The sequence below is a fragment of the Delphinapterus leucas genome, chromosome 6, assembly GCF_059928025.1.
Source record: "Delphinapterus leucas isolate spDelLeu-1000000601 "Yukka" chromosome 6, BTC_Dleu_Yukka2, whole genome shotgun sequence".
NCBI lineage: Eukaryota > Metazoa > Chordata > Mammalia > Artiodactyla > Monodontidae > Delphinapterus > Delphinapterus leucas.
In genome coordinates this window covers 22683809-22755897 of record NC_143134.1, presented here as the reverse complement: position 1 = coordinate 22755897, position 72089 = coordinate 22683809, and the positions used below count along the sequence as shown (strand labels likewise).

Here is a 72089-nt window from a genome sequence, read left to right as displayed (position 1 = left end):
GAATGTGGAGTCTTTTTTTTTTTTTTTAAATCGGAGTATATTTGCTTTACAGTGTTGTGTTAGTTTCTGTTGTACAGCAAAGTGAATCAGCTAAACATATACATATATCCCCCCTTTATTGGATTTCCTTCCCATTTAGGTCACCACAGAGCCCTGAGTAGAGTTCCCTGTGCTATACAGTAGGCTCTCATTAGTTATCTATTTTATATATAGTATCAATAGTGTATATATGCCAATCCCAGTCTCCCAATTCATCCCACACCCGCTTTCCCCCTTGGTATCCATGCTTTTTTTCTCTACATCTGTGCCTGTATTTCTGCTTTGTAAATAAGATCGTCTATACCAATTTTTTCAAATTCCAAATATATGCATTAATATACGATATTCGTTTTTCTCTTTCTGACTTACTTCACTATGTATGACAGTCTCTAGGTCCATCCACATGTCTACAAATGACCCAATTTTGTTGCTTTTTATGGGTAATATTCCACTGTATATATGTACCATATCTTCTTTATCCATTCCTCTGCTGATGGACATTTAGGTTGTTTCTATGTCCTGGCTATTGTGAATAGGGCTGCTGTGAACATTGGGGTGCACTTGTCTCTTCTTTCTCTTTAAGCTACAAGGCAAAGAAACAGAAGAAGAACAGGTGTTTCCCTTTAATTACTTAGAGTGTGACACCGCCCCCCCGCTTTGTTTCTGTTCTGAACACTGGTCACAAAATAGTTACAGTTTGACACAATACTTGCCAATGAAATACCACCTGAGAGATTCTGAGAACTTACTTGTTTTCCTGATCCAGCATGGCTCCTTCCAACTTCTGTTGTCCTTTATAGGTCAATCATGCACACTTGAAAGAAAAATAACACTTTCCAAAGATGCTGTGGCAGGGTGATAAAACTTACCTGGGTCCTTCATCACATCATTGAGCTATCTCTCCAGCCCTGGATTTCTTATTAGGTGAGAAGGATAAACTGCAATAGATTTAAGCCACTGCCGTATAATTTCCTGTATTCTTGGTAAAGAATGACCCACCTGGAAATGGCATTTCGAGGTGCAGACCTCAATACTTAAAACTGGCTGAATGGGGGTAGAAGAGAATATTCTTTTATTCCAGGCAAGAAAATTAGACATCTTTATTACATGGTGATGAAAATGTGTGCTCAAACAGGTACGTTCTTATCCTGGGACACAAAATATAGGGTAAGGAGAAATGATAAAAGAAAAAAAATCGAGAATTTTAACTTGGGTGTGTTATATTTTGCTACTTTCTATTCAGTTCTCAAAGGCAGGGATGATTTCAGACTTCAGCCAACCATTCTGCTCAAAACATGGAAGAATGAAATATAGCTTTGCTAAGGGAACATTCTCTAACTGCAGGCTGTAATGTATATTGAGTCAAAGAGTCATGATTTGGATTTCTGTGAGTTGAAATAATAACAGCTAACATTTATATGATACTCCCTACATGCTAAACACTGTCGTAAGCACTTTACATTTATTAACATATTTAATCCTCACAACAGCCCTGTGATGGATGCTGTTATCTGCAACATCCTTCCCGTATTGACAGATTTCTAAATGGAGGCCCAGAGAGGTTAACTACCTTGCCCCTAAGGTCACACATATAAACTGTGATTTGAACTCTGGTTATTTGGCTGCAAATTCCATGATCTCCAAACCTACCCTATAGCACTTCTCTTCCCCAGACTGAAAATATAACAGGGTGGCTACTACCCGTATTTACAGGGTATAAGAAGAGAATGCCCAGCCATTCTTAAGCGAACACGTGGGACTGTTCATAATTACCTCAAGGCAATTCAGTTAAGGGAAGAGGGGATAAATCATAGAGGCCAGCTGATAAATGCAAAATCTTAACAGGCTTAAAAATGTTACGAAAAAAACAGTTGATGACTGTTCCATGTGGGATGCACCAGAAATACAACCGGGATCTGCAGCATGAGTTTAACTCAGGTCACATCTGGCTTGACGTGAGGATGCTGAGAGCCTTGTGAGGGAGAAAAGTTTACCCCATGCCCCTACAGAGACCACACACTCTGAATTCTCCTGTAAGGGAGATTGGGGTTCATCATCTCCTCTACAGCAGCAGTGGCGCTAATGCCATTGTTCTTGGTTACTATTTTTTCAGGACTTGTGCAATGCTAGAGGCTGCACTGTCCAGTGCCTCCACTTCCTCATCAGCAGTCACTGCTGAAGCATACCAGGGATTAGGAATACTCCATCTAACACTACACGTGGGGTCATCCTTGCCTCTAGCTAAAAGGTGATTCATCTCTACAGTCTCATCTGCTTCTTAGGACTACTGCCAGTACCAACTGCATTGGGTCAGGCTCACCAGAAGCAAAACTTCAACGGGGACACATGGGACAATGATTGAGAGAATTGCCTCATCAACAGGGGAGTGGGGAAGACAGGATAGGGCAGGGGGAAAAAGCAAAGCAAAGATGTGATCTGGAAAGAGACTAAGATCTGGATGCTAGATGTGCTCACTGCTACTGGAGCATTCTTCTTGGCCTTTTCAGTGGACAAACATAGAAAATACATGGGTGTATACCCACATATACAAATATATACGCATACAAATATGCATGGGCACATAAGCATGTACAGACACACGTATACAGATCTTACCAAATCTTAAGTTCACACCAGTACTTCCAACTCCCGCTCATCCTCATGGGATTCTTCCCTGCTTTGTCCCATTCCATATTTGTATGACTTCTCTTCCACAGTGAGAACCCAGGCTCCCAACAACATGGACATATGTACTCATTTGCTGAATCCTATAATGCATCCAAAGTAGTTTCAAAACTGCTTCACTGTACTGCTCTAAGAACCAAACCTACTACAGAGTTTAAGATTTCTTTGTAATTCTAACAAACATATAAAGATAAACTGCCCAAGACTGAGGATATGTAGTCAAATACTATGTTCATTATTTTTCCTTCTTTCTGACACAAGAGGTAACAAACTATATATGCTTTTTTCCCTTTGCTCTTTTCACTTAATAACATTTCCTCCATAATATTTCATTAATATCTTCTTTCTCAGACTTTTTCTCACATGCGTTTTACTCCATTGTGTATATGCTGCAGTTGATAGAGCCTCCTATGCTTAAACATTCAAGCCATTTTCAATATTTTGCAACTGTAAATAATGCTGTGAAAAAGAACCATGTGCATGTGTATATTCATAAAATTGCAAGTGACTCTTTAGATTCATAGAAGTGTGCTTGCTGTGTCAATAGGTATGTATACGTATACAGTTTAAATATTGGCCAGTTCTCCTCTAAAAGGCTTCTACCATTCTGCATTCCCACCAACAATATATGAAAATGTCTATTTCCTAACAGTGTCACTAATACAGAGTACTGTCAAGCTTTTGAATTTTTGTCAAGCTGATGAGTGAGAAATGGTATCTCAGTGTAGTTATAACTTGCATTTCTCTTATCATGAGTGAAGTTGAACATCTTTTCATTTCTTTATACCTCTTTTGGTAAACTGCCTGATCATGTCTTGTGTCCATTTTTCTATAGGACATCTGGTATTTTCTTCTTGATTTTTAAAAGTTCTTATAAAGTGGGGATATTAACCCTTCAACTGTGAAAGATATTGATTTATATGGTGATATACTTTTCTTCCAATCATTTGTCTTTTGATGTTACTTATGGTATTTTTTTGCCATGTGAAATGTTTTTGTTTTTTTTTTTCTGGGCAGCCCCACATGATTTGTGGGATTTTAGTTCCCTGACCCGGGATCAAAGGCAGGCCCTCAGCAGTGACAGCTCAGAGTCCTAACCCCTGGACCGCCAGGGAATTCCCAGGACCATGAAGGCTTGAACATAGGGAACTTCAGTCCATTTCCCTGTCGGGCAACAGTAGAGATCCAATTGCAAGACAATATTACAGAGACCCATTTTCAGGCCATTTTTCCCCATTCCCCAACTTATACAATGGCCAGGCAATGTTACAATAGAGTTTAAGTTTTTCCCTTTTCAGGCCGTCTGTTTTGAAAATTTCCAATTTTTAAGGATATGATCCAGAGGTGTTTCTTCTGGCTTAGACGAGGATCATCCCATGTTGAATAACATGGAACTGTGAAAAAGCGCTCCTAGAAATGAAGGCCAGTGTCCCAGAGACGTCTACCAGGAGGCTTTTGTCCTATAATATTTTTCTATGCTGGGGGTATTCCTGGAGTTTCAGCATCTCTAAAGCCTAGGATGTGGGCTACTTGGAAGTGGCCGTCCAATAGGTAGTCTGTAACAAATGGTATGGGCTGCCAAGGCCTTGAGTGAAAGGGGTCCTAGAGGTGCAAAACAGGAAGTCCTGGAGGCATTGGAGTTGGGTGCAATGGGAAATGCCACGGAGGTCAGGACCTATGGGCCTACATTGGGAGTATTCCCACAGGGGATTTTTTTTTGGACATAGAATAAGGTGAGAGACTAGACAGCAGAACAACGCCAAACCTTTTCCCCTATCTGTTTGGCAGCTATGAGAAAACCGGGGAGAGCCTGATGATTCCATCTGACACAGGCAACAATGAGTTTCGACAATGTTTCCCATGTAATTTAACATACCAAGTGAACACAGTTAGTTTAGGAACTCTGTTTGGAGGCTCCAGGGGCCCCATGAAGCATCCCAAAATTAACTGAAGTCAAAAGAATTTCAATTAGAATTTGATATTTGGGAAATCTGTCAAACATTTCCAGAACTTTTAAAACACCCAGTCAAATAGAATCATAGGCTGCTGTGATACAATTATTCCTTGAGCAAAGGTGGAAAAAAAAAAGATTTCAAAAGTAAATACAGCTCACTTAAAGGCACAGAAACTCACACAATCTGTTATCAAAAGGAGCATTCCCAGAAAATGTTGTTTTCTTATGAGAGAAAGAAACCAAATCCAGTCTTATATCAGCCTACTCTTGATAAGGTCCAGTTACCTAATTAAAGTTAATCCAACCTTAGAAAATCCCGACCACATACAAAATTCTTTTCTCAACATTCCGTTTCCACAAATCTTCTGCAACTTTCTGTAGCCGTATTTTGTCCCTTCTTTTTTCCGTTCAGAAATAACCAGCTGTAGGACAAAATCACACTTTTCCTTCTAACAAAATACATTTCCATTCCTCATACCTTCTTTTCTGAAAGCACACATCCTACTTTCCTTAAGCCACCATGAACTGTCTTTTACATTAGCATTCCCTGATTGGAATATCCCATAACCTGTTGGGAAGGTCCCATGGGAAGATCCCGTGTATCTTCCCAAAGCACAATTTCTTTCCTTAATGTGATGCAAGATATGTGTCTAATAAATCCAAACATCCTTAGTTTCCCTCTCACAAGGAAACAAAAGTAGGTAAATTTAGGCCTGTTTAGCAAATACGGTTCCAATATTTCATCTTATTTGAAATGGCCTGGATACTCGATGGATTCCTATCATTTAACATAATTTAGTTTCAAGTTACCAAAATCTGGCGGGACTATTCTAAATGGACATTTTGAAAACATGATTATTCCCATAGAGTTTACTAAAAAGCTCTTATCCAGTTATATTTACTTAAAAGTTGAATCCTATCAGGTTATTTTCCTTGATAGTAGATTTTATCACAGAAACAATACGCACTTATTGACTTCCAGTAAGCCTAGGTACAATAGAAGTATTATACTTAATGTTGATAATACGCAGAGGTCTGTATTAATTAAACCCACGAGCTTAAGCCAGACAAGATAATTTTTACAAAATCAGAGATCTCAGTTTTCCTGCTTGAATTTAAAAAGGGCTCTTTTTTTCCCTCAGTCTGGGGGACTACAGATGGATCAGGGAGTCCCTGAGAGTCCAGGCAGAATAGTTACATTGCAAAGGCAGAGGAGAGAGGTGCAAGCCCCTCTCTTCTTTTTTTGTTCTTTAAAATCCCACTAAGTAACCCAAGGCTGGAGTCGAGTCTCAGACAATGTGGGATGCGTCTGTATTTCAAGGCTTAAGTGCTCCACCATGCCCACAACGTTGGCAGAGACTTGTAGGAGCGGTTGGACAGACAAAACTCATAAAACAAAGATACCAATGACAAAAACTTAGACAAAGACAAGAAGTTTTCAGGATAAAGGGGATGGGAGTGCAGGTATAAGGACTAAGGGAGAGGTAAAGGGAGGAGGGACAGAAAAGACTGAAAAAGAGAAAGAGAGAGATTGCCGTTTCAACCTGCCCCCTGCAGTTGTCTCTTCAGGCACCAACCTGCAAGCTTTCAGAAAGGGCCACTGAAGGAGGTTGCACCCTGTAAACTGCCCACCGGGGTGATCAAGGCTGGAAACCAGACAGTTGTATGTCGTCTGTAGAAATCTAACCCACAGGTGGGACTGTCACCCATGCATACACCAGTTTACAGAAATCTGCTGTAGCACTGCAGCAAAGGGTCCCAGGTCCCAGCCTGTCTCAAAAGTGTGGGGAAAGATAAGAGACATACAGAAAACAAATAGCAAAGTGGAAAATGTAGTTCCAGCCATATCAATAATCACATTAAATGTGAATAGATGAAACAACGTTAAAGACAAAGATTGATAGACCATATTTAAAAAGCACGGTCCTTATAAATGTAGTCTCTAAGAAGTGGAGGAAAGAAAGGAAGGAAGCAAGGAAGGAAGGGAAGAAGGAAGGAAGGGAGGGAGGAAGGAAGGAAGGAAAGAAGGAAGGAAGGAAGGGAAAAAGAAAGAAGGTAGGAGAGAAGAAATTAAAGGCATCCAACTTTAAATGGTAGAATTAGAACTTTTATTGCAGAGGACATGACGCTATGTGTTGGAAAACCCCAATGAAACCACCAAAACAAAATAAAACAGACTAGAATGAATAAAGAAGTTTCGGAAGGTCAGAGGAAGCAACATTTCTTATATAAATAAATTGCATTTCTAGGTATAAAAATATGAAACGGAAATTAACAAAATTTCATTCACAGTAGCATGGAAAAGAATAAACTACTTAGAAATAAATTTAATAAAGTGGTGCAAGATCTGTCCACTGAAAACTACACAGTATTCCTGAGAGAAATTAAAGATGTATATAAACAGAAAGAAGCTACAGACTTGGAGAAAGTCTTGCAAATCACATATCTGATAAAGAAGGAAATCTTGCCCTTTGCAACAACATGGATGGACCTAGAGGGTATTATGTTCAGTGAAGTAGGTCAGACAAAGGCAAGTACTGTATGATTACACTTGTATGTGCAATCTAAAAAAGAAAACAAATGGACAAACAACAAAACAGAGACAGAGTTATAGATACAGAGAACAAACAGGTGCTTGCCAGAAGGGAGAGTGTTGGGGGGAAGAAAGCAATAGGTGAGGTAGATTAAGAGGTACAAAGTTTCAGTTGCAAAATAAATGAGTATGAAATGTACAGTGTGGGGAATACAGTCAATAATTCTGTAATATCTTTGTATGGTGACATATCATAACTGTATTTATCATTTTGAAATGTATAGAAATAACCAAGCACTATGTTATGTAACAGGAACTAACATAGCATTGTAAGTCAATTATATTTCAAATAAATACAGACAAACAAATTCATGGGAAAAGAGATCAGATTTGTGGTTACCAGAGGCGGGAGATTGGGGAAGGGGGAATTGGTTAGCTGCAGTCAAAGGCACAAACTCCCAGTGATAAGATAAATAATTACTAGGGGTGTAATGGACAACATGATAAATATAATTAACACTGCTGTATGTTATACATGACAGTCAATAGGGTAAACCCCAAGAGTTCTCCTCACAGGAAAACATTTTTTTCCTATTTCTTTCATTTTGTATCTATGTGGGATGATGGATGTTCACTAAATTTATTCTGATGACCCTTTCATGATGCATGGAAGTCAAATCATTATGCTCTACACCTTAAGCTGAAAAAAATTAAAAACAAGAAAGAATGGACTTCAGTTAATATTAATGTCTCAATATTGGCTCACTAGTTGTGATAAATATGCCATAGTAATATAAGATCTTAACATTAGTGGAGAGTGGGTGAAGGGGATATTGGAACTCTGTACTGACTTTGCAACTTTTTCATAACTCTAAAAAAGTTCATTTAAATATAAAAAAATAAATAAATTTTTAATAACGTACAGAAAATCATTGAATTGTCCCTTGTATAATAGTAAGTGAACTTCATGGTATATAAATTATATGTTAGTAGAGTTGTTTCAAAGGTTATTAAGAAGGTCAGGGTGGTATCAGGGCTGGGCTGTGGCGGGGTCAGGGCACGGTCAGGCAGGGCCAGGGTAGGGTCAGGCCGGAGTCAGCAACCCTGGCAATGGGCGTGGAGGCGTGCATCGCCCAAGGCCGAAGCCAGCCTGTGGCCCTTCTCTGGCTGCTGCTGCTGCCACCCGTGGCCACCCTGGAGCTGTGAGGGTCCCCGGACATGGCCACGGCCGCCCCCGGCTGGGCTCCAGGTGCGGGGGAAGTGCTGGAGGGCAGCGCTCCGACTCCAGAAGCACAGCAGTTGGCCCCGGGAGCCACGGGTGCGTTGGGGCCTCTGTTGAAGACTGAGACGGCCTAAACTGCAGGGCCTGAGGGGCCGGCTATGACCAGGGCCCGGGTTCCCTGAGTTACTGAATTTCATCTTTTCTCTGCCCTGGCCAACAGCCAGGCAGCCCAGAGACCCCCTCGACACAGGTGGGGCATCGACTCCCCACTGTGCGGCCTCTGGGTGGGAAGCGCCCCAGGACCTCTGTGGGACTGTGGAAGTGGGGACAGAGCAGGGTCTGACCCTGAGGCTGGGTGGCTGGGTGGCGGAAAGCACCAGGACTGATGAATGAGTGGCCCTGAGTCCAGGGCCGCGGGTCTCATTCTCCTCCGTGAGGCCCTGGCAGCGCAGGCCCTAGACCAAGATACCCACTCTCAGGGGGCCTGGGCACACCCCCTGCGCTCCGAGGTGTGAGTCCTAGAGCCAGGGCTGTCTTCATTAGCCCACTCCCTCTTCTTTCAGAAATGTAGAATCCTGAGTCAGAGAGGGGGAATGACTTTGCCCGGCTGACACAGCACCACAGACTTCTGCCTGCGAATCTCCCTCCCTAAGACACCGGGGTGACGTGGAGGAGGCACAGGCCCTTAGAAGCCATGATGTTGAGCAAGTAATGTTGGCAACTTCTGAGACCTTTAGTTCTTTGATCTATAAGAGTAGGCACTGAGGTGTGCTAGTTGAGGGAAATAAGGTCTGTGACGTGCCCATCCCTTGGCAGCCTCACTCGGGGATGTCCTTCTCCCTGGAGATGCTGCTGTGAGCTGCTGTGGCTACCTTCGGTCCCCCCTTGCCCCATCCCACCAGACCTCTGGGTCCTCATCCCCACAGGGCTTGCTCTGTCCAATTCTCAGGGGCAGCCAGTGAAGGCAGAGTCCTGGTAGCACTGTCATTTGGGGTAGGCCACTGGACACTTGGCGTTGGTTTTCCCACCTATGAAGTGGAGAAGGCCTTCCTGGTAGTGGCATTTGGGGTACTACTAGTGCCTCTATCGTAGGTGGCAGGGGAGTCTCCACAGTATGCGGGCAACCCAAGGTGATGGGGAAGATCTACAGTGGCTAGGACATGGTGGCTGGCCAGTGGCCATTAGAGGCCAGCCTGCAGTACCAGGGCTCACGTATCTGTGGAGCTGTCCTCATTAACTCCCACTGGGTCCTTTCCACTGCCCACTGCTTTCTCAAGTAAGTCCTCCTTCCTAGGTTGCCAGCACAGGCACTGGCAGGGGAGGGGTATGCTGAGGAAGAGGAGAAAAGGGGTGATGGGCATCCCACGTCAGCTCCTCTGGGCTTTTCTCTGGGGCAGTCTGTGGCCTTCAGATGCATGTCATTTATACCTTTGGCCTGTGTACCTTCCACCTGGACTGTCCTCCCTGCTCAGATGCGCCTCATGCTCTGCCTTCAGCCCCTGTGTCTATCCTTCAACACAGATGTGCCTCAGGAGAATGGCAGTGTCCTTCCTAACTGCCAAGCAGTGTGGACCAATCTCTGATCACAGCTTCTTCTTGATGTCCCCACATTTCCAGGTGTCAGACTCTAGGCAGGGACCTGGGACCGCATGTATGGCCAGCATCTGGGCAATTCTTATTACTCCTACACAACTGTGTGCCCAGGAGTAGTCATGGCCTCTGGTGTGCGTTGTGGGTAGCCATGGTGCCAGGCTGCATAGGTGGGAATTGGGGCTCTCTGGGAGAGTGACATGGCTGCTCAGGAGTCTAACTCCCCTGGCCGTCCTGGGCCTGGCTCAGTGCCTAGGTCTGAACAGATGAGGAGGGGTCCCCAGGGAGTTGGGGCATCACAGCCCAGGTCTGGGAGCTGGAGCTTTCAGAGCTTAGAGTCCTATTGGTGCCTAGTCTATACCATGATCCATGCAAGCCCCTTTGTGACATCAGGTGTGGCAAGTCCCCACCTCACCCTGTCTCCATCCTGTCACAAGAGAAGGCCCAACATGGGTGAGAAGGGCAGACGCATGGACTGGGGGTTCCGGAGAAGAGCTATGGAGAGGGAGGGGTTTCCTGGAGGGGAAGGGTTTGGGAAAGGGGAGCACGAGAGGGTCTCCATGTGGATGAGCCTTGCAAACAGTCAGGGAGGTGGGAAGTTTCAGCACCTGTGTTCAGTGTGTTTCCTGCACTCATTTGCTCATTTATTTAACAAATCTTTTGTGAGTCCTTATAACTAAGTGGAGAAGCAGCCCTTGGGCAGGAAGGTGTTTAAAGAAAGGAGGGGTGGGCTTCCCTGGTGGCTCAGAGGTTGAGAGTCCACCTGCCGATGCAGGGGACACGGGTTCTTGCCCCGGTCCGGGAAGATCCCACATGCCACAGAGCGGCAGGCCTGTGAGCCATGGCCACTGAGCCTGTGCGTCCAGAGCCTGTGCTCTGCAACGGGAGAGGCCACAACAGTGAGAGGCCTGCGTACCACAAAAAAAAAAAAAAAAAAAAAAAAAGAAAGGAGGGGTCAGGAAGAGTGTGGGGCCAGAAGGTGGATTGTAGGGAGTCTTGGGAAGGGTAAAGTTAGAGCTGGGATTGAACCAGAACTCCTCCTGTGTACAATCAAAAGACCTTCATTTGGTATGCCACCAAGGATCTTTCCAGCACAAGGATTCAATGCTCCTCTGATTCTAGTGTGTGATGGAGAAGCCGTGTGTCTGAGATTTTAAGTAGAATAGCAATTAGCCTCAAGAAGGAAGGGCTCCTGAACACTAGAAATGGGGAGATAAAAGCTGTCTAGCATCATGTGGGGTAGAGGCCTGTGGGCAGTTAGATGAGGATGCAGGGAAAGAGCTAGTCCACACGCAGAGATGAGGGTGACAATATTCCCTTCTTCCTAAAGAAAATTGCATGCCCCGGAGAACTACCAGGTTCTGTTAGGAAGCACCCAGGTGCCCCTGCACACCCAGGACACCCAAGAGATATCCCTGAGCCAGATTATCATGCACCCAGGCTTTGAGAAGTTACATCCCTCCGGGAGTGACATAGCCACATTGCAGCTCCTCTTTCCTGTGAATTTCACCTCCTACATCTTCCTCGCCTGCCTCCCAGTCCCAGGCATGCAGCTATGCAGTATCTCGTCCTGCTGGATAACTGACTGGGGGATGCTCAACAAGGAAAGTGAGGGGGTGTAGGAGAGTTGGGCTGGGGGCAGATGAGGATGGGGAGGAGGAAGGGGAGAAGGACAGAGGAGGGAAGAAAGGAGGTGTGGCTCCACCTGAGGGGTCCCCAAGCAATGAGACACTGGACCTTGGCCCACTATGCCTCATTTCTAGAGGACTGGACCATTCTAGTTCTAGTTCTGAAAGTGTGTGATTCTAAAGCTTCAGTGTTCCCCAGGAGCTTCAAGGTGGCGGAAGAGTGAGACATGGAGATCACCTTCCTCCCCACAAATACATCAGAAATACATCTACATGTGGAACAACTCCTACAGAGCACCTACTGAACGCTGGCAGAAGAACTCAGACCTCCCAAAAGGCAAGAAACTCCCCACGTACCTGGGTGTAGGGCAAAAGAAAAAAGAAGAAAATAGAGACAAAAGAATAGGGATGGGACCTGCACCAGTGGGAGGGAGCCGTGAAGGAGGAAAGAGGTCCACACACTGGGAAGGCCCTTCATGGGCGGAGACTGTGGGTGGCGGAGGGGGGGAGCTTCGGAGCCGTGGAGGAGAGCACAGCAACAGGGGTGCGGAGGGCAAAGAACAGAGATTCCTGCATGGAGGATCGGTGCCAGCCAGCACTCACCAGCCTGAGAGGCATGTCTGATTACCCACCGGGGTGGGTGGGAGCTGGCAGCTGAGGCTCCAGCTTCGGTCAGACCCACCCATAGGACTGGGGTTGAATGTGTGGACACAGCCCGAATGGGGCTAGTGCGCCACAGCTAGCCAGGAGGGAGTCTGGGAAAAGGTTTGGAGCTGCCAAAGAGGCAAGACACTTTTTCTTGCCACTTTGTTTCGTGGTGCGCGAGGAGAGAGGATTAAGAGCGCTGCCTAAATGAGCTCCAGAGATGGGCACAAGCTGCGGCTATCAGCGCGATCCCCAGAGACTGGCATGAAATGCTAAGTCTGCTGCTGCAGCCACAAAAAGCCTATGTGCAAGCTCAGGTCACTATCCACACCTCCTGCCCCAGGAGCCTGTGCAACCCACCACTGCCAGAGTCCCATGATCCAGGGACAGTTTTCCCAGAAGAACACGTGGCGCACCTCAGGCTGATGCGACGTCATGTTAGCTTCTGCCGCCACAGGCTCACCCCACATTCTATACCTCTCACTCCCCTGGGCCTGAGTGAACAAGAGCCCCCTAATCAGCAGCTCCTTTAACCCCGTCCTGTCTGAGTGAAGAACAGACGCCCTCAGGCGACCTACACGCAGAGGCGGGCCCAAATCCAAAGCTGAACCACAGAAGCTGTGCGAACAAAGAAGAGAAAGGGAAATCTCTCCCAGCAGTCTCAGGAGTGGTGGATTAAATCTCCACAATCAACCTGATGTACCCTGCATCTGTGGAATACATGAATAGACAACGAATCATCCCAAATTCAGGCGGTGGACATGGGGTGCAATGATATTTTTTTTCCCCTTTTTCTCTTTTTGTGTCTATGTGTATGCTTCTGTGTGATTTTGTCTGTATAGATTTGCTTTTACCATTTGTCCTAGGGTTCTCTCTGTCCGTTTTTTTTGTTTGTTTGTTTTTAGTACAGTTTTTACCACTTGTTATCATTGGTGGATTTGTTTTCTGGTCTGGTTGCTCTCTTCTTTCTTTCTTTCCTTTTTTTAAACTATTTTAAAACATTTTTTAAATTTTTAATAATTATCTTTTTATTTTAATAACTTTATTTTATTTTAATTTATTTGTTTCTTTCTTTTGTTCTGTTTTTCTCCCTTCTATTGTGAGCCGTGTTGATGACAGGGTCTTGGTGCTCCGGCCGGGCGTCAGGCCTGTGCCTCTGAGGTGGGAGAGCGGAGTTCAGGACATTGGTCGACCAGAGACCTCCCAGCTTCACGTAATATCAAACTGCCAAAATCTCCCAGAGACCTCCATCTCAATGCCAAGACCCAGCTCCACTCAACAACCAGCAAGCTACAGTGCTGGACACCCTATGCCAAACAACTAGCAGGACAGGAGCATAAAACCACCCATTAGCACAGAGGCTTCGTAAAATCATAATAAGGTCACAGACACCCCTAAACACACCACCAGATGCAGACCTGCCCACCAGAAAGACAAGATCCAGCCTCATCCACCAGAACACAGGCACAGTCCCCTCCACCGGGAAGCCTACACAACCCACTTAACCAACATAAGCCACTGGGGGCAGACACCAAATACAACGGGTATTACGAACCAGCAGCCTGCAAAAAGAGACCCCAAACAGTAAGTTAAGTAAAGAGAGAAGACAGAGAAACACACAGCAGATGAAGGAGCAAGGTAAAAACCCAGCAGACCAAAGAAATGAAGAGGAAATAGGCAGTCTACCAGAAAAAGCATTCAGAATAATGATAGTAAAGATGATCCAAAATCTTGGAAATAGAATGGAGAAAACACAAGAAACATTTAACAAGGACCTAGAAGAAGTGAAGAGCAAACAAACAATCATGAACAACACAATAAATGAAATTAAAAATTCTATAGAGGGACTCAATAGCAGAATAACTGAAGCAGAAGAACAGATAACTGAACTGGAAGATAAAATAATGGAAATAACTACTTCAGAGGAGAATAAAGAAAAAAGAATGAAAAGAATTGAGGACAGACTCAGAGACCTCTGGGACAACATTAAATGCACCAATATTCAAATTATAGGGGTCCCAGAAGAAGAGAAAAAGAAAGGCACTGAGAAAATATATGAAGAGATAATAGTTGAAAACTTCCCTAATATGGGAAAGGAAAGAGTTCATGAAGTCCAGGAAGCACAGAGAGTCCCATATAAGATAAATCCAAGGAGAAACAGGGCAAGACACATATTAATCAAACTATCAAAAATTAAATACAAAGAAAAAAAAGCAGCAAGGAAAAAACAACAAATGCCATACAAGGGAACCCCCATAAGGTTAACAGCTGATCATTCAGCAGAATCTCTGCAAGCCAGAAGGGAGTGGCAGGACATATTTAAAGTGATGAAAGGGAAAAACCTACAACCAAGACTACTCTACCCAGCAAGGATCTCATTCAGATTCAACAGGGTAATTAAAACCTTTACATACAAGCAAAAGCTAAGAGAATTCAGCACTACCAAACCAGCTTTACAAATGTTAAAGTAACGTCTCTAGGCAGGAAACGCAAGAGTAGGAAAAGACCTACAATAACAAACCCCAAACAATTAAGAAAATGGTAATAGAAACATACATATTGATAATTACCTTAAATGTAAACAGATTAAATGCTCCAAGCAAAAGACATAGACTGGCTGAATGGATACAAAAACAAGACCCATATATATGCTGTCTACAAGAGACCCACTTCAGACCTAGGGACACATACAGTCTGAAAGTGAGGACATGGAAAAAGATATTCCATGCAAATGGAAATCAAAAGAAAGCTGGAGTAGCAATTCTCATATCAGACAAAATAGACTTTAAAATGAAGACTATTACAAGAGACAAAGAAAGATACTACATAATGATCAAGGGATCAATCCAAGAAGAAGATATAACCATTGTAAATATCTATGCACCGAACATAGGAGCACTTCAATACATAAGGCAAATGCTAACTGCCATAAAAGGGGAAATCAACAGTAACACAATCATAGAAGGGGACTTTAACACCCCACTTTCACCAATGGACAGATCATCCAAAATGAAAATAATTAAGGAAACACAGGCTTTAAATGCTACATTAAACAAGATGGACTTAATCGATATTTATAGGACATTCCATCCAAAAACAAGAGAATACACTTTGTTCTCAAGTGTTCATGGAACATTGTCCAGGATAGATCATATCTTGGGTCACAAATCAAGCCTTGGTAAATTTAAGGAAATGGAAATCGTATCAAGTATCTTTTCAACCACAGCGCATAAGACTAGATATCAATTACAGGAAAAAAATTATAAAAAATAAAAACACATGGAGGCTACACAGTATACTACTTAATAACCAAGAGATCACTGAGGAACTGAAAGAGGAAATCATAAAATACCTAGAAACGAATGACAATGAAAACACGATGACCCAAAACCTATGGGATTCAGCAAAAGCAGTTCTAAGAGGGAAGTTTATAGCAGTACAACCCTACCTTAAGAAGCAAGAAACATCTCAAAACAACCTAACCTTACACCTAAAGCAATTAGAGAAAGAAGAATAAGAAAAACCCAAAGTTTGCAGAAGGAAAGAAATCATAATGCTCAGATCAGAAACAAATGAAAAAGAAATGAAGGAAACAATAGCAAAGATCAATAAAAGTAAAAGCTGGTTCTCTGAGAAGATAAAATTGATAAACCATTAGCCAGACTCATCAAGAAAAAAATGGAGAAGACTCAAATCAATAGAATTAGAAATGAAAAAGGAGAAGTAGCAACTGACATTGCAGAAATACAAAGGATCATGAGAGATTGCTACAAGCAAGTATATGCCAATAAAATGGACAACCTGGATAAATCCTTAGAAAAGAACAACCTTCTGAGACTGAACCAGGAAGAAATAGAAAATATAAACAGACGAATCACAAGCACCGAAACTGAAACTGTGATTAAACACCTTCCAACAAACAAAAGCCCAGGACCAGATGGCTTCACAGGTGAATTCTATCAAACATTTAGAGAAGAGCTAACACCTATCCTTCTCAAACTCTTGCAACATATAGCAGAGGGAGGAACACTCTGAAACTCATTCTACGAGGCCACCATCACCCTGTTACCAAAACCAGACAAAGATGTCACAAAGAAACCTACAGGCCAATATCACTGATGAACATAGATGCAAAAATCCTTAACAAAATACTAGCAAACAGAATCCAACAGCACATTTAAAGGATCACACACCATGATCAAGTGGGGTTTATCCCAGGAATGCAAGGATTCTTCAATATATGGAAGTCAATCAATGTGATACCCCATATTAACAAACTGAAGAATAAAACGCATATGATCACCTAAATAGATGCAGAAAAAGCTTTTGAACAAAATTCAACATTATGATAAAAACCCTCCAGAAAGTAGGCATAAAGGGAACTTACCTCAATGTAATAAAGGCCATATATGACAAACCCACAGCCAACATCGTCGTCAATGGTGAAAAATTGAAACCACTTCCACTAAGATCAGGAAAAAGACAAGGTTGCCCACTCTCACCATTATTATTCAACACAGTTTTGGAAGTTTTAGCTACAGCAATCAGAGAAGAAAAAGAAATAAGAGGCATCCAAATCAGAAAAGAAGTAAAGCTATCACTGTTTGCAGATGACATGATACTATACATAGAGACTCCTAAAGATGCTACCAGAAAACTACTAGACCTAATCAATGAATTGGGTAAAGTAGCAGTATACAAAATTAATGTACAGAAATCTCTTGCATTCCTAAACACTCATGATGAAGAATCTGAAAGTGAAATTAAGGAAACACTCCCCATTACCACTGAAAAGAAAAGAATAAAATACCTAGGAATAAAACTACCTAAGGAGACAAAAGACCTGTATGCAGAAAACTATAAGACACTGATGAAAGAAAGTAAAGATGATACAAATAGATGGAGAGATATACCATGTTCTTGGATTGGAAGAATCAACATTATGAAAACAACAATACTACCCAAAGCAATCTACAGATTCACTGCAATCCCTATCAAACTAGCACTGGCATTTTTCGCAGAACTAGAACAAAATATTTCACAATTTCTGTGGAAACACAAAAGACCCTGAATAGCCAAAGCAATCTTGAGAAAGGAAAACGGAGCTGGAGGAATCAGGCTTCCTGGCTTCAGACTATACTACAAAGCTACAGTAATCATGACAGTATGGTTCTGGCACAAAAACAGAAATATAGATCAATGGAACAGGATAGAAAGCCCAGAGATAAGCCCACGCATATATGGTCACCTTAGTTTTGATAAAGGAGGCAAGAATATACAGTGGAGAAAAGACAGCCTCTTTGATAAGTGGTGGTGGGAAAACTGGACAGCTACGTGTAAAAGAATGGAATTAGAACACTCCCTAACACCATACACAATAATAAACTCAAAATGGATTAAAGCCCTAAACATAAGGCCAGACATTATAAAACTCTTAGAGGAAAACATACGCAGAACACTCTATGGCATAAATCACAGCAAGATCCTTTTTGACCCACCTCCTAGAGAAATGGAAATAAAAACAAAAATAAACAAATGGGACCTAATGAAACTTAAAAGCTTTTGCACAGCAAAGGAAACCATCAACAAGATGAAAAGACACCCCTCAGAATGGGAGAAAATATTTGCAAAAGAAGCAACTGACAAAGGATTAATCTCCAAAATTCACAGGCATCTCATGCAGCTCAACATCAGAAAGACAAACAACCGAATCCAAAACTAGGCAGAAGACCTAAAGAGACATTTCTCCAGGGCTTCCCTGGTGGCGCAGTGGTTGAGAGTCCACCTGCTGATGCAGGGGACACCGGTTCATGCCCCGGTCTGGGAAGATCCCACATGCCGCAGAGAGGCTGGGCCCGTGAGCCATGGCCACTGAGCCTGTGCTCTGCAACGGGAGAGGCCACAACAGTGAGAGGCCCACATGCCGCAAAAAAAAAAAAAAAAAAAAGACATTTCTCCAAAGAAGATATACAGATTGCCACACATGAAACAATGCTCAACATCATTAATCATTAGAAAATGCAAATCAAAAGTACAATGAGATATCATCTCACACCAGTCAGAATGGCCATCATCAAAACATGTACAAACAATGTATCCTGGAGAGGGTGTGGAGAAAAGGGAACCCTCTTGCACTGTTGGTGGGAATGTAAGTTGATACAGCCACTATGGAGAACAGAATGGAGGTTCCTTAAAAAACTAAAAATAGAACTACCATATGACCCAGCAATCCCACTACTGGGCATATACCCTGAGAAAACCATAATTCAAAAAGAGTCATGTACCAAAATGTTCATTGCAGCACTATTTACAATAGCCAGGAGATGGAAGCAACCTAAGTGTCCATCATCGGATGAATGGATAAAGAAGATGTGGCACATATATACAATGGAATATTACTCAGCCATAAAAAGAAACAAAATTGAGTTATTTGTAGTGAGGTGGATGGACCTAGAGCCTGTCATACAGAGTGAAGTAAGTCAGAAAGAGAAAGACAAATACCATATGCTAACACATATATATGGAATCTAAGAAAAAAAATGTCATGAAGAACCTAGGGGTAAGATGGGAATAAAGACACAGACCTACTAGAGAATGGACTTGAGGATATGGGGAGGGGGAAGGGTAAGCTGTGACAAAGTGAGAGAGTGGCATGGACATATATACACTACCAAACGTAAAATAGATAGCTAGTGGGAAGCAGCCGCATAGCACAGGGAGATCAGCTCGGTGCTTTATGACCACCTAGAGGGGTGGGCTAGGGAGGGTGAGAGGGAGGGAGTCGCAAGAGGGAAGAGATATGGGAACATATGTATACGTATAACTGATTCACTTTGTTATAAAGCAGAAACTAACACACCATTGTAAACCAATTATACTCCAATAAAGATATAAAAAAAGAAGATATGGCACATATGTACAATGGAATATTACTCAGCCATATAAGGAAACGAAACTGAGTTATTTGTAGTGAGGTGGATGGACCTAGACTCTGTCATACAGAGTGATGTAAGTCCAAAAGAGAAAAACAAATACTGTTTGCTAACACATATGTATGGAATCTAAAACAAAAAGCGATCATGAAGAACCTAAGGGCAGGATTGGAATAAAGACGCAGACCTACTAGAGAATGGACTTTAGGACACGGGGAGGGGGAAGGGTAAGCTGGGACAAAGTGAGAGAGTGGCATGTACATATATACACTGCCAAATATAAAGCCGATAGCTGGTGGAAGCAGCCGCATAGCACAGGGAGATCAGCTCGGTGCTTTGTGACTACCTAGAGGGGTGGGATAGGGAGTGTGGGAGGGAGGGAGGTGCCAGAGGAAAGAGATATGGGGATGTATGTGTATGTATAGCTGATTCACTTTGTTATAAAGCAGAAACTAACACACCATGGTAAGGCAATTATACTCCAATAAAGATGTTACAAAAATATAAGATAAAAATAAATAAATAAAGCTTCAGTGTTCCCTAAGTGCAAATCTTTGCACTGAAAGTGTGGGAATCTTTGACTTTTTGAATCAAGACTGGGTTCTTGAAGTCTTTCTGTTTCTGGATTCCAAGGTTTTAATCAACCATGGATCTGAGAGGACTTGCTTCAACTCAAAGGTCATGCTTGGGCTCTGGCCCATTGCAGGCCACTGACAAATACGCTGATTTCCCATTGCTATAAGAGGAACTTGGGAAAAGTGGAAGGAAAACACATGTATGACTTCTCCCCTCTGAGCCTGCCTGATGAAGTTAGAATGATTATGATTTAAGAGTGCTTCGCTCTCTGAACCTCACTTTACTCTTCTCCCAACACAGCTCAGCTATCTACTTTGTAAGCTTATTAGGTGAACTGAGTAACACAGGAAAAAAATTATGGTTTTTAAGATTGAAAGAGGAGAAATGTAGGCAAAGACTTATGAGCCAGAGTCTTTATTAAGGAAAGGAGTGTTTATGGTTTGAGGATATGCTTATGGTTCCATATTAGGAGGAAAAAGAATATATATGTTAATTATTTGTAGGGTCATAATTTGGTACCAGTTTTCTCAACAGAGGTGTTCCAGGCATTTGGAAAAGACCCTGTCTTCTTTGGGTGGGATGTGCCAGCATCCCTGGCCCCTGCCTACTAGTATGTCATGAACACTCCCTAATCATAGGACAAACAACCACGTTCCCAGCATTCTCACACCACATACACAACACATACATACCACACATACGCGCGCGCACACACACACACACACACACACACACACAGACTGTTCCTCCCTGAGGACAGGAACCCTGTATTTCTTGTTTTAATATCCCAGCTTCTGCCCCAGGCAGGGCCTGGCACCTAGGAGGTACCCCAGGTGCTGCCACCCTGGTCCTATAGACCCTCGTTTCTTGCCTGGACCACCAGACTGGTCTCCGAGATCCCACCCTGTGTGCTGTACTTTAGTCTCCACATAGCTGTCTGAGTGTTTGCTTTAAAGCAGGATTCATGCCAGTTCCCTGCTCATTACCCTCAGTGCCTTCTCATTTATGCCTAGAAAAAAGTCGAAACTCCTTACCTTGGCTCTCAGGCCATGCGTAATGTTGGCCCCCATTCCTCTCTGCTCATCTCCTACTACATCCCTCACCCACACCATCCTAGCCAGCAGGCCTCCTTCCTGCTTGAATATGCCAAGGCCATCACCACCTCAGGGCCTCCACCTTGGCTGCCTCCCTGTCCTCACTTGCTCTCCCTGCTAACCTTGGCATGACTCATTTCTTTACATGTACAACTCAGCTGCTCCTGTGAGGAGTTTTACTTGATCATATGAGCTACAACAGACAACCCGTAATAGCACATCTCCCTGTTTTACTTCCTTTACACCACTTCTTAGATCTAAAACAATTTGTCTTATTTACTTCATTTACCCTGTTGATGCCAAAAGCTCAGCTTCTCTGTACACCGGTGCTAAATCAAATCTCGGAGACAGAGTTTTGGGTGAAGTAGAAAAGGATAGCTTTCTTACTTTGCCAGGCAAAGGGGGACACAGCAGGCTCCTGCCTCAAAAAACTGTGTGTCTCCTTGGAGAGGATAGTGAGAAGTTTTAAAGTAATGGTTCAAAGAGGGCATGATCAGCTCTTAGACATTCTTCTGATGAGGTGGTTGTGAGGTAAGTAGGAGTCAGCATCATCGTCCTTCAGGTTTCAACTGGTCTGAGGTCTACATGCTTGTGGGCAGCATACCATTGTTAGTCATTAACTTCTCCCACCTGGAGGGGGTTTCAGTATCAGAGAACAGCTCAAAGATATTGTTTTGTGTATCCGTTGATGGGGAGCCAGGACCTTGCCCCAAGGCTGCACTGTTGTTTCTCTTGACTGTTTCTCACTGGTCTGGCATCCCCTCCCTTCCCTAATTAACAACTGCTTGAATCTGCCCAGTGGAACTCAGAGAAGGTCATGGAGGCTGAATGAAGTCTATTTCCTGTGATCAAAGAAATGGGGGACACAGAAAGGCTTTGTGCCCCGGAGCCCCACAGGGCCCTGCTCGGTGTCACTGGCTCCCCCAAGTAAAAATGTTCTCGTGTATCATTAGTGTCTAAAAGATACTGAACACAAGGACAGAGGAATAAATGTGTGGTTAGATGAGAGGATGGATGGGCGAAGGGTAGGTGGGAGGATGAGTGGCTGGAAGGGAAGATGGGTGGGTGGGTGCAAAGATGGTAGGCAGAGATAGATGGAGTGAGTGGAGACGGATCAAAAGATGGGTGCATGGGCAAATGGATGGAGGGGTGAGTAGATGAATTACAACTTCTGTAATATATTATATGGACCTAAAAAAGGCAAGAGCTTCTCTGTGCACGAGGACATGCTGTGTGCTGGGGACTTCTCGAGAGGGAAGGCCATCTGCCAAGTGAGTAAGGCCATTTCCATTCTTCCCTTGCCTGTTGTCAGGGCTTCAGTTTCTCTGGGGGAGGGGCTGTGTTGCCTCTACTGTCTTTGTGGAGACCCCTGGGACTTCCCATTTCCTCCCTCTACATGTCTTCCTGGCCTCCATTCCTTGGCAGAGTCCCCCAGGATAGCCCCTTCCTAAGCCCCTTGCACATAAGGGCATCTACTGGCAGCACCCTCAAACAGCATCTTTTTATGAGGCACACTTTAAAGTTTTTATTGAAGTATAACATACATACAAAAGAATATATTCGTGCTCTTTTCATAAGTCGGATGAATTTTCACATAGTGACGCAACACGTGACCAATCCCCCAGAGGCCCCACTCACACCTCCTTCCTATCATCAGCACCCAACAGAAACCACCACCTTCACTTTTGACACCTTAGATTCTGCATGTTCCGTAAGTAGAATTCATTTCCAGTTGTCAGTCTTTCATGTCTTAACATTGTATTTGTGAGATTCATCAATACTGTTACATGTAGTTATAGTTTGTTCAGTCTCCTTGCTCTAGAGGACTCTATTGTGTGAATGGAATTCTATGATCAGTTCTACTCTTGATGGGTATTTTAGAGGTTTCCCAGTTTTTCATTTCATTTCACTTCCAAATGTTTTCTCTTGTATTTCACAGAAGCCCTTGAGTAGAATTGTTGGATTAAAAGGTATGTGTATATTCAGCTTTGGCAGGTATTTCCAGACATCTCCAAAGAGGTTGCACACTTTCCACTCATTCCAGCAGTGGATGAGAGTTTAATATTTATTTATTTTATTTATGTATTTTCTTTATTTTTTTTGGCTGTGTCGTGTCTTAGTTGCACCACAAGGGACCTTTGTTGAGGCATGCAGGATCTTTCGTTATGGTGCATAGTCTGCTCCAGTTTCTCTCTAGTTGTGGATCTCAGGCTTCTCTCTAGTGGTCGCGTGCGGGTTTTCTCTCTCTAGTTGCAGCATGCGGGGATCCGGAGTGTGTGGGCTCTGTAGTTGTAGCACGTGGGCTCTCTTGTTGAGGCACACGAGCTTATTAGTTGTGGCGTGAAGGCTTAGTTGTAAACCAACTGTAGTTCAATTTTTAAAAATGGAAAATTTTTAAAAAATAAAGTATACATTCTAATGGTAAAAAGAAAAAAAGAATTTGTGTTTATGTGTTCCCTTTCATGCAGAAGTGGGATGCTTACAGAGGCACTAAGCTCCTCATATTTGGAATCTGTACCCTAAAAAGGCTGTTCTGGGACTCAGACCACCGTAAGTGAGAGGGCTCATCTAGTGCTGAGTCAGCCAACATTGAACACAATCCATGAGCACTGTCCACTCTTCCTCCCAGAGACCATGGCAGACATTAGGAGCAGATCCCTGTCCTCTCTCCCTGGAGCCCAGATAGAACTGAAGGTTCACTAACAAAACCAGACGTGGCACATGACGTAGAAGCTATTTGACACTCACGTGTCCCACCCATGTCCCACCCTTCCCACTCAGGTCCATAGATGAACAGGAGGAGGCCCATGCATGACAGCCCAGTTCATGGATACCAGACACAGGGCTGCATGTGGATGCTACTTCTCCTCACTCTCTCCTCATTTGTAAACATCTACCAATAAATAATATAAATAATCCCACACCTATAAAATTGTCAGTTGGAAATGATGGACACTTTAAAAGTTGCTGGTCATCTAATCCTAGACAAAGTCAAACTCCCAGATGAGGGAGAATTGATCCCACCAGTGCCTCCCACTGCAGTGGGCTTCGTCCTCCCTGCTCTGTATTTTTACTGATTTTATGGTTGCCTGCTCCCATCCAGGGAACCCACGTAGTCAACCTAGTAAGTAACCTTTCCAAAAGGTTTCCCACGTTCATATAAATCTATACAAAAATATTAAAATGGAAAGATGCTTATCATAAAATATTAAGTCATCATTAGACATAATTAAGTACACACATAACATGGGTGGATCTCACAATATAAAAAATACAAGTAAAACGTGCAGTTCTGGTAGGATGACAAAGTGCTCTGAACTAAATGACATCCTAAATCAACTCTCAGTACATACACGAGCATAAATATTTATAAATATTTCCACCATCATTTATCAATGACACTTCATAAAAATTACTCATTTTACTGAAAAGTTCTAGAACTCTACAACTTCTGCACATATCGGATGATAGTGTTCCTTCAAGTATTCGTCAAGTACCGGCTGTTTCATCCAGGCTGGTGTCCAATCATGTGTCCCTTTCCAGAAGAAAAGGTAAAGTAGGGAAGCTGTAGTTTCATAAAGAGATTCTTTTAGACTCAGGACACAGCAGAGCCTGCTTCACCATCTTCATAGACATACTTTCCCGAGCCCAACAGGTGGTCCCGAATTGTCTCCTTTGCCAGTCTTTCCCCCAGCGTTTCCAAGGCATCCAGCAGGGTGTTGACTGAGGCCGCCCGTCCCTTGTTGCTGACCCAGGTCTCTAGCATTTCATACAAGGCATCCCGAGGGACCCGGACCCCTTCTCTGGCCAGAAGGATCTCATTTCGCGTGAGGCCCAACTGCCTCATGAGTGAGTCCCAGGAGTTAGGGGACACGGCGGTTGCAAAGTAATCGAAGAATAGTCTCAGACCTAGGTTGAGGGAAAGTCAGAGAGACAGAGTTGGGACAGGCTTCAGAAAGGGCAGAGGACCCTCAGTCAGGCCTAGACCCCAGGGTGGGAGCTGAGGAGCGCCCCCTGCTGGTGAACCTGCTGCTCTGCGTCCCTGACATGCTTCCCATCAGCAGAGAATCAGGCCACACTGCCTAGGCCTCACCTGTGCCCAAAGCACTGCAGGGAGTCCAGGTCTCCAGAGAGTCCTGCCCTAAGCGGGGAATGAGGGCCCACCAGGGAGGGGAGATGGACGTCATGGAGGGAGAAGGCAGTCTGTGGTAGGAGACAGAGGGCGGGACACAGTGGTGCAACAGACCTCAGAGGAGGGCACCTGCCGTTCTCACGAGAGTGAGGTCACCTGGCTGCCACCTCTGCAGTGGGGACAGAGCAAGGGCCTGGAGGGAGGAAGGTCTCTGGCCTCACGCCCAGCTCGGCCTCGCTGACTGACACTGTGGCAGAGCTAGATGGGGACAGACTCGGAGCAAGAATTTAACCCGTAAAACGGAGCCAACACCACCCACCTCACGGGACTGTACTGGGGATTCAATGAGACGTGTGTGAAATGTAGTGCACAACACCGTCCATAGGTACATAAGGTGGGCCCCGGATACAAATTTATATTTTCTAACAGCTACCCTGAAAAACGTAAAAAGTAACAAGTAATAACTAATTTTCATAAAATAGGGTACTAACTCAATATATTCTAAAAATTTTCATTTCAACATGTAATCAATATACAACAAACTGTTAATGAGACATATTACAGTCCTTTTTCCTACCAATTCTTTGCAATGCAGTATGGAGTTACACTACAGCTCATCAGATTTGGCCACAGGTCAGGTGCTCCACAGCCTCCTGCGGCCCCTGGGTGCCCTGCTGGACGGCACAGCCCCTTAGATGCCTCAGGGTGGGCCAACCTGGCCCTGAGCAACAGGGGAGGAGGGAGGATGGGGGGCAGGGAAGGACAGGGAGGTGTTAGGGGACACTGTTAGGGGACAGAGGGGTGCAGGGTGGGGAGAAGAAGAGGGTCAGAGAGGGAATTAGAGTCCCGAAGGTCCAGTGACAAGCCATCCCTGCTCTGAGTTGCCCTAACAGCTATGGGGACGGCAGTTAGGACACTGTCCCTCCTCCCTCCACTCCTGCCCCAGTGCCCGGGGAAAGCACTCACTTTCAGTGGGGTCTGCACCGTTTGCTGGAACCAGCAGCCTTCTTCTCGTGTGAGACGCTTCAGCTTCTGCTGGTTCCTGTAAAACACAGTGGAGAACAGCCTTGGTCTTAATCAGGGGTCCTGGGTTCCAGAACTGAGCCCGGCAACCAGCCCGCTGTGTGACATGGGCAGCCACCTTCCCTCCCGAGTCTCTATGGAGATGGAGAGGAACCTCTCACCCTGAGCAGTTCACAGGCTCATGTACTCATGGAGGGACATGTTCCCTGCAGTAATGCTCACTTCTTAAGTATCTGCTCCAGTTTTGACAACTGTATACAGCTGAGTAGCCATCAACCAATCAAGACACAGAACATTCCCAGCACCCACATAGTCCCTTCTGCCCTTCTAGTCCTTTCCCACCCACCTCGTCAGGAGACAAGCACTCCATCCCAGCCTTCTTGTGACTCAAATGAAGAGTATTTACAAGGGCATTTTGGAAAATCTAAAGTAAGTGTCTATTCCATGTACATGAAGGTGCTTTGATCAGCAATAATGTACCATATCAATAGCCTAAATAAGGGAATGAAAGCATCTGATAGCCTCCATGGAGACTGGAAAGGCATTTGGTAGAAGTAAACATGAACTCTGACTTCTTAAAAATACCTAAAAATAGGAGGCTGCATCCACAATGATAAAATTTTCTATATGAACACAAGAGTCAACATCATTCCCAATGGTGAAATGTTGGAGGCATTCCCAATGAAATCAAATGAAGACCAAAATATCTGCCTTCTCTAAGCATCTTTGAACATAAGTTCTGGACTATGCAGCAAGCAAGATGTGAAGCAAAAATGAGGCAAGACTAGGGGAAGGGGGCAGAAAAAATAATTATGATTTTAATATGGCTGTACATTTTAAAAACCTAAGGTTTAAGCTACAGTACTTAAAAATAATTATGATTTTAATATGGCTGAATATTTTAAAAACCTAAGGTTTAAGCTACAGTACTTAAAAATGAGTGCATGTCTTGATGAATGTTAAAAACATAGCAGAAACAACATATTAGAAAATGAGATTATAAGAGGATCCAACCATTAAGAGTAATAAAGAAACAGCTTTGACAAGAAATAGGCATAACTTATCTGAAGAACTCAAATCTTATTGAGTCATAATAAAAACCCTTGACTTGAAATGCTATCTCCTTTTTTCATTTTTTCATTCATATATTTTTTCATTGAGGTATAGTTGATTTACAATATTATATTAGTATCAGGTGTACAATGCAGATTCAGAATTTTTAGAGATTATACTCCATTTAAAGTTATTATAAAATATTGGCTATATTCCCTGTGCTGTACAATCTATTTTTGTAGATATTTGTTTTGTATATAGTAATTTGTACCTCTTAATCCCCTACCCCTATTTTGGCCTCCCACCTTCCCTTTCCCCCTGGTAACCACTAATTTGTTCTCTATATCTGTGAGTCTGCTTCTTTCTTGTTATATTCATTTGTTTTTTTATTTCTTAAATGCCACATTAGGTGATAGCATACAGTATTTGTCTTTCTCTGTCTGACTTACTTCATTAAGCATAATACTCTCCAGGTCCATCCATGTTGCTGCAAATGGCAAAATTTCATTCTTTTTTACGGCTGAGTAGTATTCCATTGTGTGTGTGTGTGTGTGTGTGTGTGTGTGTGTATGTGTACATGTATATCTCACATCTTCGTATCCATTAATCTGGGTTTTTTTCTTTCTTTTTTGTATTTATTGTGGTAAGAACACTTAACATGAGATCTACCCTCTTAACAGATTTTTAAGAGTACAATACATTTATTATTATCTATAGGCACGTTGTGGTAATGCAGATCTCTAGAATTCATCCATCTTGCACAACTGAAATTTTATACAAGTCGATTAGCAACTACCCATTTGCCCCTCTCCCCAGCCCCTGGCAAGCATCATTCTATTTCTTGCTCCTGTGAGTATGACTATTTTGGATATCTCATATAAGTGAAATCATGCAGTATTTGTCCTTTTGTGACTGGCCTATTTCACTTAGCATAATGTCCTCAAGGCACATCCATGTTGTAGCATATTGCGGGATTTCCTTATTTTTTAAGGTTGAACAATATTCCGTTGTATGTATATACCACATTTTCTTTTTTTTTTAAATACATCTTTATTGGAATATAATTGCTTCACAATACTGTGTTAGGTTCTATTGTACAACAAAGTGAATCAGCCATATGCATACATATATCCCCATATCCCCTCCCTCTTGAGCCTCCCTCCCACCATCCCTATGCCACCCCTCTAAGTCATTGCAAAGCACCTAGCTGATGTCCCTGTGCTATGCTGCTGCTTCCCACTTGGTATCTATTTTACTTTTGGTAGTGTATACATGTTGATGCTACTTTCACTTCGCCCCAGCTTCCCCCTCCCCGCGGTGTCCTCAAGTCCCTCCTCTATGTCTGCGTCTTTATTCCTGCCCTGTCACTATGTTCATCAGTACCATTTTGTTTTTTTTAGATTCCATATATATACGTTAGCATACGGTATTTGTTTTTCTCTTTCTGACTTACTTCACTCTGTATGACAGACTCTAGGTCCATCCACCTCACTACAAATAACTCAATTTCATTTCTTTTTATGGCTGAGTAATATTCCATTGTATATATGTACCACATCTTCTTTATCCATTCATCTGTCGATGGACATTTAGGTTGCTTCCATGTCCTGGCTATTGTAAATAGTGCTGCAATGAACATTGTGGTACATGATTCTTTTTGAATTATGGTTTTCTCAGGGTATATGCCCAGCAGTGAGATTGCTGATCATGTAGTAGTTCTATGTTTAGTTTTTTAAGGAACCTCCATACTGTTCTCCATAGTGAGAACTGAGGGTTGTCTTTTCGTCTTGTTTATGGTTTCCTTTGCTGTGCAAGAGTTTAAGTTTAATTAGGTCCCATTCGTTTATTTTTGTTTTTATTTTCATTACTCTAGAGGGTGGGTCAAAAAAGATTTTGCTGTGGTTTATGTCAAAGAGTGTTTTCCCTATGTTTTCCTCTAAGAGTTTTATAGTGTCTCGTCTTACATTGAGGTCTTTAATTCATTTGGAGTTTATTTTTGTGTATGGTGTTAGGTAGTGTTCTAATTTCAATCTTTTACAGGTAGCTGTCCAGTTTTCCCAGAACCACTTATTGAAGAGGCTGTCTTTTCTCCATTGTATGTTCTTGCCTCCTTTGTTGTAAATTAGGTGACTATATGTGTGTGGGTTTATCTCTGAGCTTTCTATCCTGTACCATTGATCTGTATTTCTCTTTTTGTTTTTGTGCCAGTACCATACTGTCTTGATTACTGTAGCTTTGTAGTGTAGTTGGAAGTCAGGGAGCCTGATTCCTCCAGCTTCATTTTTCTTTCTCAAGATTGCTTTAGCTATTTGGGGTCTTTTATGTTTCCATATGAATTGTAAAATTATTTGTTCCAATTATGTGAAAAATGCCATTGGTAATTTGATAGGGATTGCATTGAATCTGTAGATTGCTTTGGGTAGTATAGTCATTTTCACAATATCGATTCTTCCAATCCAAGAATGTGGTATATTTCTCCATCTGTTTATGTCATCTTTGATTTCTTTCATCAGTGTTTTATAGTTTTCTGAGTACAAGTCTTTCACCTCCTTAGGTAGGTTTATTCCTAGGTATTTTATTCTTTTTGTTATGATGGTAAATGGGATTGTTTCCTTAATTTCTCTTTCTGATTTTTCATTGTTAGTGTATAGGAATGCCAGAGATCTCTGTGCATTAATTTTGTATCTTGCAACAATACCAAATTCATTGATTAGCTCTAGTAGTTTTCTGGTGGCATCTTTAGGATTTTCTATATATAGTATCGTCATCTGCAAACAGTAACAGTTTTATTTCTTCTTTGCCAATTCGGCTTCCTTTTATTTCTTTTTCTTCTCTGATTGCTGTGGCTGTGACTTCCAAAACTATGTTGAATAAGAATGGTGAGAGTGGACGTTCTTGTCTTGTTCCTGACCTTAGTGGAAATGCTTTCAGTTTTTCACCATTGAGTATGATGTTTGCTGTGGGTTTGTCATATATGGTCTTTATTGTGTTGAGGTAGGTTCCCTCTATGCCCATTTTCTGGAGAGTTTTTTTCATAAATTGTGTTGAATTTTGTCAAAAGCTTTTTCTGCATCTATTGAGATGATCATATGGTTTTTATTCTTCAATTTGTTAATATGGCGTATCACATTGATTGCATATATTGAAGAATCCTTGCATTCCTGGGATAAATCCCGGTTTTCATGGTGTATGATCCTTTCAATGTGTTGTTGGATTCTCTTTGCTGTGGTTTATGTTATTTTTGCATCTATGTTCATCAGTGATATTGGTCTGTAATTTTCTGTGTTTGTGATATCTTTTTCTGGTTTTGGTATCAGGGTGAGGGTGGCTTCGTAGAATGAATTTGGGAGTGTTCCGCCCTCTGCAGTTTTTTGGATTTGAGAAGGATAGGTGTTAGCTCTTCTCTAAATGTTTGATAGAATTCACCTGTGAAGCCCTCTGGTCCTGGACATTTATTTGTTGGAAGATTTTTAATTATGGTTTCAATTTCATTACTTGTGATAAGTCTGTTTATATTTTCTAATTCCTCCCAGTTCCATCTTGGAAAAATGTACCTTTCCAAGAATGTGTCCATTTCTTCGTGGTTGTCCATTTTATTGGCATATAGTTGTTTGTAGTAGTCTCTTATAATCTTTTATATTTTTGTGGTGTCAGTTGTGATTTCTCCTTTTTCATTTCTAATTTTATTGATTTGTGTACTCTCCCTTCTTCCTTGATGAGTCCGGCTAAGTGTTTATCAATTTTGTTTATCTTCTCAAAGAACTCACTTTTAGTTTTATTGATCTTTGCTATTGTTTTCTTCATTTCTATTTCATTTATTTCTGCTCTGATCTTTATGATTTCTTTCCTTCTAGTGACTCTGGGGTTTCTTTGTTCTTCTTTGCCTAGTTGCTTTAGGTGTAGGGTTAGATTGTTTATTTGAGATTTTTCTTCTTTCTTGAGGTGAGATTGAATTGCTATAAACTTCCCACTTAGATCTGCTTTTCCTGCATCCCATATGTTTTGGCTTATCATGTTTTCATTGTCATTTGTTTCTATGTATATTTTTAAATTTCTTCTTTGATTTCTTCAGTGATCTCTTGGTTATTTAGTAGTGCACTGTTTAACCTCCATGTATTTGTGTTTTTTACAGTTTTTTTTTCATGTAATTGATTTCCAATCTCATAGCATTGTGGTCAGAAAATATGCTTGATATGATTTCAATTTTCTTAAATTTACTGAGGATTGATTTGTGACCCAAGATGTGATCTATCCTGGAGAGAATGTTCCATGTGCAACTGAGAAGAAAGTGTATTCTGCCACTTTTGGGTGGAATGTTCTATAAATATCAATTAAATCTATCTGGTCTATTGCGTCATTTAAAGCTGTGTTTCCTTATTTGTTTTCTGTTTGGATGATCTGTCCATTGGTATAAGTGGGGTGTTAAAGTCCCTTACTATTATTGTGTTACTTTCGATTTCCCCTTTCATGGTTGTTAGCATTTGCCTTATGTATTGAGGTGCTCCTATGTTGGGTGCATAAACTTTTATAATTGGTATATCTTCTTCTTGGATTGATCCCTTGAACATTATGTAGTGTCCTTATCTCCTGTAACAGTCTTTAGTTTAAGGTCTATTTTATCTGATACGAGTATTGCTACTCCAGCTTTCTTTTGATTTCCATTTGTATGGAATATCTTTTTCCATGCCTTCATTTTCAGTCTGTATGTGTCCCTAAGTCTGAAGTGGGTCTCTTGTAGATAGCATATATATAGGCCTTGTTTTTGTATCCATTCAGCCAGTCTGTGTCTTTTGGTTGGGGCATTTAATGCATTTACATTCAAGGTTATTAGTGATATGTATGTTCGTATTACCATTTTCTTAATTGTTTTGGGTTTGTTTTTGTGGGTCTTTTTCTTCTCTTGTGTTTCCTGCCTAGAAAAGTTTCTTTAGTATTTGTTGTAAAGCTGGTTTGGTGGTGCTGAATTCTCTTAGCTTTTGCTTGTTTGAAAATGTTTTGATTTCTCTGTTGAATCTGAATGAGATCCTTGCTGGGTAATCTTGGTTGTAGGTTTTTCTCTTTCAACACTTTAAGTGTATCCTGCCACTCCCTTCTGGCCTGTAGAGTTTCTGATGAAAAATCAGCTGATAACCTTATGGGGATTCCCTTGTATGTTATTGTTTGTTTTCCCCTTGCTGCTTTTAATATTTTTTCTTTGAATTTAATTTTTGTTAGTTTGATTAATATGTGTCTTGGTGTGTTTTTCCTAGGGTTTATCCTACATGGGACTCTCTGTGTTTCCTGGACTTGCATGACTCTTTCCTTTCCCATGTTAGGGAAGTTTTCCACTATAATCTCTTCAAATATTTTCTCAGACACTTTCTTTTTCTCTTCTTCTTCTGGGACCCCTATAATTCGAATGTTGGTGCATTTAGTGTTGTCCCAGAGGTCTCTGAGATTGTCTTCAATTCTTTTTTCTTTATTCTGCTTCTCAGAGTTATTTCCACCATATTGTCTTCCAGCTCACTTATTTGTTCTTCTGCCTCAGTTATTCTGTTATTGATTCCTTCTAGTGTATTTTTCATTTCAGTTATTGTGTTATTCATCTCTTGTTTGTTTATTCTTTAGTTATTCTAGATCTTTGCTAAACATATCTTGTATTTTCTCAATCCGTGCCTCCATTCTATTTCTGAGATTCTGGATCATGTTTACTAACATTACTCTGAATTCTTTTTCAGGTAGATTGTCTATTTCCTCTTCATTTATTTGGTCTTATAGGTTTTTACCTTGCTCCTTCATCTGTGACCTATTTTTTTTGCCATCTTATTATTATTTTTTTGATTGGTGGGATTGTCTAACTACTTGTTTGACCTGAGGCTTCCACCACTGGAGTTTGTAGGCTGTTGGGTACAGCTGGGTCTTGGTGCCGAGATGAGGACCTCCATGAGACCTCACTCTGATGAATATTCCCTGGAGTCTGAGGTTCTCTGTTAGTCCAGTGTTTTAGACTCAGAGTTCCCACCACGGGAGCTTTGGCCTGACCCCTGGCTCGTGAACCAAGATCCCACAAGCTGCAGAGGGTTTCAAGAAAAAAAAAAAAAAAAAGAGAACAATAATAAAGAGTAAAAAATAAAATTAAACTCAGAAACTAACAAATATGTTAGAAAGTATATAAAAATATAGATGAAACAACAACTGGAAGGTAAAACAGGACCACAATATTAAAAAAGAGGAGAAGAAAAAATAAAAGGTGGAAAAGGCCTTGGCTGTGGACATCAGGGCTTAAGCAGTGGTGGGGTTTGGGCACTGGGTGGGGCCTATGCTTAGGACTCACAGGGCTGGGACACACCCTGGGGTGTGTGAAGGGTAGGGCTTAGGCTCAAGCCTGAAAAGGGGCCCAGGTCTCTGGTCTCAGAGGGTGGGGGCCCCACCTAGAAGCCCAGCAGGCTTCCCAGGCCTGAGTAGGTGGGGCAAACACTCTCTGCTCCTCTCCAGCTCCTCTGGTCCTGGAGGGCTCCTCCTGCCTGCCTCTCCTGTTCTCCCCCCTGGCCTCCTTCCTATGCTCCCAGGACCAATGCAGCCCGGAGGGGGCCTCTGAGGCAATAGGACCTGGCCCAAGAGCCAGGCAGACTTCCCCAGCCGATTGGGCAGGGGAAACTCTCAGTGTGCTACCCCCTGATCCAAGCCCCTGAGAGTCCCTCCAAGCATGGGAACCCCTCCCTCTCAGTCACCCCTCAGGGGTGCTGGTCCTGTCCAGCCTTCACTTCTCCTCCCCACTCAGGCCCTGCATGTCCTACTGGTTTGCTTGGGGGTTCCTCCTTTCTCCGTGGGCATCAAGGTCCCCCACTAGAGTCCAGCAGGCACCCTAGTTGTGGGGAGACATGAATTCTATATCTTCCCAAGCCGCCATCTTGACTCTGCCTCTCCATTCATCTGTTGATGCACACTTAGGTTGTTTCCATATCTTGGCTATTGTAAATAATGCTGCTATGAACATTAGAATTAGTGTTTTCACTTTTAATAAAATATTTACCCAGTAGTGAAATTGCTGGATCACATGGTAGTTCTATTTTCAGTTTTTCGAGGAACCTCCATACTGTTTTCCACAGTGGCTGCACCAATTTACATTCTCACCAACACTGTATGAGGCTTCTTTTTTCTCCACTTCCTTGGTCTTTTTGATGCTAGCCATTCTGAAAGGTGTGAGGTGACATCTCATTGTGGTTTTGATTTGCATTTCTCTGATGATTAGTGCTGTCGAGCATCTTTTCATGTACCTGTTGGCCATCTGCATTTCCTCTTTGGAAAAATGTCTATTTGGGTTTTCTGCCTGTTTTTTAATTGAGTTGTCTGGTTGTTGTTGTTTTTTGATATTGAGTTGCATGAGCTATTTATATATGTTGGATATTAACCCCTTATTGGTCATATCATTTGCAAATATTTTCTTCTATTCAGTAGGGTGTCTTTTTGTTTTGTCAATGGTTTCCTTTGCTGTGCAAAAGCTTTTAAGTTTAATTAGGTCTATCTGTTCATTTTTGCTTTTGTTTCCTTTGCCTTAGGCAACAGATCCAAAAAAATATTGTCATGATTTATGTCAGAGAGTGTTCTGCCTATGTTTTCTTCTAGGTGTTTTATAGTTTCTGGTCTTACATTTAGGTTGTTAATCCATTTTGAGTTTATTTTTGTATATGGTGTGTGAAAATGTTCTAATTTCATTCTTTTATATGTAGCTGTCCAGTTTATCCAGCATCAGTTACTGAAGAGAATGTCTTTTCTACATTGTATATTCTTGCCTCCTTTGTCATAGACTACTTGACCCTAAGTGCATGGGTTTCTTTCTGGGCTTTTTTTTTTTTTTTTAGCGGTACGCAGGCCTCTCACTGTTGTGGCCTCTCCCATTGTGGAGCACAGGCTCTGGACACGCAGGCTCAGAGGCCATGGCTCACGGGCCCAGCCGCTCCGCAGCATGTGGTATCTTCCCAGACCGGGGCACGAACCCGTGTCCCCTGCATCGGCAGGCGGACTCTCAACCACTGCGCCACCAGGGAAGCCCTCTATTCTATTTTTGTAGCTTTGTAGTATAGTATGTCTGTGTGACTGTTTTTGTAGCTTTGTAGTATAGTATGAAATCAAGGCGTATAATACCTTCAACTTTGTTCTTTCTCAAGACTATCTTGGCTATTCCAAGTCTTTTGTGTTTCCACACAAATTTTAAGATTATTTGTTCTATTTCAATGAAAAATGCCATTGGTATTTTGATAGGGATTACATTGAATCTGTAGATTGCCTTGGATAGCATGGTCATTTTAACAATATTAATTCTTCCAATTCATGAACACAGTGTATCTTTCCATTTGTTTGTGTCATCTTCAGTTTCTCTCATCAGTGTCTTATAGTTTTCCTAGTACAGGTCTTTAACCTCCTTAGGTAGGTTTATTCCTAGATATTTTATTCTTTTTGATGCAATGGTAAATGGGATTGTTTCCTTAATTTCTCTTTTTTGATAGTTTGTTGTTAGTGTATAGAAATGCAACAGGTTTCAGTATATTAATTTTGTGTCCTGCAACTTTACCAAATTCATTGACTAGCTCTAGCGGTTTTCTAGGGGTGTCTTTAGGATTTTCTATGTATATTATTATGTTATTTGCAAACAGTAACAGTTTTACTTCTTCCCTTTCAATTTGGATGCCTTTTATATGTATTTCTTCTTGTCTGTTTGCTGTGGCTAGGACTTCCAACACTATGTTAAATAAAAATGGTGACAGTGGGCATCCTTGTCTTGTTCCTGATCTTAGAGGAAATGCTTTCAGCTTTTCACCATTGGGTACGTTGTTAGCTGTGGGTTTGTCATATATGGCCTTTATTATGTTGAGGTGTGTCCCCTCTATGCCCACTTTTTAATTATAAATGGATTTTGAATTTTGTCAAAATGTTCTTCTGCATCTATCGAGATGATCGTATGGTTTTGATTCTTCAGTTTGTTAGTGTGGTGTGTCATATTGATTGATTTGCAGATGTTGAAAAATCCTTACATCCCTGGGATAAATCCCACTTGATCATGGTGTATATATCTTTTACTGTATTGTTGGATTCAGTTTGCTAATATTTTGTTGAGGATTTTTCCATCTATGTTCGTCAGTGACATTGGACCATAATTTTCTTTTTTGTGATATCTTTGTCAGCTTTTAGTATCAGGGTGATGTTGGCCTCATAGAATGAGTTTGGAAGCATTCCTTTCTCTGCAATTAGTTGGAATGGTTTGAGAAGGATAGGTGTTAATTCTTCTCTAAACGTTTGGTAGAATTCCCCTTGAAGCCATCAGGTCCTGGACTTTTGTTTTTGCGGAGTTTTTTGATTACTGATTTGATTTCATTATGGGTGGTTGGTCTGTTGCTATTTCTTCCTAGTTCAGTCTTTGGAGATTGTACATTTGTAGGAATTTTTCCATTTCTTCTATGTTGTCCAATTTATCAGCATATAGTTGTTTGTATTAATCTCTTCTGATCCTTTATATTTCTGTGGTGTTGGTTTAGCTTCTCTTTGTTTTACTTATGATTTTTATTGGCTTGGGTCCACTCACTTTTTTTCTTGATTAGTCTGGTGAAAGGTTCCTCAATTTTCTTTTTCTTTTCAAAGAACCAGCTCTTAATTTCATTGATCTTTTCTATTTTTTTGTTTAGTCTCTATTGCAGTTATTTATTCTCTGATCTTTAGGATGTTTTTTCCTTCTACTTATTTTGGGTTTTATTTATTCTTCTTTTTGTTCCTTTAGGTGTAAGGTTAGGATGTTTACTTTAGATGTTTTTTGGTTCCTAAGGTAAGCTTATATCACTATAAACTTCCCTTTTAGAACTGCTTTTGCTGTGTCCTATAGATTTTTGGATCGTGGTGTTTTCATTTTCATTTGTCTCCAGATATTTTTTAAATTCTCCTATGATTTCTTCAGTGATCCATTGGTTGCTTAGCAGTATACTGTTTAGACTCCACATGTTTGTGTTTTTTGCAGTTTTTTTTTTCTACTAGTTGATTTCTAGTCTTATAGTGTTGTGGTCAGAAAAGATGCTTGATATGGTTTCAAATTTCTTAAATTTATTGGGTTTGTTTTGTAGCCTAGTATATGATCCATCTTGGAGAAATGTTCCATGAGCACTTCTGTACAGCACAATGTATATTCTGCTGCTTTTGGATGGAATGTTCTATATATGTCAATTAAGTACATCTGGTCTAATGTGTCTTTTAGGGCCGGTGTTTCCTTATTGATTTTCTGTCCAGATGATTTGTCCATGGATGTAAGTGGAGTGTTAAAATCCCCTACTCTTGTGTTACTGTCAATTTCTCCCTTTATGTCTGTTCATATTTGCTTTATGTATTTAGGTGCTACTATATTGAGTCTATATATATTTACTATTGTTATATCTTCTTCTTGGATTGATCCCTTGATCATTAGGTCATGTCTTTCTTTCTCTCTTGTTACAGTCTTCATTTTAAAGTCTATTCTGCCTGATATAAGTATTGCTACCCTGGATTTTTTTTATTTCCATTTGCATGGAATACTTTTTTCCATCCCCTCACTTTTAGTCTATGTGTGTCTTTAGAGCTAGTGGGTCTCTTGGAAGTAGCATATATATGGATCTTGTTTTGTAGCCATTCAACCACTCTGTGTCTTTTGATTGGAGCATTTAGTCTTTATTCATTTAAAGTAGTTATTGATAAGTGTGTACTTATTGTCATTTTGTTAATTGTTTTCAGATTTGGGGGGTAATTCTTTTTAGTTTTCCTTTTTTCCTCTTTTGTTCTCTTCCCTGTGACTGATGACTCTCTTTATTGTTATGTTTGTATTCCTTTCTCTTCTGTGTGTGTATGTAATATAGATTTTTGATTTCTGGTTACTGTGAGGTTTATATAATCAAACTATCTATATGTATTTGTGTGATTAATTTGCTGATCTCTTAATTTCAAAAGAATTTTATAAATCCTGCATTTTTATTCCTCTTGTGCCTCAATTTCTGTTTTTGACATCATATTTTATATCATTTTGTTTTCTATATTTCATTACTACTTATTGTGTATATAGATAATTTTACTACTTCTGTTTTTTACCTTCCTACTACCTTTGTATGTGGTTGATTTACTACCTTTACTGTGTATTTCCCTTTACCAATTAACTTTTTACTTTTGTAAGTTTTGTGTTTCTAGTTGTGGGTTTTTCTTTTCCACTGAGAGAAGTCCCATTAACATTTCTTGTAAATCTGGCTTGGTGGTGCTGAACTCTTTTAGCTTCATTAGGTCTGTAAAACTTCTGATACGTTCATCAAATATGAATGGGAGACTTGCCAGTTAGAGTATACTTGGTTGTCGGTTTTCCCCTTTCAACAGTTTAACTATATTGTGCCACTCCCTCTGGCCTGCAATTTCTGCTGAAAAGTCAGCTCATGGCCTTATGGGAGTTCCCTTGTATGTTTCTTGTTGTTTTCCCTTGTGGTTTTAATATTCGCTCTTTATCTTTAATTTTTGCTATTTTAATTACAATGTATGTTGATGTGGTCCCCCTCAGGGGTTATCAGGGCTAGTGCCAGTCACCGGTATGCAGAGCCAGATCCTGAGATCGCTGGATGCAGAGCTATCGGTGTCCCGAAGCTGGTGTCAGCCCACTAGTGGGTGGGATTGGATCCTGGGGCCACTGGCTGAGGGGCTCAAGGTGTCCCCTTGGCCTGTAGTTGGCCTGCTGTTGTGCATGGCTGGAGCCCAGTGGGGTCCCAGAGCTGATGCCAGACTGCTGATGTATTGGTTGGGTCCTGACAAGGCAGCTGAGGGGCTGCAGTGTTCCTGGGGCTGCTGCCCAGTAGATCCTGGGGCTGGTGTCTGCCCACTGGTGGGTGGAGCTGGGTCTCTGGCTGCAGGGCCCTATGATTTCCTGGGACTAGTGCCCGCACGCTGGTGTGCAGGGCTGGGTCCCGGGCCCACTGGTGGACAAGGACGTCCAGGGGCAACTGTCGGCTCAGGTGGTCTTAAGTCAGGCTGCCTGCTGGTGGGTGGGGCTGTGTCCCTGCTGGCCTAGGTGCTTGGCCTGAGGCATCCAAGTGCTGGGTGGGGGTAGGGCTGGATCCCAAGGCTAATAAGCTAGAGGGAGAATTCCAAAATGGTGCTTGCCAGCACCAGAGTCCGTGTGGTAGAATGAACTCCCCCAAATTGCTACCAGCAGTGTCAGTGTCCCCAGGATGAGATCCAGTTTCCTCTTGCCTCGCCGGGACTCTCCAAAATCAGCAGGTAGGTCTGACCCAGACTTCTTTCAAATTTCTGCTCTTCCCTGGGTCCCAGTGGTTGTGAGATTTTATGTGCACCGTTTAAGATGCAGTTTCTATATCCCACAGCCCTCTGGGTCTCCTGAAAGTAAGCCCCACTGGCCTTAAAGCCAAATGTTCTAGGGGCTTGTCTTCCTGGTGTGGAACTCCTGGGCTGGGGAGCCTGATGTGGGGCTCAGATTCCTTGCTCCTTGGGCAGAACCTCTGCAAATGTAATTAGCCTCCCAATTGTGGGTTGATCACCCGGCAATATGGGTTTTTACTGTACTATGTCTCAGCTATCTTGTGGTTCCTTCTTTATATCATTAGTTGTAGAAGATATTTTCTGGTAGATTCTGGTATTTCTCACCAATAGTTCCTCTGTAAATAGTTATAATTTTGGTGTGCCTGTGAGAGGAGGTGAGCTCAGGGTCTTTCTACTCCACCATTATGTTTAATCTCTCAATGTTATCTTCTTTGATAAGAGCAATATTGAATATTAACAAGATCTTAATTCTTCCTAGATTAATTTATGAATTTAAGGTAATACAAAATATTTCAATAATTTTTTTAGGTGTGGAGGATATCTTATAAAATAATTCTAAATTTTATCTGGGTAAACAATAAATTTTGAAAAAGTAAGAGGTATTGCTCTCTCAGATATTAAAACATATTAAACAGTTTCATTGGTATAGTATATAGATGACATGCATAACGATTTCAGCAAAGAATGAGAGAAAATTATACCTCATAGTTACCTGAAATAAAAAGAACTAAGTGGCTGGAGAAAGATTATAGGATGAGGCTTTCATGACTCACTGAGAAACTTTCTATACTGTTTAAATTTTCTCACTGTGGATATGTATTAACTACTGTGAAAAAATGTGAAAAGTGATTAATCAGGATGGGGGGATTATTTGTCTTTTTTGTTTGTTTGCTTCCTTTTATACTTTCTCTTTAAAAAGAATGCAGTATATAGTTGACCCTTGAACAATAAGGGTTTGAACTGCACAAGTCCATTTACATGTGGATTTTTTTCACTATATATGCACTACAGTACTATATGATACACAGTTGGTTGAACCTGAGGATGCAGAGCCACAGACATGTGGATTTTGGAGGGTCTGTGTCCCTATCCCCAGCTTTGTTCAAGGGTCAACTGTCAATGTAGGAAAAAAAACCCAAAAAGAACACTCTAGATGGAAAGAGATCATTGTCCGTTTAAATATTTCACATGTGATGAAGGAGAGGCCAAAAACAGAGGGAAGTAGGAGAAGCAGTTGCTAAATAGGGTTATAGGAAGGAGACAGTGACTCAAAATTCAGGGAGCTCCTCACATCATATCATATCACAAAATAAATTCCAGTTAGCTAAAATTGTTAAATGCTAAAAATCATCATTAAATTTAAAAACTCTAAGAAATTAAAGAATTTCATCTTATGTTGTGGGGAATGACTTTCCAACCTTATGAAGAATGAGAAATGTTTGCACAGGTTGACTACTCAATGTCAAAACTGATGGACAGATATGAACCCAAACTGGATATGCATGTGTGTGTAGACAGTAGAAAAGCACTTCTACAAGTTGACCCCAAAATTCTACTTCTTCTAAGAAGCCACTATACAAATATGATCAGCTATCAGGACTAAGATTTATTTTCATGTATGTTCAATGTAATAATAATTTTGTAACAAATTTGATATTCCTATTATTAGGAGGAATGGCTTACTATATTATTTTACAACTATGCAGTGGAATATTATGCAGCCCTCATTCAATCATTCAGCAAATATGGGAGTGCCCACTCTGTGCCTCCTTGTTCTAGACTGAGGAAACAGTGAGAACTGGACAGATAATAAACAGCACAATATTGCATAGAGCTGACAGTCTACCATATCAGGGTAGCAGGTTCCTTTCCCCTTCAGGACCCTGATATCCCTCTATCACCACTTCCCCATGGGACAGGAGACCTGACCAACATTGGTCTTTCTCTGTTTCTACTTCAGTCCTGGGCAAGAAGAAAGCTCACCACACACTCACCAGTAAATGCTTTGCTTCCACTGGAGACTGTACCGTGACACCTGTCAGCTTGTCCTGCTCCTGGTCTTCTAGGTCCTTCTTGGCCACCAGAATGGACAGCAAATCTCTGTTGATCAGCATGTTGTTATGGGCATTGTCCAGAGCCCCAGGACCTCTTGGGGGACAGGAGCAGCAGAAAAAGACCTTGGGAAGGCAAGGAGCTGATTCAGGAGTCCATACCCACAGATCCCTGCAGCATCTGGGGGAACACGGTGGGCTCTGCCTCCTCACCTACTCCCGTTTGTCCCCCCCGAGGTAGGCACAGACTCAACACATCCATGGTTCTGCTGATGGCACCAGGACCCTAGTGCTGTGCTAAGGAGGATTCAGCACCCTTGCCTGACACCCCCCATACCCCAGGGTGCATCCAGGGTTATGGGGTGAGGGTGCCTCACAAGCAGTAAGAGGGACAGGGCTAGCACTGCCAACCAGCCTTAGAGCTGCTCTCAACAGGCCAGTTGCTCTCCTACTGTCAGCCCAGAGCCCTCAGGCCACTTGAGAGAGCCAGGGACAATAGCATAGGACAAATTGGGGACCGTGTCCACCCAGGGCCTTCTTGTGCATGGGAAGCACTTACTGAGGGCCTGATGCCACCAGGTCCTGGAGAAACCAACTCACCCTGTCCATGCACTTAGGGTCCACACCGTAACCTAGAAGAGAAGAGGCATCAACCTGAGCCGTGGGGAGCGCCCTCCTGCAGCATCTCCCTCCCCAGGGACAGTGCCAGGGACAGGGTGTGGGCTGGGGGCTCAGACACTGAACAAGGAGCCCCGGGCCTGGTGACAGGGAGCGGGCCATTCCAAATCTGGAGAACTCTCGGGGAGGGAGAAGAGAAGGGGGAAAATGACACCCATGTAAAATCTCTGTGGGGTTCTGCTGAACGACCCTCTCCCCTGACTCTTGTCACCCAGTCAAGGTGCTGACCACCTCTCTGCCCTGGCTGGGGGTCCTAAAGAAATTAAGAACTGACCCTGCTCCCTGCCCACCATACTTGGCCAGGGGGAAGAGGGGACCGTCAGCTGAGATGGGGGACTCATGTGATCCCGGCTTCGTAGGAGCAGGTGAGGTGGGAGGTGGAGGGGGATCCCGGGAAACGAAGATCAGAGCCAAGCCAGGAGGAACAGGAGGATTGGGGAGATGGAGGAGGGGGCCAGCACCTCCCTCTTCCCTCCCAGAACCTCACCTTGAATGAAGAACCGCCAGAAAACATACGCGATCGGCACCAGCATCAGGAGGACACCGGCAGTTACAATTCCGATCTCCAGCTGTGAACTGCCCGAGGAAGGAGAGGGAGTGGTGGGCAGTCTCCGGCTCATGGTCACTGTCTTTCCAGGAACCAGGGCCTCCCCACTGGCCTGGGTATCAGATTTTTGGTCCACACATTTGAGGTCACTGAAGGGGTTACAGGGCTTGGCCACAACCATCCCATCAGGGCACCTGGGTACAGACACAGGGAGGACAGGGAGGGGATCCGTCAGGGAAAGCTGGCCAGATGAGGAGAAAGAGGGAACAATCTCTCACCCAGTGTTCCCTGGCAAGACAGTGGAGGAGGGACGGGCTCCTACTGTCTTCAGGGCAGGGTCCCTTCAGTCCCCCTTTCTGGGGAGAAGGATCTGGGCTTGTGCACTCCAGCCCCCAGGAGCTCTGAACACTCCTGCTGAGTGTTCAGAGCTGCCCCTTAAGGAGCTGGGCCTTCTCTGCAAGGCCTGCACTGGCCTCCCTGGGCTGCAGGGGAAGCCTGTGTGAGGGGGCATCTCATCCAAGTCAAGGGTCAGAAGGGTTTGGGCACAAGCCAAGCCTCATCCTCCAGTCAAGCTTTAATACAAGGATCCTCTTGTCCTCCACCTGTTGACTCTTCATATGAATCTCAGCCAGCACTGGAGCGTCAGAGGAGAGCAAATTACTATTGGCCCCTATGTCCCTAAATAGGAAAGATTCATTCCCTCTTATTGAGGGAATGAGGGCTGGATGTGAGGTCAGCTGAGTTGGCTCAGGGCTTTAAAGGAACCTTGAAGTAGCTACATGCTCAATCTTATTATGACTTGGCTGTGGGCACTTTTGTATTCATGGGCCCTCTCCTGCATAAAAAATATTAAAGATTCCATTTTATGACTGAATTGTTACAAAGATGAATATAAGCCCAGCTGCATTCTACTCATTTTTTCCCCTCTTGATATCTTTTTTTTAAAGAAACTAAAACTTCTATTGACTGCATCATGGATCCCAATCAGTGGCCTATTGTGTCCAATAGAAAAGCCGACCTGGCCAAAGGGAAGCGGTGCTAAGGAGGTGTGGGAAGATGCAGGGGGCAGTGCAGGGACATGCAGATGGATGGGGAGGGGCTGCTGCAGGCTCAGGAGACCCCACCAGCACAGGGAAGCCCTGGGGCGGAAGCGGGGCTCTGTAGTATTTCCCTTGAGCTGTTGGGAACCACCTAGGCTCCCACGTCTCACCCAGTGCTGCATTTCTGGCAGAACTCAGGTGAGTCTTCTTCATGGAAAGTTCCAGGTTTGCACTGACACTGTGTGTCCTTAGTCGCCGTGCAAGGGGTCCTCTCTTCTTCACCTGAAGACAAAGGATAAGGTTTGGGGATGTGTTTCCCTTGCGTGACCCTCGAACCTTCTTCACCAACCAAACACCCACCCACTCAGCTCTCCTCAGTTCACTGTAGCTTTGGGGGTCAAATTCTGCAGCAACACATGTGGGGCACATAAAGGACAGCCCCTGTTCACCTGTCACCAATACTCAGAGGTGTGAGAAAAGGACCATGATTCATTATTTAATGCATTAGGACAAGGAGGGAAATCTTATAGCTCACAGGGTCAGTAGGAAGGGCCAGGTATAATCTGAGAGACCCTGGATGGAGAGAAACCCTTGGGTGACTTCCCAAAACCTAGCCCTGCTGGAGAGGTAGAGGGGCCCTAAGTTGTAAAGGCTGAGAGAGGCCAAGTCTCTGCCAGGAGCACAGAGCACAGGGCTAAGAGGGGCCTGGCCCAGGACTAGACCCATGTCAAAGCTCAAACCTAGCACTTTTCCACTTGGCCAGGCCTTTTCTTATGCTGTAACTATACATATCCCATCCCTCTCCCCCATCAAAGGACAGATTACTTTCCCACCACTTTCATCTGATGATTTAAAAGATTTACATACTATGTGGCATGCATTATAAAAATAATTTCTATTTTTTGTATTGACCTAAGACATAATCATAAAACAGGGTATGATGAAGACAAAGAAGGACTGGAATTGGAATCCAGATGTCCTGATTCCATGTTGGATACAATTCCCACCTCATCATGCCTGCATTTGTTATGGGTCCCCATGTTCTGTACCTGATTTACAGATTGTACATGGTAAGCAGGAAGGGAGCATATTCCAGTGATTAGTGAAGTCCACTCCATTTGTACAGGATATACAGTTTTCTCCACCTTCTGATACATGGTATCCTGGGAAGGGAGAGAAAATCTGGTAAATGAATCCCCACAGGGTTCCCAGGGGCTGGCAGTGGTGACTGAGAGACTCCTCTTTTGGCCATCGACAGAATCCAAACGGGGAAATTCATTTTACCTGGCATCAGCCAGTTCATCAATTCTGCATCCACTATATACCCTTGACTAACATTGCAGCATAAATATATTACAAGTCAATATAAAATTCAAATATTATAGGAGCCACGTTAAAAGAGCAGAAGGAAACAGCTCAAATTAATTTTAATAATGCATTTTAATCAATATATTCAAAATAATATCACTTAAAGATGTAATAAACATAAAACAGTCAAATATTTTACATTCATTTTTCAAAGTATGTCTTAGAATACAGGGATTATTTCTCCCTTACGTCACTCACTATTTGGAGTGGCCATATTTCAAGTGCTCAATAGTCACATGGACCTAGTGACTACTAAATTGGACAGCACCATCAGGTCCCTAGAGAGTCACAGAAGAAAGTCTTAATCCCTGTCCTCAATGAGGTCCAGGTCAGTGGAAGACACAAACAAGATCAGAAGTAATATGACAATAACAGACAAGGCTTCAGTTAAAGTTCATGCCATCCTCCAAAACAATGGAAAGAAAAATGCGTCCTGTTTGTAAAGAGTCAAAGAAAGATCCAGAGAAAGTGTGGCTTTGTGCCTTGGAATACAGAGGCATTCTCCAGGCACTGAGGTGAGACCTTGCAGGAGCTGCTGCTGCCTGGGAACGTATGTCCCGAATCATACAAAAATTGTTTTTGGCTTATTTCACATAGCACAGGTTTTTGAGGTTCATCCATGTTGTAACGTGTCAGAATTTCATTCTTTTTTTTCAGGCTGAATGTTTTATATGTTTTATATATAAAACATTTAGTTTATCTATTCATGCGTGAATGGACACTTGGACTTCTTCCACTTCTTGGCTATGATGAATATTGCTATGAACATGGGTGTACTAATATCTCTTTGAGACCTCGTTTTTAATTCTTTTGGATAGATACCCAGTAGCAGGATTGCTGGATCATATGGTATTTCTAGTTTTTAATATTTTGAGGAGCCACCATACTGTTTTCCACAACAGATGCACAATTTTTCCAATCTCACAACAGTGTACATGGATTGCAATTTTCCACCTCCTCACCAACACATTATTTTCTGTTTTGCAATAGTAACCGTCAAATTGGTATGAGGTGATAACTCACTGTGGTTTTAATTTGCATTTCTCTTATGATTAATGATGTTGAGCATCTTCCCATATGCTTGTTGGCCATTTGTATATCATCTGTGAAGAAATGTCTAGTTAAGTCATTTGCCCATTTTTAAATTGGGATGTTTGTCTTTTTGTTCTTGAGTTGTAGGATTGATTTATATATTCTAGGTATTAAACCCTTAGCAGTTATTTGATTCACAAATATCTTCTCACATTCTATTGATTGTTTCCTTTGATGCACAGTTTTAAATTTTGATGTACAGAAAGTCCCCTACATACGAACATTCAAGTTGCGAACTTTCAAAGATACGAATGTGCTTTTGCATGTCCAATCACGTAAGTTAGTTCATGTGTTTGGCATACACTGTCATGTGCGTGCATCCTCTACAAGTGGTTGTGCTTTTGTGTACTTTATTCTACATACTGTATAGAATACAGTAGTACAGTATCTTTATTTCAAGCCCAGGATGTCCGGAAGCAAGCGTAAAAGCAGCAGTGATGTATCTGGTACTAAGAAGCGCCAAGCGATAATGATGGAAAGAAAAGTGAAAATAATTGAGAGAGTGGAGCAACAAGACGAAGAAGAAGTAACTGAAGAACTGAAGAGTTTCATGATGCAGGAAATGGTAAGGGGATTTTCTTTATTTGAGGAGGCACTGTTAGTTTTTGAGGCACAGGATCTGAACGTAGATTGGTACACAAAGGCTGCAGCAGCCGTTCAGAGTGCAATCCAGGACTACTGTGTCATCTCTGATGAGAAAAAAAAAGGGCTACTACCCAGACATCACTGGATCAGTTTTTCAAGAGGGTAGCTAGAATTAAATCAAGCAAGGAATGAGAAGCTGCAGCCAAAGGCCCCAGGAATGATCTCTGCCCATCAGTGGGCTGGCACTAGCCCTGTGAACACCTGGGCCCCAGCCCTGCCCACCAGCAGGCTGACATCAGCTCTGAGACATCTTAGGCCCCTCAGCCACACTCTCTGGGATCCAGCCACACTCATCAGTGGGCTGACACCAGCTTTGGGACACCCCAGACCCTGTAGCTAGCCATGTCAGGAACTGGTCCCACTTCTCAGCAGGTGACTCTAGCTCTGGGACCCCTGGTCCCACAACCAGCCACCCTGGGACTTTGCTCCAACCACCAGTGGGCCAGAACTAGGCCTGGACTTCCTGGGGCTCCACAGCCAGCCACGTTGTGTCCCAGCCCTGCCCACCAGTGGCGAGCAGACACCACATTAGGCAGGAACTAGCAGCCAAGTGGACTGAGGGCCAGCCATGCCTACCAGCCCACCCATAGTAGTCAGCCTGCCACAACAGAAGGGCCCACACAGCACACATGGGGGCACCCCTAGAGCATATAGCTCCAGTGATGATAGGGGAGTGTGCTGCTGGGACATAGGACATCTCCTACAAAAGGTCATTTCTCCAAGATTGGGAAATGTAACCAACATACAAATATATAGAAATAAAAACAGTGAATTAGTAAAATGAGGTGACTGAGGAATATGTTCCAAATGAAGGACCAAGATAAAACCCCAGAATAATTAAGTGAAAATAGAGATAAGCAACCTACCCAATAAAGAGTTAAAGGTAACGATCACAAAGATGATAAAAGAACTTGGGAGGAGAATGAATGGACACAGTGAGATTTAACAAAGAGTTAGAAAATATAAAGGAGAACCAAACAGAGCTGAAGAATATAATAACTGAAATAAAAAATATATTAGAAGGAAGCAACAATAGATTAGATGATACAGAGGAATGGATCAGTGAACTGGAAGACAGTAGTAGAAATCACTCAAGTTGCACAAAAAAGAAAAAAGAATTAAAAAATACAGGACATTTTAAGAGACCTTGGACAACATCAAGTGTACTAAATTTGCATTATAGGGGTCTCAGAAGGAGACTAGAAAGAGGAAAAGGTACAGAGAACATATTTGAAGTCATAATAGCTGAAAATTTCCCTAACCTGGGAAAGGAAACAGACATCCTGGTTCAGGAAGCACAGAGGGTCCCAAACAGGATAAATGCAAAGAGAACCACATAAGGACACACTGAAATTAAAATGGCAAAAATTAAAGATAAAGAGAGAATATTAAAAGCAGCAAGGGAAAAGCAACAAGTTACACACAAGGGAACTCCCATAAGACTATCAACTGACTCTTCAGCAGAAACTCTGTAGGGCAGAAAGGAGTGGCACAATACATTTAAAGTGATAAAAGGGAAAAAACTACAATGAAGAAAACTCTACTTGGCAAGGCTATCATTCAGATTTGAAGGAGATATCAAAAGTTTTACAGACAAGCAAAATCTAAATGACTTCAGCACCTCCAAACCAGTTTTACAAGAAATGTTAATGGAACTTCTCTCAGCATAATAGAAAAGACCACAACTAGAAACAGGAAAATTTTGAAAGTAAAAAGCTAATTGGTAAAGGCAAATATACAGTAAAGGTTGTAAATCTACTTATAAAACCACTAGGAAGGCTAAAAGACAAAAGAAGTAAAATCATCTATATCCACCATAAGTAATTAAGAGATACACAAAACAAAAAGATGTAAAATATGATGTCAAATAAAGTAAAGATTGGGGGTTGGGGAGTAAAAATACAGTTGCACTGTTGTTAAACTGTGTTCAAATTTAAGAGAGCAGCAACTTAATCATACACACACACACACACACACACAGATTGCTGTATATAAGCCTCATGGTAACCATATTTCAAAAATTTGTATTAGATACACACACGAAGGGAAAGTAATCCAAACAAAACACTGAAGATAGTCATCAAATCACAGGGAAGAGAGGAGAAGAAGAACAAAGGAACAAAAAACTACAAAACAACCCCAAAACAATTAACAAAATGTCAGTGCATACATATCTATTGATAATTACTTTAAATGTAAATGGACTAAATGCTCCAATCTGCTGCTTACAAGAGACTCACTGCAGCACTAAAGACATTCACACTGAAAGTGAGGGGCTGAGACAAAGTATTCCATGCAAATGGAAAAGAAAAGAAAGCCAGGGTAGCAATATTAATATCAGACAAAATAGGCTTTAAAACACAGACTGTTATAAGAGACAAAGAAGGACATTATATAATGATCAAAGGATCAATCCAAGAGGATGATATAACAATTATAAATATATATGCACTCAACATAGGAGCATCTAAATATATAAGGCAAATATTAACAGACACAAAAGGAGAAAATGGCAGTAACAAATTTAGTAAGGGATTTTAACACCCCACTTACATCAATGGACAGATCATCCAGACAGAAAATCAATAAGGAAACACTGACCTTAAATGATACATTAGATCCCATCTAATAGATATATATAGAGAACATTCCATCCAAAAGCAACAGAATACACATTCTTTTCAAGTGCACATGGAACATTCTCCAGGATAGATCACATGCTAGGCCACAAAAGAATTCTTGGTAAATTTACAAAAATTGACATTTTATCAATCACCCTTTCCTATCACAATGCTATGAGACCAGAAATCAACTACAAGAAAAAAAAACTGCAAAAAACATAAACAAGTTGAGGATAAATAATACAATACAAAGCAAGCAATGGATCACTGAAGAAATCAAAGAGGAAATTAAAAAATGCCTGGAGACAAGTGAAAATGAAAACACAATGACCCAAAATGTATGGGATGCAGCAAAAGCAGTCTAAGAGGGAAGTTTATAGCAATTCAACCTCACCTCAGGAAACAAGAAAAATCTCAAATAAACAACCTAACCTTACACCTAAAGGGGCTAGAAAAAGAACAAACAAAGCCCAAAGTTAGTAGAAGGAAAGAAATCATGAAGATCAGATCAGAAATAAATGTAATAGAGATTTTAAAAACAATAGAAAAAATCAATGAAACTAAGAGCTGGTTCTTTGAAAAGATAAACAAAATTGATAAACCTTTAGCCAAACGCATTAAGAAAAAAAGAGAAAGGGCCCAAATCTATAAAATCAGGAATGAAAAAGGAAAAGGTACAACTGACACCACAGAAATACAAAAGATTACAAGAGATTACAACAAATAGTTATAGAGCAATAAAATAGAAAAACCTAAAAAAAAAAGAAAAAAGAAAAAACCCTAGAAATGTCCAATCTCTCAAGACTGAATCAGGCAGAAATAGAAATTTTGAAGAGACCAATTACCCATAATGAAATTAAATCAATAATTTAAAAATTCCAACAAACAAAAGTCCAGGACTAGATAGCTTCACAGGGGAATTCTACCAAACATTTACAGAAGAGTTAACACTCATCCTTCTCAAACTATTCCAAAAAATTGCAGAGGAAGAAATACTTCTGAACTCGTACTATGAGGCCAGCATTACCCTGATACAAAAAACAGACAAATATATGGGAAAAATTACAGTCCAATATCACTGATGAACATAGATGCAAAAATCCTCGGTAAAATATAAGTAAACTGAATCCAACAATACATTCAAAGGATCATACACCATGATCAATTGAGATTTATCCCAAGGTTGCAAAGATGGTTCAATACACGATGTAATACACCACATTAACAAACTGAAGAATAAAAACCATCTCAATAGATTCAGAAAAAGCTTTTGACAAAATTCAACCTCCATATATGATAAAAACTCTCAACAAAGTGGATATAGAGGGTACACACCTCAATATTATAAAGGCCATATATGACAAGACCACAACTACCATCATACTCCATGGTGAAAAGCTGAAAGCATTTCCTCTAAGATCAGGAACAAGAAAAGGATGCCCACTCTTGTCCCTTTTATTCAACGTACTACTGGAAGTTCTAGCCATAGCAATCAGACAAGAAAAAGAAATGCATCCAAATTGGAAGAGAAGAAGCAAAACTGTCACTGTTTGCCGATGACATGATATTATACATAGAAAATTCTGAAGACATCACCAAAAAACTGCTAGAGCTCATCAATGAATTCTGTAAAGTTGCAGGATACACAATTACTATAGAGAAATCTGTTCTGTTTTTATGCACTACCAATGAACTATCAGAAATAGAAATTACGAAAACAACCCCATTTACTGTTGCATCAAAAAGAATAAAATAACTAGGAATAAATCTCAGTAAGGAGGTAAATGAAATGTACTTGGAAAACTATAAGACATTGATGAAAGACACTGAAGACAACACAAAAAGATGGAAAGATATACTATGGTCGTATGTTGGAAGAATTAATATTGTTAAAATGACAACACTACCTGAGGAAATCTACAGATTCAATGCAATTCCTATCAAAACACCAGTGACATTTTTCACAGAAATAGAAAAAATAATTCTAAAATTTTTAATGAAACACAAAAGTCCCCAAATAGCCAAAACAATTTTGATAAAGAACAAAGCTGGAGGTATCACACTCCCTGACTTCAAAATACACTACAAAGCTACAGCCATCAAAACAGTATGGTACTGGCACAAAAACAGACACATAGATCAATGAAATAGAATAGAGAGTCCAGAAATAAACCCACACTTATATAGACAATTAATCTATGACAAAAGAGGCAAGAATATACAATGGGAACAAACACGCCTCTTCAATAAATGGTGTTGGGAAAACTGTAAGGCTACATATAAACTGGACTACCTTCTCACACCATCTAAAAATTTAAATTCAAAATGGTTTAAAGACATTAATGTAACACCTGAAACCATAAAACCTTCAGAAGAAAACTTCAGGGGTTCACTCTTTGACATCAGTCTTAGCAATATTTTTTTGGATACATCTCCTCAGGCAAGGGAAACAAAAGCATAAACAAATGGGACTATATCAAACTAGGATATATTTTTTGATATAATATATATAAATATATATATTTTTCCTTTGGTCTCTTGCTCCTCTCCTACTTGGATAACTGTGGTAATTCAAAAACTAATACATACCAATGAGTGCTGACCCCCTTGGGGGTGGTGCATGCATTTATCAGCTCAAAAGCAACCAGGTCAGCCTCCCCACTAGCCTCAGTGAGGGCAGTGCTGCCAGCTTCGGTGACTCTAGGTAACCTCGGCCCATTGCAGGCCCCATGGGGGCCATGACCCATTCAAATGTCTGCCCTATCAACTTTTGATGGTAGTAGCTGCCTGGACAGTGGTGACCATGGGTGATGGGGAATCAGGGTTTGAATCCAGAGAGGGAGCCAAGGAAAGCAGCAGGTATGCAAATTACCCACTCCCAACCTGGGGAAGTAGTATGAAAAAAGTAAAAAAAACACAAACCCAGCACGTAAGACATGATTCATCCCATACAATGGATTCTCAATAAGGTTATTAGCTGATTTCTCATTAGAAATAATGGAGGCCAGAAGGCAGTGGAGGGAAAAATATAAAGTGCTAAAGGAAAAAAAACAAAAACAAGAAAAAACTTGTCAACCATGAAGTTCTATATCCAGCAGACTGCTAGCCGATTTCTGGATTTTGGACTTGCCAGCTTCCACAACTGCATGAGCAATTCTTGAAAATAAATCTCTGTCTATACATACAATCTCTATTGGATCTTTTTCTCTGGATAATTCTTACTAAAACAAATTTTTGGTACTTTGAGAGATTCTAGCAGAACAGAATCTTAAGGATGATGGGTTAGAATTGGTTCTCTAATCTGATAAGACTTAAACACACTGATGCCTTTATTTCCTATAATAAAGAGTGCATGGCCAAGGGGGAGGGGAGTGGGAGAGGGTTGGATTGGGAGTTTGGGAATAGCAGATACAAACTGGTATATATAGAATGGATAAACAATAAGGTCCTATTGTATGGCACAGGGAGGTATATTCAATATCCGGTGATAAACCATAATGGAAAACAATATGAAAAAGAAAGTATATATATATGTATAACTGAGTCATTTGCCATACAGCTGTAATTAACACATTATAATTCAACTGTACTTCAATAAAAAATAAATTAAGAAAAAAGAGTGCACGGATAGTCCATGGATTGATGTTACAACAGAGGATATGCAAAATATCACCACTGGATCTTCTAATCAAATAAGAGACAAGGTCTCTTATAGGCACATGAAAAGATGCTCAACATTGCTAATTATTAGAGGCATGCAAATCAAAACAATGAGATATCACCTCACACCAGTAAGAATGGCTATCATTTAAAAATCTACAAACAATAAATGCTGGAGAGGGTGTGGAGAAAAAGGAATCCTTCTGTACTGTTGGTGGGAATGTAAATTGGTACAGACACTATGGAGAACAGTATGGAGGTTTAAAAAAAATAAAAATAGAGCTACTGTATGATTCAGCAATCCCACTCCTGGGCATGTATCTGGAGAAAAACATTGTTCGAAAGGGTACATTCACTCTAATGTTCATTGCAGCACTGTTTACAATAGCCAAGACACGAAAGCAACCTAAATGTCCATCAACACATGAATGGGTAAAGAAGATGTGGTACATATATACAATGGAGTATTACCCAGCCATGAAAAGGAACAAAATAGTGACATCTGCAGCAACGTGGATGGACCTGGAGATTATCTTACTAAGTGAAGTAAGTCAGACAGAGAAAGACAAATATCATATTATATTGCTTATATGCAGAATCTTTAAAAAAAAGTGATACAAATGAACTTATTTACAAAACAGAAACAGACTCACAGACTTAGAAAATGAACTTATGGTTACTGCGGGGAAGGGTGCAGCGGGGAGGGATAGACTGGGAATTTGGGATTGACATGTACACACTGCTATATTTAAAATAGATAACCAACAAGAAGCTACTGTAAAAAAAAAATTAAAATTCAGAAGTAAAAGTGCAATTTCTCCCCTTTACAAAGTCTTAGAGGTTAACACTATAAAGAGTTTTTGATGAATATCCTTTTTAGACCTTCTCTCTTTTTTTTTTTTTTGTGGTACGCGGGCGTCTCACTGTCCTGGTCTCTCCGGTTGCAGAGCACAGGCTCCGGACGCGCAGGTTCAGCGGCCATTGCTCACGGGCCCAGCCACTCCGCCGTATGTGGGATCTTCCCGGACCGGGGCGCAAACCCATGTCCCCTGCATCGTCAGGCGGACTCTCAACCACTGTGCCACCAGGGAATCCCCTTTAGACCTTCTCTTATGTGTACTACCTTTATAACTAAAAAAAGGTATTAAAAATATCAGTAGACATGGAATAGCTTTACTACACTTGCATTTTCATAGTTTAGTTTCACATTTCCCTTCTGTGATCCAGCTATGAAGATGGTAACTTGGAAAATTTTTTTTATTATAAACTCTAATAAAATGTTAAAAGTGAAAAATAGAAGAGACAAGGTCTAGTTGACCATTTATATTTATAATACCTTTTATATCTTTATATTTTAAAGGTATATTTTATTTTACTATTTTAATAACTTTTGGAACTTCTTTTAAAAATTGTGGTAAAAATATACAGCTTTCAATTTACCATCTTCACCTTTTTTTTTTTTTTTTTAAATTCTGTACGCGGGCCTCTCACTGTTGTGGCCTCTCCCATTGCGGAGCACAGGCTCTGGACGCACAGGCTCAGTGGCCATGGCTCACGGGCCTAGCCGCTCCACAGCATGTGGGATCTTCCCGGACCGGGGTACGAACCCATGTCCCCTGCATCAGCAGGCGAACTCCCAACCGCTGCGCCACCAGGGAAGCCCCATCTTCACCATTTTTAAGTGTACATTTCAGTAGTGTTAAGTATATTCACAGTGTATGTTGTACAACAGATCTCTAGAACTTCCATCTTACAAAATAGAAACTCTGTATCTGTTAGGACTAATTCCCTGCCCCACTCTCCCCAGCCCTTGGCAATCATCTTCCTACTTTCTGTTTCTATGATTTTGAGTACTTTAAATACTTTCTATGAGTGTAACCATACAGTATTTGTCCTTTTGTGACTGGCTACTTGTTGTAGCATGTGACAGGATTTCCCTCCTTTCCAAGGCTGCATAATATTCGATTGTGTGTATATAACACATTTTCTTTATCCATTCAACTGTTGGTGAACATTTGGGTTGCTCTCACCTCTTGGCTATTGTGAATAATGCAGCTCATATATGAAGGAGTATGCAAATATCTGTTTGAGATCCTGCTTTCAATTCTTTCGGTTATATTCCCAGAAGTGGAATTGGTGGATCATATGGTGATTCTATTTTAATCTTTCTTTAGGAGTCTTCATACTGTTTTCCATAATGACTGCATCATTTTATATTCCTACCAATAGTGCACAAGGACTCCAGTCCTTCCACATCCTCACCAACACTTGTCATTTTCTGTTCTTTTGATAGTGGCCATCCTAATGGATGTAAAGTGATGTCTCATTGTGGTTTTGATTTGCATTTCTCTTATGATTAGTGAAGTCGAGCATCTTTTCATATGTTCATTAACCATTTTTTTTGCCTTCTTTGGAGAATTGTCTATCCAAGAACTTTGCCCATTTTTAAATTAGGTTATCTTTGTTGTGTTGTTGAGTGGTAAAATTTCCTTATATACCCTGGATATTAACCCCTTATCAGATATACAACTTGCAAATATTTTCTCCCATTCAGTAGGCTGTCTTTTCACTCTGTTGATTGTTTCCTATGATGCACAGTTTCAGAGTTTTATGTAGTTCCATTTGTTTTTTTTTTGTTTTTGTTGCTGATTCCTTTGAACATTGTTATAAAACTAATGAACAAAGTGAGATTGGCTGCCTGCTTTTAATTTTGCTGGACACAATGGGGGTAGAAAACAATAAGCTCAAGGATTTTAGTTCCCAGCTTAAGCACTGCATAAATGACATGAGAGCTTCTGTGTCTGCCCTGAAAGAGACACTTATTTCCTGTAGCTGCAGAGGTGAGTGTGCTGAAAACCAAACCCAGTATCTAGTGGCTGAATCACAATACAAATTGTTCAGTACATGCCAAAAGAGCTGCTTGATTTTTCCAATTTAAACAGAATCTCGGGAATATGTGTGGGATGGATATTAAGGTTGTGAAATAATGGTAGAAAGAGCATAAAGTTGGATCAGGCCACATTTATTGATATGGGTCAACTAAAGTTGCAATTTGGGAGTTACAAAGGGCTCTAATTGTTTATTTCTTCAGTTTGTTGGCTGGCTGAAACATTGACTAAAAAGTAGCTCACGGTAAATGAAGTTGAAATGCCAGACCTGCCTTGGTATACTACAGAGGAAGGGAAAGACTCAAAGAGATTGGAATGTTAGAGTGGGTTTGACATTTAAGACCTGCTCACACACTCTGGGATGTTCCAGAGGACACATCTTTCACTAGTACTCTGGGAAATAAATTTGTGAAGGATCCCTAGCATCCTTGAAGAGCTCTGTGATTGCTCTTCTCTGTAGACCAGAAAGTACTGTGGGAACTGCGGCTACTGAACTGGGAAATCTAAATGTAATGAGGGTAATTGGATCCCAGGGTGGCAGGGGCCAAGTGGTGGCACTCAATGGCCAAACATAAGCTGAGTGTGGTTATTAAATGGACAGCAGAGTCAAAGTAGTGCTCAGAATAGTCTTACTCGCAGAAACCTATGACATTGGTGGGTTGATCATGGCATTCCTAGAACTGAAATATGTAGAAAAGTCTACTAAATTTGTACATGATATGTATAAGTAGAAAAATTCTAGGTCAAGTGATCAAAAGTCTAACTTGAATCATAAAAACAGAGTCATGTCCCCTCAATCAATTCCCATCCTGTTTACAGACCTAGAACTCTTCAAATGAAGGAGAATCTGGGTACCCTTGAGGAAAAACCCTGGTATACTGCCAAAAGTTTATATTGTTAATCTTTCTCTGAGCTTTCCCCAAAGGGACCTACAGCCTTTTACCAGACTGACTGTGCTTTGGGGAAAAGGAAATAATCAGACCTTTCAGAGATCACTGGACATTGGCTCTGAACTGACACCAATTCCAGAAGACCCAAAACATCACTGTGGTCCACATGTCAGAATAGGGGCTTATGAAGGTCTGGTGAACAATGGAGTTTTAGTTCAGGTCCATCTCACAGTGGATGGAGTCCAGTGGGCCCCCAAATACATCATGCCATGATTTCTCCAGTTCTGAAATGCATAATTGGAAGAGACATACTCAGCAACTGGCAGAATCCCCATATTAATGTTTTCTGAGATGTAGAATGAGGGCTATTAGGTGGGAAAGACCAAGCGCAAGCCACTAGAACTGCCTCTACCTAGAAAAATAGTAAACCAAAAGCAATACTGCATTTCTGGAGAGACTGCAGAAATCAGTGCCACCATCCAGGACTTGAAGGGAGCATCCCCAATCATTTTGTCTATCTGGCCCGTGCAGAAGACAGATGGATCTTGGAGAATGACAGTGGATTATTGTAAGCTTAACCATTGCAACCGCAGCACCAGATGTGGTTTCATTGCAAAAGCAAATTAACACATCCTCTGGTACCTGGTATGCAGCCATTGATCTGACAAATGCTTTTTTCTTCATATTTGTTAGTAAAGACCAGCAAGTCGAGCAATATACCTACACTGTCCTGCCTCAGAGGTACATCAGCCCTCCAGTCCTATGTCATAATATAGTTCACAAGGTCTTGATGTCCTTTCCCTTATACACAACATCACACTGGTTCATTACATTGGTAATGTTATGCTGATTGGATCTAGTGAGCAAGGAGTGGTAGGTACTCTGGTAAGATGTTTGTATATTAAAGAGTGGGAAAGAAATCCAACAAAAATTCAGGGGCCTTCTGCCTCATTGAAATGTCTAGGGGTCCAGTGGTGTGGGGCATGTTGAGATATCCTTTCTAAGGTAAAGGATAAGCTGTTCCCTCTGGCTCCCCCTACAACCGAGAAAGAGGTACAACATTTAATGGGCCTCTTTCAGTTTTAGAGGCAACATATTCCTCATTTTGATGTGTTATTCCAGCCTATTACTGAGTGACCCAAAAAGCTGCTAATTTTGAGTGGTGCCCAGAACAAGAGAATGCTGTGCAGGTTGATTACACTGGACCACTTCCATCATGAAAAGGGGCATCATTTTGTTCTTACTGGAACAGACACTCTGAAGACGAATTTACCTTTCCTACATGCAATGCTTCTTCCAAAAGTACCATCCATGGACTTACAGAATACCTATCCACCACTGTGGTATGCCTCGCACCATCGATCTGACCAAGGAGCTCACGTGACAGTAAGTGAAGTGCAGCAGTGAGCCCATTCTCAAGGAATTCCCTGGTCTTATGCTCTCCACCATCTTGAATCATCTGGCTTGATAGAATGGTGGAATGACCTTTCGAAGACTCAGTTACAATGCCAGCTAGATGGCAATACCTTGTAAGATTGGGACAAGGTTTTCCATAAGGCCATATATGCTCTGAATCAGCATCCAATGTGTAATATTTTCTTCCATGGCCAGCGTTCATGGATCCAGGAACCAAGGAGTGGAAATGGGAGTGTTACTACTCACTATTAACGCTAACTATACAGTAGCCAAAATTTTGCTTCTTGTTCCCATGACTTTATGCTCTGCTGGCCTAGAGGTTTAGTTCTAAAGGGAGGAATGCTTCCACCAGAAGACACAACGATGATTCAATTGAACTGGCAGTTAAGAATGCCACCCAGCCACGTAGAGCTCTTCATATCTCTGAATTAGCAGGCAAAGAAGTTACTGTACTGACCCTGACTGCCAAGGGGAAATTGAACTACTACTACACAATGAAGGTAAGGAAGATCGTGTCTAGAATCCAAAAGATCCCTTAGGGTGTTTCTTAGAATTACCGTGCATTGTGATTAAAGTCAATGGAAATCTATAACAATTCGATTGGGGCAGGACTAATGGCTTAGACCCCTCAGGAATGAAGGCTTGTCCCACTCTAATATGCACAGCGTATATGCATATGATCAGCTAAGATGCTTGCTGAGGGCAGGGAAAATGGAACGGGTAGTAGAAGATGGTTTAAATACCAGCTATGACTGCATGATCAGTTATGGAAACAAGGGTTGTAATTGTTATAAATGTCTTCTTTACTATGTTATGCTTGTGCTTTTGTATTTATATATGTTAAGCAAATATCTTTGCTTTCTTTCCTCTCTTATCCCCTTATCATATAAGATATATTGACTTTATATCATAGTATTTAAGTATTGTTAACTTACGTCATAGTATTTAAGTTATGAGATAACATGGAGAAGAGTAAAAGTCACCCAAGGACATTGCATCCTCTTCTAAAGAAAATATAGGTGTGTTTTCAGATGTATGCAGCAGTGTTGGATCATGTTAGAACTATGACCTTGTTATTGTCTTTATTTGAAGATTGAGTATGGTCAAAAAGACTTTAAATCTTTAAAATTTTTCTATTTGTTTTCCAGAGAAATAGAACCAATAGAGAGAAACGGAGTGTGTGTGTGTGTTTGTGTGTGTGTGTGTGTGTGTGTGTGTGCTCGTGTGTGTATAGAAAGAAAAAGATATTTTAAGGAACTGGTTCACACAGAGTAGGCAGACAGGGAAGAGTTGCAGTTTGATTCTGAAGGCAGTCTAGTGGCAGAATTCCCTCTTTCTCCAGAAAGGTGAATCTTTTTCTATTAAGACTTTCAACAGATTGGATGAAGCTCACACACATTAAGTAGGGTAATATGTTTCACTCAAAGCCTACTGATTTAAATGTTATCATATCTAGAGGGAAGAGATATGGGAACATATGTATATGTATAACTGATTCACTTTGTTATAAAGCAGAAACTAACACACCATTTTAAACCAATTATACTCCAATAAAGATGTAAAAAAAAAAAAAAAAGCTACCTTCACAGAAACATTAGAAAGTATTTAACCAATTATCTGGGTACCGTGACCTAAATAAGTTGACACATCAAATTAACCATCACAAGCCCACCCCTTGTCAACTTGACACCCATACACATCTCCAGAAGATCCCTGTTAATGGGCGCACAATGTACAAAGATGTGATCTCTGACGACAATATATAAGGGGAGAGATGGAGATGTATAGGAGCACAGTGTTTGGATTCCATTGAAATGTTGTCAGAATTATAAAAACTAGATTTTTATCAGTTTAAGATGGTAATTGTACATATGTATATGTATAACTGATTCACTTTGTTATAAAGCAGAAACTAACATACCATTGTAAAGCAATTATACCCCAATAAAGATGTTAAAAAAAAAAAAGATGGTAATTGTAATCTCCATGGTAACCACTAAGAAAATGACTAAAAAATACACAGAAAAGGAAAAAAGGGAATTTAAATAGTACTAAAAAAACAACCAAATTTTTAAAAAGGCAGTAATGGAGAAATTAAGGAACAAAATACATAAGACATAAAGAAATTAAATACCTAGGACCAGAAGTAAGTTTTACCTTATCAGTAATAGTGTTAAATGTAAATAATTTAAACTCTCCAATTAAAAGGTAGAGATGGTCAGACTGGGGAAAGAAAAACCAAAACCATAATTCTTCTACATGTTGTCCGTGAGTTCCCTGATTTATTTTTATCAATATTGAATATACTCTAGGGTTTCCCTGGTGGCGCAGTGGTTGAGAGTCCGCCTGCCGATGCAGGGGACACGGGTTCGTGCCCCGGTCCAGGAAGATCCCACATGCCGCGGAGTGACTGGGCCCGTGAGCCATGGCTGCTGAGCCTGCGCATCCGGAGCCTGTGTTCCGCAACGGGAGAGGCCACAGCGGTGAGAGGCCCGCGTATCACAAAAAAAAAAAAAAAAAAAAAGAATATACTCTAAAAACCCTACCTTACAGAAAACTTAATAATGTATTATCATGATGACAATTTATATCAATGATAAAAATGTGATTATTTAATAATGGTGCTGGGGCAACTAAGAAGACTACTGGAAAACAATGAAATGTCTTTCTTACTCTCTTCTTATAAGAAAATAAAATCTGGGTGAATCAATAACTTAATTGTAAAATAGAAAATAGCAAAACTACTGCAAATATATATGAGAAATTTCTCTTACAATTTTATGAAGAGAATTATCTCAGTATATCCCTCACCCTTCCTAAGCTGCTCTGTTCACCACCATATTAAAGCCCACCCATCTTGACCCTGGACCACAGCAACAGGTGCTGGAAGCCTTGTGCATTTACAGTTTCGTTTGTGTGTTTGTTTGGGGCTAAGCTCTTACCTGTCCACATCCTGACACTTTGACAAGCCCACACTGAACATCAAATGGAAAGGCACAAGAGTCTTTCTTATGATGCTCATGGAAATGCACAGTCTTAAAGGGTTTTTAAGCACCCCGCAGTGCTACTCTTGCCAGCTCTGGAAGCCCTTGTGCAGAAAATCAATTTCTAACTCACTTTCCTTCCTGGGGTAAAGGAAACACGTGCAAAGCAAAAACCCCAGTCAACCACCCTGCCAGGCATGGTTTCTGCTGTTTTCCTGTGGCTCATAGAACCACATGGAACAGACATCACACCAGGTAGAAGAACCAGGGGTGCACTTCACAGACATGCCCTGGAAGGCTCTCCACCTGTTTCTGGTCTTGCCCCCTTTCAGTCCAAGAGTGTGCTCTTATTCCATTGGTGCTCTGCCTAAAACAAAGCTGATTCCTTCAGTCTTTTGCTTAAAACTTTTTGGAGTTGTCCCTCACTAACAAAATAAAACCCATGCTCCCTCCACGGTGTCCAGGACCCCGTGTGATCTCCTCCCACCTGTCCTGTTGACCTCTCCACCCTCCACTCACCCGAGCTGCCCCCTAGCTTTGCTAAAACAAGCCCAGCCCTGCCCCTTGGGGTGACAGTTCCTGGGGGCCCCCTCAGGAGCACTCTACCTGGCTCTCTGCACCAAAGCCACCAACCCCAGGAGGCCTTACCAACACCATGTCTGTCCCACCCATCATTCAATTATCCTCACGGTTCCTAGCTCATCTCTCTGACTGTCACGTTTGTCCATCTGTCTGGGTATCATCCTAGGAGGAGTGTTCCAGGAGGGCAGGGGCCTCATGTCCTCCACTAGCACAGCACCTGGCACACGGAAGACTTCCAGTAAATGACTGTGGAATAAGAACCAGGAACTGCAGGAATCAGAAGACCAGAAGGACATGAAGATAAGGCAGACAAGGGTCAGGTAAGGGTTGGAGATCAGTTGTAGAATTTACCTGGTGGACACAACTCCCAGAAGCTGTGCCTCCATCCCTGTGAGGCAGCTGATTGCTGGTGAACTCCATCCTTCCCTGTGGGCATGGTTGAGGCAGCTGTGACCTATAGGGACAAAACAGGGACAGGCATGAGTGGCTTCCAGACTCTCACCCCTCCCAGAATCCATTCCACAATCCTTTCACCTCACCTCCAAAACTAAGCAGAACTTACACCTTTCTCCCAGCTCCAAAGTCTTAAATATTCTTCAGTATTTATGTTTGAACTTTCATGATTTGGGGCTAGCCAAGTAACATACCCTTGAAAAACTCTTCTTTATCCTTTTCTTTTATAGAAGAAAACGTGCTTATTCTAGAAAATATGAGGAGGTAAAATTTTTATAAGGATACAAAAACTATATATGATCCCCTCATCTTAGAAATAGCATCCATTAATGTTTTGTCTCATTTAGTTCCACTATTTCACCATATGTGTGAATATTCTCTTTCTTTTACATACACACATTTACGAATGAGGGTTATATAATATGCAAACTTAAAAATATCAGGATACAGAATCAAACATTAAATAATTTTTTGTTCACCAAATATTGATTAAATGATGAATTTCTGGTTTAAAAAGGTGCCTCAGACATCTAGACCAATAGAATAGAACAGATAGCCCAGAAATAGACTGTTGCATATATGGTCAAATGACTTGACAAGGAGTACCAAAATCATTTAATGGAGAAAGGACAATCTTGGGAAAACTGGATATCCATATGCAAAAATATGAACTTGGACCCTTACTTAACACCGTATACAAAAATTAACTCAAAATGGATCACAGATAGAAACATAAGAGTTAAAGCTATAAAACACTTAGGAGAAAACATAGGCGCAGTTCTTCATGAACTGGAATTTGGAAATGACTTCTTGGATATGACACCAAAAGCACAGGCAACATGAAAAAAATAGATAAATTGTGCTAACATCAAAATTTTAAACTTCTGTGCATCAAAAAAAAACACAATTAACAGAGTGAAAGGGCAACGCACAGAATGGGAGAAATGTTTGCAAATCATATATCTGATAAGGGGTTAATATCCAGAATATATAAAGAACTCCTACAACACAACAACAATAATAATAATAAGCAACCATTTTAAAAAATAAGTAAAAGATTTGAATAGATGTTTTTCCAGAGAAGATGTACAAATGGCCAATAAGCACATGAAAAGATGCTCAACATCACGCATCATTAGGGAAATGCAAATCAAAACCACAATGAGGTACCACTGCACATCCATTAGGATGGCCACTATTAAAAAAAGAAAGAAAAACAGAAACCCATAAACTACAAGTGTTGGCAAAGATGTGGAGAAATTGGAAGTCTTGTGCACTGTTGGTGGGAATGTAAAATGATGCAGCCCCTATGGAAAACAGTTTCCATAAAATTTGGGGGTTTCTCAAAAAACTAAAAATAAAATTACTATATGATCTAGCAATGTCATCTCTGGGTATATATCCAAAAGAATTGAAAGCAAGGTCTCAAAGGGTTATTTGTACACCCATGTTCATAGCACCATTATTCACAATAGCCAAAAGATGGAAGTAACCCAAATGTCCATCAGTGGATGAATGGATAAACAATGTGGTATATACGTAAAATGGAATATTATTCACCTTAAAAAAGAAGGAAATTCTGGCACATGCTACAACACGGATGAACCTGAGGACACTATCCTAAGTGAAATAAGCCAATCACAAAAATACCGTATGATTCCGTTTACATGAGGTCCCTAGAGTAGTCAAATTCATGGAGAAAGTAGAATAGCCATTGCCGGGGTCTGGGTAGAGGGGAGAATTTGGATGTTGTTGTTTAACGAGTAGAGAGTTTCAGTTTTGCAAAATGAAAATAGCTCTAGAGATTGGTTGCACAACAATGAGAATATAGTTAATGCTAGTGAACTATACACTGAAAAATGGTTAAGATGGTGAATTTTATGCGATGTATATTTTACCACAATTTTTAAAAAAAATTTAAGGTGCCTGACAAGCTGTCCCTAATGGAACCTGTCAATGATCTATTAAATACCAGAGAGTCACAGAAAAGTGACAATTTGTGTCACAATCTCTGAGCAATTGGAGAAATTTGAATGAGGTCCGCGAATTAGATGGTAATGTGTCGATGTTAATGTTCTGATTTGAAGGTTGTATTGTGGCTATGGGGGAGAATGTTCCTGTTTGTAGGGAGTACACACCAAAGTGTTCAGGAATGATATTCATCATGTTAGCATCTAGTTTTCAGATGGTCAGGATAAAGTGTTTTGTACAATATATGCAAATTTTCTGTAATTTTGAGTGTTTTAATAAATTAAGAAAATATGTCAGAATAAAAATACAGCACCCTCCCCAGGACACAAAGGAGGTGAGCCTAGGGTTGGCCTCAGCATCCTGCCTAAGGACAGTTTCCAGGCTGAAGCTCAGGAAGGGACCCGACAGAGACCCCGTGGCCTCTTAAGGGAATGAGAGGAGTTCCAGGAGGCTGAATGCAGGGCGAGAACTGGAGAAGAAAAGCTGCCCAGAGAGAGCTCTGGAGACGTGCAGAGGGGCCCATCCAGTGTGTGGGTGAGTGCTCATCTGTGCACGTGCGGGAGGGACCCACCCCAGGCTGAGAAGAGACCGCTAGAAACCAGCAGGCTGACAAGGATCGAGGCTCGCCCGTGGCTGGCACTGTTCATGCTGCCATTAACCAGAGTGGACAGACTGCATAATAGGGGTGCTGCCTAGATATCAGTGGTTAACTACTATGTCCTTTGTAGTTAATGAATTTAATGCCCAAATAAGGCAAGTGTAGCCCAGGCATCGAACTTAAAAGCAAATATTGGAAGATCGAACTGATACTCAATTTTCTTTACTATGACTGGAACAATATCCAGCCCTCTTTAAAAGAACACAACAAAAATGAATACCTAAGAAAACAAAATTCACAATCTGTATCACTTAATAAAAAGTGACAGAGCAGGAAGCAGGAAAACATCAGCATAAGTAGGAAAAATTCAATCAATAGAAATTGTAGAAAGTGACAGAGACCATTGAATTAATCCACAAAGACTATAAAACAGCTATTTGAAGCTTATACTCAGGGACATAAAAGAATAAAATGAACACAATCAGGAGAGAGATGGATGACATATAAAAGACAAACAAGAACCAAATGGAACCTCTAGAAATTTAAAAAGTAACCATATCTGTAATGACAGATATAGTGATTGGGATTGGAACAACTAGATGTCCACATGCAAAAAACAAATCTAGATACAGACCTCAGGAAGGAAAGAATACCTGCCATCTAGCAGCCTTCACCTGCGGCCACCTGTGGCCTGAGGAAGCTCAGGATGTGAAAACCCTGAGGAAACTCAGGATTTGAAAACACAGGATTCTGGCCCCAGATAGGTTAGGTGCATACTAAAGGAATGATTTCCGTGAGACCTGACTCTTGCATCTTCCCATACATAGAAAGGTGCTAAATTCCTTAACTTGGGATATCTGGGTTTTCTTTCATTAACAATAATCTTTTGATGTTCCCAACTACCTGCCCTTTGTTGCAAACTCCTATATATCCTAGCTTCCCCTTCGCCTCCTCCGAGCAGTTCTCTCAGGGTTACTTGAGATGCTGCCTCCTGGGCTTGAAGTCCTAAAAATTCCCACCGAGGGACTTCCCTGGCGGTCCAGTGGTTAAGACTCCATGCTTCCAATGCAGGGGGCGTGGGTTTGATACCTGGTCAGGGAACTAAGATCCCACATGCCATGCGGAATGGCCAGAACCAAATAAATAAATTAAATTAAATAAAAATTCCCGCTGAATAAAACATAACTCTCAACTTTTAGGTTGTGATTTTTTTTTTTTCTTTTTGGTACGTGGGCCTCTCACTGTTGTGGCCTCTCCCGTTGTGGAGCACAGTCTCCGGACACGCAGGCTTAGTGGCCATGGCTCACGGGCCCAGCCGCTCCGCGGCATGTGGGATCCTCCCAGACCGGGACACGAACCCGTGTCCCCTGCATCGGCAGGCAGACTCTCAACCACTGTGCCACCAGGGAAGCCCCTGGAAGGCAGATTTTTAACCACTGGACCACCAGGGAAGTCCCTGGTGATGACTTTCTAGATACAACTACCGAAGGCATGATCCATGAAAGAAATAACCGATAAGCTGGATTTCATTAAAGTTAAATTCTGCTTTGAAAAAAACAATATCAAAAGAATGAGAAGTCAAGTAACAGACTGGGAGAAAGTATTTGCAAAAGATACATCTAAAAAGGCCTGTTTTCCAGGGGCTTCCCTGGTGGCGCAGTGGTTGAGAGTCCACCTGCCGATGCAGGGGACACAGGTTCGTGCCCTGGTCCGGGAAGATCCCACGTGCCGCGGAGCGACTAGGCCCGTGAGCCATGGCCGCTGAGCCTGCGCGTCCGGAGCCTGTGCTCCGCAACGGGAGAGACCACAACAGTGAGAGGCCCACGTACTAAGCAAAAAAAATAAAAAAAATAAAAAATAAATAAAAAAATAAAAAGGACTGTTTTCCAAAATATACAAAGAACTTAAAAAAAACTCAACAATAAGAAAACAAACAACTCTGTTAAAAAATGGACAAAAGACCTTAACAGATACCTCACCAAAGAAAATATACAGATGGCCAATAAGCATACAAAAAGTTGATCCACATCATATGTCATCACGGAAATACAAAGTAAAACACTAATGAGATGCTGTACACACCTATAAGAATGGCCAAAACCTGGACACTGACAACACCAAATGCTGATGAAGAGGAGGAGCAACAGGAACTCTCAATCACTGCTGGTAAAAATGCAAATGGAAGAGCCACTTTGAAGATAGTTTTGTGGTTTCTTGCCACATAAACATACTCTTACCATATAATCCAGCAATTGTGCTCCTTTGTATTTACCCAAATGACTTGAAAATGTATGTCCACACAAAAACGTGAACACAGATGTTTATAGCAGCTTTTTTCACAATTGCCCAAACTTGGAAACAACCAAGATTTCCTTCAGTAGGTGAATCGATAAATAAACTGTGGTACATCCAGGCAATGGAATGTTATTCAGGCCAGAAAAGAAATAAGCTATCAAGCCATGAAAAGACATGGAGGAACCTCAAATGCATATCACTAAGTGAAAGAAGCCAATCTGAAAAAGCTACATACTGTATGAATCCAATGACATGACATTCTGGAAAAGGCAAAACTATGGAGACAGTAAAAAGATCAATGGTTTCCAGCAGTTGGGGGCCAGGGAGGAATGAATAGGCAAAGCACAGAGGATTTTTAGGGCAGTGAAGATGCTCTGTATGATACCGTAACAATAGTATACATTTGTCCAAGCTCATAGAACTTACAGCGCCAAGAGTGAACCATAATATAAATTATGAACTTTGGGTGATTAGAATGTGTCAGTGTCCGTTCACCAGTTATAACACATGTACCACTCTGGTGGGTATGTTGATAATGGAGGAGACCATGTATGTGTCGGGACAGGGGGTATACGGGGAATCTATGTACCTTCCTCTCAATTTTATTTTGACTCTAAAACTGCTCTAAAAGAATAAAGCCTTAAAAACAAAACAAACAAACAAACAAAACAAACAGCATGATAATACACACACACACACAAAGGAAAAAAATATACTGGATGGGGTTAACAACAGATTAGGATGTGTAGAAAATCAGTGAACGTGGAGAGAAAGCAATAGAAACTATTCAAAATGAGAGAGAAATAAAACAGATCCTAAGTTGAGAGCATTTGGGCTCACCAGGCCCGAGGCCCTGCACTGCCATCCCTGACACCACCTGACGTTGGGCCCCTCTAAGTTCCTCCATGACCCCCCCAGCACAGCACTCCACCCTGTGCTTCAGAAGCTCCTGCCCCACCCCAGGGAGCCCACAGCACGGTGCCAATACATGCAGGTGGCAGCCACTGTGGGGCTCGGGGGTGGGAGACCACGTACCCTGTGGCCCTCCCAGCACCAGCGTGACCGACACCAGCCCTGAGGATGGGATTCGTCCTCCCACACAGCCTCACATAGCACCCACACAGCTCTCAGCAGCTTCAGAGGGCCCTGCAGACGTTCACTTCCTCCCGTTTTACAGCAGGAAGCAGGGGTACGCAGGGTCCCAGAGCTGGAAGGAGCAGAGCAGGCCTGCAGTCTCCAGCTGCAGTCCCAAGACTCCTGTGGCCTGACTGAGCCTCTGAGCCTCTGAACCTCACAGTTCCCACTTTGAAAGAGAGAGAAACCTGGGGTAGAAGACCTACAACAGAAATGGGGCCCCATCACATCTGCAGAACGGGGACCTGGGTGAGGACCAAGCTCAGCTCTGCAGCTCATCTCATGTCATCCTTCCAAGAGCCCAAAGACATGGGCCTCATCTCATGCCAGGCAGGGCTGGGGGCAGTAACTGGCCCTGGGTGACACCATTCAAGTGCAGAGCTGGGACTGCTGTCCCCCTGTCCCCTCCCCTGCTGCCTAACCTGCGGTCTCCTGGCCACCCACTCCCAGTCTCAGAAATCTCATGGATCCTTGAAAATCTCTACTGGCACCGAGGAATCAAAACCACAGCACTGTGGTGCCCCATATTTACTTTAGACAAGCAGAGAAGTAAAGTTCAGTGTGGCAAGGGTGCAGGGAAACAGGCATACTTGTGGACTCTTGATGTGAGTTAAAATGGTCCGGCCTTTTTTTTGAGGACAGTTTGCCATTATATATAACGAAAGTATAATATTACCTAACCCATTGACACAACAATTTCACTTCCAAGGAGTTACCCAGTAGACGGTACACATGCATGTATGACACATACAAAGGTATATACTACAGTACAGTTGGAATTAGCAAAAAAAAAAAAAAAAAAAAAAAACCAAACAAGGATATAATCTAGAAAGATATTCATGAAAAACAAGAATGAAATAAACTGGTTCACCCACATCTGCTTTACCTATACAATAAAATGTTATGCTGTTAAAAAGAATAGGATAAATCCGCATGTACTGACCTAAGACATCTAACGGAATTGGTTATTAACTCAGAATATAACAAAAGTGATCATGACTGTAAATGCATTTTTAAAAAAGCCATGAGAAGGGATGAGAACGGGAGTTTGGGATGTCAGAGGCCTAGGTCTCACATTCCCCAAACCATCAAGATCATATTTTGACCTTGTCTACACAGGTATTCTCACATTCACCTGGAAAAACACCTGTTGTACTAAAGTGAGTCATTCATGCAGCAGCCTTAAACATGGGTCTCATCTAGTATAGACTAATTTTTTTTAAAATTAATTCTGTAATCATTTTGTGATGTTATTGCGTCTCTGAATTTTGAATTAATTTGTTAAATGAAAGTATTTAAAACTTCATGACACCTGTAATGTTGGTTTCACATTTAATTTTTTTTTTTTTTAAACATATAAGGAACCTGGAACATGCAGGGGTGGAGCCTTTCCACTTGGAGTGTCTTTAGGATGTGCATCACCATGGGTTTTCCTGTTTGCATCACCCACCTCTAAGGAAGGAGGGGCGGCTCCAGTTCCTGGCTGCCTGATGGTCATTTAAGGGCAGCCTCGCAGGCAATGTGACCAGAAGGAACTGGGAACCTCCTTCCTGCTGAAACTCAAGGGTCAGAACAAAACGTGTGGAAGGCAGCCTTCTTCGTGGGCTGCTGTTTAATCAATTTGCCATGAGTATATTTTAGAATTTAAGCATAAGTGTAAAATAGTAAAAAGAAAGAAAGAAAAGACAGCCAATCTCTCTGTCGCTCCAGGCAGCTTGCCAGGGAGTTTCCAGCTTGACACTGCCCCCTCCAATGCCTGGAATACACTGCTGGGACCGCTCAGAAGGCCAGCCGGGCCGCGGACCGGGAAGGGGAGCGCGAGCTCTTCTCCCTCTGGGCCCGGGTCGGTCCTGCCGGGCCGTGACCCTGTTCCTTCCCCCGATTCTGCCCACTGTTGGTCCTGCGCGGGTGACCCGGGCAGGCACCCAGCCATGTCCGCCTGCCCACTCCCCCCCCCACCCCGCTCCCTCTCCCGCTTCTGCCGCCCCCTCCCGGCCACCAGGCGATCCTTCCCCCCAGCCAGGACCCGCGGCGGGGACTCACCGATAGCAGGACACCCAGGACGACAAAGATGAGAGCCAAGGGCCCCCGGCCCCGAGGCCTGGGACCGGGGGGGCGCCCTGCTCGGGAGCCCGAGGCGGCCGGTGGGCTCTGTCCCCGCTGACCCGTGCTGTCGCGGGGCGCTCGCTGTCCCAGCCGCCGCGGCGTGACAGCCTGCAGAGCCATCAGGAAGCAACAGTGTCTTTCGTGGGGCTCTGGATCGTCCCTGCCGCCCGTGGGGTGTGCGGGGGCTCACTCTTGTCTCTCTCTTTACTCTTGGGAGGGTGGACCGTCCTGGCTTTTGTACTCTTGGCGGCGTTGAGTCACCGGGGCGGGGCAAAGAACGGGAGCCAGCAAGCAAATAGGCACACCGTTTTTGAAACACGTGATGTGTTGGCAGAGAGGCTCTGAATAAAAGGCCGTGGTCTTCTAGGTACACCTCCGGAAGGTGGGGGGCTGGACATAGAACTAACCCTCTGGCTACCCTGGGCACGTGGTTTGTTTCTGGATCCTGTTCTTCCCAGGACAGGCACAGAAGGTGGTGGTGAGGAGTTTGGGGGGACGAAATGGGAGCTGACCACTCCCAGAAGCTGTGCTCTCAGCTGTGACCAGGGTAGTGAGGTTGAGTCTGAACCCAGCTCCCGTGTTTATAAACTCTGAACTAACCTGCCCTGACTTTGGCGTTTTCCTCACACTGCTACTCCCCCCCCCACACCCCGGCAAAGAGTCTCATTGACTGAGTTGATATGTTTCACTGCACCCAGGGTCACTTTGCAGCTCTGTCCCAGTGCAAAGCTTCTTGGTCAGGGCCTTGATCTTTGCATCTCTGTAGCCAGGTGTCTGGCTGGAGCAGACACTCAGTGAACAGGTGAGTCGACCGAATGAAGTTCACAGAGGCATTGATCGCTGGGTCTGAATTCAGGTCACCATTAGGCTTCCGACCTCCCCCATCACCACCTTGCATGTTCTGATAGTTTCAGGCCCATCATCTGGCTTTCACACTCAGGACTTCATGTTATCTTGTCTCAGCCCCACGGCTCCTGCAGTCAGGCAAGCTGGAGGAACCCGTTTCAGCCTTTCTTCAGGATTTTCCTTCCCTGTAGATTCCATAAAGCCCTTGGGAAGCAGAACTGCTGGAGACTAATTGGCACATTAAACCAAATGGGCCAAGAGGGGGGTCCCCACGTGGGTCAGGCCCTTTCAGCTGTCCCTGTACCTCCAGCTCTGTGCCTGGCCTATTTTATCTTCATGACTCTCTGAATGTCCTTTGATGATAACAGGGCCCTGATTTCACAATCCAAGGACACCATCCACATTGGGCAACGCTGTACTTTGGGCCATCAGGCTCAGAGGCATATGTCCAGGTCACTCCAGACTGTCCCATCTCTCTAGTTTGTCAGGACCAAGTAGTTACCAAACCTTCATCCCTCTCCTCAAGTTCCCATCATCGTCTGCTCTCCACCTCATCCTGGAATGTCTGGGTTTGGCCTCTGCTATCTGTAGGCTGTTGCCAAGGTCTCCATTGTGCTGTTCTCAAGCCCACGTCCCTCCTCTCTTCTTCATGCCAAGGAGGAAGTGGGAAACTGGCGGCTCCAGTGAAAATAATTTGTCAGTTGGCACTGGGAGGAAAAGGCTGGCTCTGACACTGTGTGATTTGGTGGTCCTGGGCTCTCTATCCTATAGGAGGTGTGAACATTTGATAATACAATGCAGGTACAAATACT

At 42.0% G+C, this 72089-nt stretch overlaps 2 protein-coding genes across 9 annotated transcripts; one reads left to right on the top strand and one right to left on the bottom strand.

Moving 5' to 3' along the window:
- Positions 1 to 5230: 5230 nt before the first annotated feature.
- LOC111185328 (putative serine protease 47) lies at positions 5231 to 11645 on the top strand. Its single transcript, XM_089912591.1, is given in 3 exon segments — positions 5231 to 8529; positions 9526 to 9709; positions 11354 to 11645. Coding segments are annotated over 3 exon segments (684 nt in total). The 5' UTR covers positions 5231 to 8321.
- A 10752-nt stretch (positions 11646 to 22397) lies between these two features.
- On the bottom strand, positions 22398 to 70643 carry TNFRSF10B (TNF receptor superfamily member 10b). 8 transcript variants are annotated; one of them, XM_089912818.1, is made up of 10 exons: positions 70369 to 70414; positions 62522 to 62574; positions 62226 to 62328; positions 44778 to 44891; positions 43899 to 44010; positions 42629 to 42882; positions 42064 to 42095; positions 41407 to 41589; positions 25997 to 26072; positions 22398 to 24807 (listed from the first exon to the last, which is right to left on the bottom strand). In XM_089912818.1, exons 3-10 carry the CDS (start codon positions 62308 to 62310, stop codon positions 24494 to 24496), a joined length of 1170 nt encoding a protein of 389 aa, XP_089768944.1. In that variant the 5' UTR covers positions 62311 to 62328; positions 62522 to 62574; positions 70369 to 70414; the 3' UTR covers positions 22398 to 24493. The 8 variants fall into 8 exon arrangements, 7 of the variants coding, with proteins under 7 accessions (XP_089768944.1, XP_022450763.2, XP_089768940.1 ...); XR_016393503.1 differs by lacking the exon at positions 62522 to 62574 and adding an exon at positions 25608 to 25813 and having other exon boundaries at positions 24738 to 24807; positions 70369 to 70643; XM_022595055.2 differs by lacking the exon at positions 62522 to 62574 and having other exon boundaries at positions 70369 to 70643.
- Between the last annotated feature and the right edge of the window lie 1446 nt (positions 70644 to 72089).

Excerpts from the sequence above, each read along its gene's own strand:
- TNFRSF10B (XM_022595055.2), bottom strand. The coding sequence starts at position 70,551 with ATGGCTCTGCAGGCTGTCACGCCGCGGCGGCTGGGACAGCGAGCGCCC. Across the intron at positions 62,329-70,368 it reads TCCTGGGTGTCCTGCTATCG|GTCACAGCTGCCTCAACCAT; the intron begins GTGAGTCCCCGC and ends TTGTCCCTATAG. Across the intron at positions 26,073-41,406 it reads TGGAAGCAAAGCATTTACTG|GAACCAGCAGAAGCTGAAGC; the intron begins GTGAGTGTGTGG and ends TGTGTTTTACAG.